Source organism: Triticum aestivum, chromosome 5D (genome assembly GCF_018294505.1).
Source record: "Triticum aestivum cultivar Chinese Spring chromosome 5D, IWGSC CS RefSeq v2.1, whole genome shotgun sequence".
NCBI classification, from domain to species: domain Eukaryota; kingdom Viridiplantae; phylum Streptophyta; class Magnoliopsida; order Poales; family Poaceae; genus Triticum; species Triticum aestivum.
Window position 1 is genome coordinate 561,155,538 of NC_057808.1, and position 72,089 is coordinate 561,227,626.

The following is a 72,089-nucleotide window of genomic DNA, read 5'->3' on the forward strand; positions in this document are numbered from 1 at the left end:
GTCCAAGTCGTGCGTCGCCCGGTCGGGAAGAAATTGGCGCTCCACCCCCGCTGCCCCGGCCGCCGGTCGAAGGAGGGGGCTCTGCCAAGACAAACCGACTGGTCAGAGTCGGCCAAGAGAAACTTGGTGACAAAAGTAAAGAAGAGAAGAAAAAGAAAGCTTACCATAGGCGGGGGATTGGCACGGGATTACGGCTTCTTGCCAAACTGCCACTCGTCGGTGAGCTTGCAGTTCGCGAGGTAGTTCACCATGAGAGCTACCTCGGCATGAGGCATCTCCTTGGTGCACATCCGACTCGGATCGAGTTGGCCGCTCATTTGACAAATCATATGAGGGCGGCATTGGAGCGGGAGCACCCGGCGCACCACGAAGGCGGCCAGCAGGTCGGGCCCGGTGAGGCCCTCCAACTGGACCATTACCCGGAGTCGCGCGACGGCGGCGGCTCCAGCAGGCGACAACGTTCTGGCCCGATAGGACCACTGGGGCCGCCTCCCAGCCGGCGGGCCGGCTACATAAGCCGACAAGTTGACGAAGTCGCCTTGCGGAGCGAAGTTCTTCACATAGAAGTAGGATTTCTGCCAGAGCTTCACCGACTGGATCAGCGTGATGGGAGGAAAAGGGTTGTCGGCTACCGGCCTCCGCACCGCGATGAAGGCGCCGCTCTGAGCCGGCACGCCCTGCATGGCGGTACTGAGCTTGGACTAGAAGAATTCCCCCCAGAGCTCGAGGGTGGGAAGGATGCCAAGGAAGCCCTCGCACAAAGTGACGAAGGCAGACAGCAGCACCACCGTGTTTGGAGTGAGGTGGTGTGGCTGGAGCTGGTAGAATTCGAGGAAGGAACGGAAGAAGCCGCTCGCAGGCAGGCCAAGGCCGCGCAGGAAGTGCGAGCGAACGATTACCCGCTCGCCGTCCTCCGGCGCCGGCGAGATCTCCCTCTCCGACGCAAGACGGACCCGCACATGGTCCCTGCCGGGCAACCGCCGCGTCTTGCGGAGGAAGTCGATGTGGTCCGCGTGGACGTTGGAGCCGTCCCAGTCTCCGCCGCGCAACATGACGGCAAGAAGCCGATGAGAAAGGCGCGGCGACGGCGAAAGCACGGCCCCGCGGCGGCGAAGCTGCGGGGTAGTGTGATGACAGGAGGGACGGCGCGGCGGCGAGGGGCTGCAGCGACGGAGAGGAAGAAGAAGAAGATGGCGGAGCGAGGGCGAGCGTGCGAGCGTCTGCCGCTCCCCCTCCTCCCCCTATTTATAGCCTCGTGCGGCGAAGCCGAGGAGGCGAGGCGTGGGGGGGGGACGTGGGATTAACTGCGCCCACTCCCCCACGTCCCGCGATTATTGCGCCCTAGCGGCGTGCGGAAACTGCCGTTGGAAGGCGAATGTCCCATTTTGGGCCATAGAAGATCCACACCTAGGCCTAGGCGTGGAAGTGGTGGGCCCCAGCCTGCGGCGGCGTCCCGTCACGCTCGTGGGCTGGCAGGCTCTTCCAACCGGGGGGTGCCACGTGGCGCGCGGGCGGCAAGCGGCCGGCCCGCAACCCGGCGTGCGCGCCAGCTGGCTCCCGCCTTCAGACTTCAAAACCTCCCCAAGACGGCGCACCTGATCAAAGCCGGCTCCTAGCTGCTAGCTCTTCAAGATAGGGAGTTGATTGAGCTTCTCGTCCTCCTTTCATCCTCGAAGCCCAACCAGCTTCAGGGACTACTGTCGGAGTAAATGGCCACGGGTAGCCTAACCGACTCCCCCTGGCTCTTTGAAAAATTATCGGGCCGTTCGAGCCTTCAAGCACCCAAAGCGCAGGGCCGCCTTCCCCTAGCCGGCTATCTCACGGACCGACTACTGGAAGACGGCCCGGCCCTAAAAACCCTCCCGAAGAGAGCCACAAGAGGACCGACTCCAAGAAGCCGGCCACAAGAGGACCGACTCCCAGAAGCCGGCCACAAGAAGACCGGCTCCCGGCAAGCAGCCAAGATTGCACCCTCAAGGACTGCGCCCCAATAACGGTGACGAGACGGGGCGTGGCTATAGTACAGCCTGCCACCCCCGAATCCCGGAGCACACATGGCCACAGTGCGCCGTACAGGTCGGCCATCCCTCGTCCGGCGCGGCACTGTTGCCATGTTGACCACGACGCCACCCACGACAGGCTGTCAGTACGGCCCGCGGGCGGAGGGCCCCTTCAGCCAGAGAGATGCTTGAAGACGGCCAAGCCTCCCCCAGTCGGCCTAGGATGTAGCCGGCTCCCAATAGCCGGCTACCTCCCTCCCTCAAAGTATGTGCATCATTAAAGAGACAAGACGAGGTAAGGTTACAGTGAGAGCCCGCCAGGCGGCAGCATTGTAGCCATGCTTACCTCGGCAAAGCCCTCGTCATCAGGGGCGAGACTACAGTAACCAGCCACTGGCAAGACCCCCAGGCGGTGGGGCCGGCCTGTCGGCCAAGAGGCCGGCAGCTGGCGGGACCCACCAGTCGGCAGGCCCTAGCGGCCGGCGGAGAAGCCGGTGAATACAGACACTGACAGCTAGGACCCGCGTCCAGCCAGATTACCATTGTACCCCTGGGGGTAGGCCTATATAAACCCCCTAGGGCACCCATGCAAAGGGTTGATCTCTTAGAGTTTTAGACACCACATAGAGAGAAGAGGAGAGCTAGCCTTGCCCTTCTTCCTCTAGCCAAACAGCTCAAGGAGCCACTTGTAGCCACTTGTGATTGATCTAGTGATCATGCGGAGACCCCCAAAGCAGGATTAGGGGTGTTATCTCCACGGAGAGCCCCGAACCTGGGTAAGATTCGCCGGCGTGCATGTCTTCACCTTATCCCGTTTCCAGGCACCGGCGATGTCTTACTGGCTCTCACAATGATAAGCCACCCGTTGGCATATGTCACACCTACCACCCGACAGTCGGGGCTCCATACATGACAGTCAAAAAATCGGTGAGGGAGAGTCTCCACCATATATGAGAGAAGAAGAATGCCGACTGTTGTCGTCGGGGTCGCTTCTCCTTCTTCTCTTTGTGCTAGACCTTTTTTATGCACTAGGGGAAGGAGGAGTAGCAACCATCACCGACGGTCGCAATATCGGAGAGGGAGTGCCACTACAAGATATATGTCAACTTGTGACCCTCACTATTGGCCGCTGAAAGGTCATAGTTTTTCATTTGCGACCTTTTTGTGACCAAAAAACAGAAGGTCAAAAGCTGGCAGTCGTAAACTGAAATTAGTGACCTTCTCTGTGATATGTAAAAGGTCGTTGGTTCTTCGACCAAATTTTTGGTCACTAGCAACCTCCTCAGGCCACGTAGGCATCCAGCGTGGCAAGCTGATGTGGCACAAGAATCAGCCCGGTCCGATTCAGCGTTTTACATGGGCCGAGCCCAACAATTCGACCTTTTTAATGTATTTTTTCCTGTTATTTTTTACTAGCTACATGGGCTTGGGCCATTGGTTCGGCTTTTTTTGCTTACTGAGGTGCAGCCTTTTCACATTCTATATATTTTTTATTTTCTGGTTTTTTTTGTTACATTCAATTTTCAGATTATTGTAGTCAACTGGATGCACATTGTCAGATTCTTCTATGCACTAGGTCCCAAACATCAGGTTTTAATTTTTCACAACTTGTAACTCAATGATATACCAATCAAAGAACACATTTTAAATATATTCAAATAACAGCCAAATCACCGATGTACCAATCAAGTTTATTACATTCCACCAATCACAATATAACCATACAATATTACACCAATCACAATATAGCACTCTACAGATAAAACACTCAACAAGTACAGGCACGTCTCCAACACCTTAGCACCTTCAACCTGCAAAACATCACATCCAGCCACATATTAACGATCAAATCAATTCACCCCTTGACGCCCTGGTAGGTGACGACGATGTGGTAGTGGTGGAAGCCGCCGCCGAGGCCGACGGCGCCTGCGGTGTCCTTGTCGTCATCGAAGGCGATGACGACGGACGGGTCAGTGTCGAAGCAGGTGCGCTGCAGGCCACATCATCATATTTGAGCATTAATATTTCCGTATTACTACACAGGAACTACAACACTAGGAGTACACAGCAACTAGTAGCAGAACTACAAGAAATAGCCAAATTGAGTGTACACCAATATCATGAGGAACATGAGTATAACAAGCATCTTACTTTACTGGGATAAAGTGACACAGCAGAATTACTAGGATACAGTGATACAGCAGTAATAAGATGACATATTATGTGCTACAGGCTGACATTTCCAAAGTGGCACGTTTGATATGCTAAGGACTTGTTGATCTAATCCAGGTTTTGTTTTACAAATTAGTTTTGCTGTAAATTCAGCTAGTGTTCAAGTTATAAACAGTTTCTTTTTACTTGCCATCTTTGTTTCTTCTCCGTGACATTTAGTAGCACACAGGAGTTTATCCTGCTGTGCCTATGCATTGGAAGAGCCAAACCAATACTAAATATTATTGCAAACCTAACATACTTGAACAGCTTGGTCAGGGCAAGAACAGACCTGATGAGCTCTGAAGTTGAACAAATGGTGAACGAGCCCGTGAGGCAGAGCACCTGCATTTGACACAAACTGCTAAGGATCAATGCAAACCAAACGCACTATTGATATTGTACAGAATTCACACTTGACAATTACAATAGGCACTGCACATACATGGAGAGGTGTTTAAAAATTAAAACTCAGGATTTAGGCATGGACTGGGCATGTATGGATACTAATTTCTCAACTACACGAGGGTAGCCAGTTCGCTGTCACATACAGAAAAGCATGATTCAGATCAACACCATAACAAAGATTGGCAGTGAGGCTTACCCATTGGCGCAATAGTCAGATGAGGACACCTCATTGTACTTTATGAGCATGCCTGGGGGCCAAACAGGAATATCAAAGCAATTGCATCCAGATTCTATCTTCTGCAACTCGCAATAAACTCCAGTCACATTGTGTAGTATCAAATATAAGCAACAATGCAGCAGCTGAAACCACTACCTTACTAATTTGTAGAAAACCTCATGATGTAATCAAATATTTAGTTAAGGACTGGGTTATTGATTACAAGCTAAGTAAAGTGCAAACATACTCATATTGTAGTGATGGATCCCAACTCATTTAAATTAGAGTAGTTCGTCATTAGCTCATTCGCGTTGCAGAAGTAAAAGCATCTGGCACACACATGATGAAATGAAATGAAAAAAAGAATGCTTCAGTTTATTTGAAAAAAAGATGTGTGCGCCTGTGTTGACAGGGCCGACGGTGGCCTGCTTGTTATGGTCAGATGAACTAAATAGTAGTGGTAGTTAACATTTCACCATCTAAAGCAGTCACTCAACTCCTTGAATACTACAAAGAAATCAGAAATGTGAGGCTAGTGTATCTATAGTTAATCATGAGTGTGACACAGTTCTTTTGGGTTGAGCTGACCCAACAAAAACAAAATTCAATTCTGAAGCTCACTCACCACGTGCACATGAGGCTTGGCCATGTCAATGTGTGTGCTCGTGAACATGTGTATGTGAACAGGAACAAGTTAAAAGGGATTCCTTCATATTTTTACCTTGCCCTGCGGTTCTGAAACCAGACCTCCACCTGCCTGGGCCGCAGCTTCAGTTTGATCGCCAAGGCCTCCTTGCTTCTGCATGCAAGAATTCCATTTCCATGGCAGTAAATAAAGAAATCGCTGCACGCCAATGAAAGACGGTTCACACAGGCCTTCACCGTCCATATTTACAAAGAGGAGTGAATAAATATGAGTAACGAACATTACTCCGCTAGTCAAACAAAACCTACTATACTACTGCTGCTGCTGCTGCTGCTGCTGTATGTGAAGGAGTAACTGCGTTGTTGCAAGATCTCGTGGAGAGATGAAGCTCACTCACCACGTTGTTGCTGGATGTTGGCCTGCTCCTCTCCCCCTGCAGCTGTACCTGCTGCACCTACAGAATGGAAGCAGACGGGGGTTAGAGAGAGAGAGCAGGGAGGAAGGAAGGGTGGTGGTCTTACCATCTGGTGGTGCAGGGGCGCTGCTGCTACTGGCCATGACGCTACTGGTGATGGATGTCACCCACGTTGCTGCTCCTGCTCATGGAAGGAAATCACAACGCATGAGTCAAGGGATGGGAGGGGAAGGAAGGGAAGAAATAATCCAAGAGGATAGTAGATGAGTGGGGGCGGACCTGGACCTGGATGGCATCCGGGTAGTGGTGGAGCTGCGTCCTCCATGGCATTGCGTCGGGGCAGGGGAGGAAGCAGCCTTCCCGTCCATGGCGTCCCGGTGCTCGAGCTTGTAGGATCTGCGAGGGAGACGATACGAGGTGAGGTGGAGAGGGAGGGATGTGACGAGGAGGAGTGGAAGGACTCACCTGAGTCACCGGAGCAAAGCCAGAGTCACGCCGACGATGGAGTGGTCGACGCTGTTGTAGTTGTACTTCCGCGGCGTCGCCACGCCATGGCTCCCAACGTACCCCATCTCTCCCTCCCCCTCTTCCAAATCCCCGGCCGACAGAGGGAAAAGAGGGGAGGGGTGGATCGGAGGGCCCCGAGATGTTGGGTGACAAGAGGCCGACGTTCGTCCCAGATCCGGAAGCACAGCTGCGTGTCAGGGAGGGCCATGGCTGCCGCCTGGCCGGCTCGATCTGGTTAGGTAGGGAGAGAAAGTGGGGGCGGGTGAGGGGAGGGGAGATGGTGGTGGGGTGGCGGCGGCGGTGAGAAGAGCGGATTTTGGGAGCGAGGTCGCCGATGGGTGGGTGAGAGCGCTGGTGGAGCCCTGGAGCGAGGTTCGCCGGTGGGTGGCGGGGTGGGGAGCCGGAGATGGAGGGGGCAGCGACGGAGGCACATCGTCGTCGATCTGGATTTGTGAGAGGGGATGGCGGGTGTGTTCTCGGGGAGAGGGGTGAGAGACGCGGCCGCGGGATGCTAGGGTTTGGGTTGGTCTGGTGAGAGGTGAGTGAGACACGTTGGATCCTCCGGGTGTGGACGGTTCAGATCAGATAAGAATGGGGTGATCCGTGAGAAGTGTTCTGATTGGTTCGAGAATCTGTAATTTAAAATAGTTTTTCAAGTACTAAAGATAGAGCTATTTTGTGAAGCAGCTATCAAAAATATTTTGCAAAAGGGCGTCACACAAATTTTCACTCAAGTTAGACCACATTTTATGGATGAGCACCAATTTGTATGCATTTATGATCTTTCTAGCTATTTATAATCATTTTTCGAGTGCTCAAAATGAGTTTTTTTTTGTGAAGAACCTACAATATATTTGTTGCAAAATTGGACCAAAACAATTTTCTAAAATACAAGGTCATATTTAATGCACAATTGACCAAATGGTTGGGTGTCACAAGCTTTGATCCACCTCTCGTGAAAAAAACATTTTTTTGCCGATTCAGTTGGAAGCGGGTCAAATTTGAACTGCAGCTGCCTCGTAGTTTGCTCTTTATTTTTTCCAAAGATCATTTCTAGGTACATAAGTATCTATTTAATCAGAGAAACATCAAAAAATTTCCAAGATTCAACCACTAGCTAGGACGGTCAAGCCCGCTGTTTTGACCGCATTTTGAAACGAGCATAAAAAATTCAAAAAAATTGGAAAACCTTCGCATTGTGTCATTATATGTGACCAAGTTTCCAGGAAAAATAATAAACTTGTAATACGGCAATTATTTTTAAAAAGTATTCTCAGAAACGAGCTATCATGCGTGAAGATTCATGGCTTTCAAGCCAAATGATCAATCTTATGGCCACATTCATGGCATAGTTTGTTCAAATGATCTCATATTGTGCACAAGGGTGCATCTTGGAATTCCAAACAATGTTGCCTAAGGGAGTTTTCATTTTCTTTGCACGGAAAATTCATTTTCCATTTTCCGAGTGCCCGAAATGAGTTTCTTTTGTGAAGGACCTACCATATATTTGTTGCAAAATTGGTCCAAATCAATTTTCTAAAATACTAGGACATATTTAATGCACAATCGATAAAATGGTTGGGTGTCAAAAGCTTTGATCCATCTCTGGTGAAAAAGACAAATTTCCGCCGATTCAGCAGGAAGCGGGTCAAATTTGAACTGCAGCTGCCTTATAGTTTGCTCTTTATTTTTTTTCCAAAAATCATTTCTAGGTACATAAGTATTTATTTAAGCATAAATACATGATTTGGTGGTGATACGTTGAGGTTTGGACGGTAGCCGAGGGCCCCAACTCCAAAGTGCGTAGACTCGCATGCCCGCCGCATGGTCACCGCGTGACCGTGGCGTTGCCATGCGTTCTGGGAAGCCTAGGCATGTCTAGTAGGTTTGGCACTCCCCAGGTAGATGCTTGGAAGAAAATAACAACAGAAGAATCTCACGAGGAGACCGAACAATGCTCAAATATGAATTAGCATCCAAGTGTTTGATTAGTGGTACGGGAAATGCACATGGCCAATGGGCCTGAGTTTTGGCTGAGGATGATCATCTACTAAGGACACTATCTTGGAAAATTTGCAGCTCAAATGGAGGAGCCTAGGTGTCACTTGCTTTGCAACGTACCACACTGGACAGAAATATGAATGTTGAAGCCACACTCACATGCATTGTTAGATGGGGCTCAAATTTTGTGGAGAGCAATGATTTGGGAATATAGAAGATGTGGCAAAAATTCAGCTCATTAGGATATGCCTAGCTAGTACTTCCTTCACAACAGTTCGAGTTGAACAAAAACTTTGGAAATTTGCCGAGGTAGATTTACCAGGCAAATGGAATTGAATATTGTCACGAGACAATGATTTGGATAGTAAAGAATGCCCAATTTTTTTTGGGAATTTTGGAAATGACAGAAATATAGGTTGCTTCACAACCTAGGGCAAAATTTGACACATGGACATGACACGTAGGCAAAACTGATGAGGTGGCGCCTAGTCATAGCAATCCACCACAACTTACAAGGTTATGACCAGCTAGAAATAAGGCAGCGGATCAGTGCTGTCTGCTTTGTGACCATTTCGTGTAAGGAAATTACGACCTTTCTGACCAAAATGGTCGATATAGTTTAGCGTTTGGAGCCCCCCAAACAGCTTTTGACCAATTGGTCTCAAATGGTCATAGATCTATGACCAATTCTTCCAGGGTCACTGCCAGAAGGTCACTAGTTGACATATTTCTTGTAGTGTGCCCACCATATATGTGAGATGACAGTTTAGGAAGGAAGACTCGACAGACCTAAATTTAACCCGTTGCACGTTGATCAATAGCCATGTGTGTGTTGAGTTTCCTAGTAGTTGCCTTCGATCGATTTTCAATTCAATTAAGTAATGTTTCAACTATATGAACATAGGAAATGTCTGACGAAGAAAAGGATTTCGGTAAGTACGAATACTACGAAGACGAGCGCGGCCTGTGCGACTGGCCTCACCTAGTTGGTGGTAGGCGCTTCAGCATCAAGATGGATGAGACCTTCGAAGTGGATACAGTAAGTCACAACGACAAGTATTTTTTTTGTAATTAAGCATGACTTCTGCTTCTTTTGCTTCAACTTATAATTTTATTTTTTACTATTTTTACTAGCATATCCCTGCCATGCAAGAATGTATGTCTTGGATAAGGTTGGTTTCAGTACTATGGAAACTATGGAGGTAAAGAGAGTTCAATTAAGGACCGAGCATGGTTATTCTTTCGCCGTAAAATTATACAATGCAGACATCTACACCTATTTCGAATGCAGAAATTGGAGAGCACTATGCAAGGCTTATGCATTTGAGCCTGATATGCTTATTATCACCTTTGATATTCGTCCGAAAGATGAAGTTGAAGGTAATATCGACATCTGGGTCGATGTGCAGACGCCTCCAGTTCTACCATTATGTGAGTTTCTCAATCAAATTTATGTCTTGGATATTTAAAAAAAAATAGTTGACAACTAATTTCTACCGACAGCTTTCCATTCAAGCAAACATGTCCGACGCTTGGTAGACATGACCTAGTACTGTCCCGGGGCTGAACTAAACTGCGAGGAGATAAGTCATTATGTTTCATGGCTTGAGGATCTTGATACTGTTAAGACAAATTATTTTCCTGGACTTTAAAATATTAGTACTCAAAACGTGCGACCACTAGCATGCGTATTGAACTACGGTCACATCTATTTAGGAAGATGGTAAGATTTTTACTATTTGTCCTCGGTGGATCTTTTGCAAACATTATTTTTAGGCTAAACTTCATTGCTAAGTATGTTACTACAATATTCTTCAATAGGGACTCCCGATGATAGTTGTGCCTCAATGGATCGAGCATAAAGGTCGCAAGACAATGGTTAGCTTACGGCCAAGACATCCTACCTTGCACTTTAGTGGAATTAAGATTTCTCGAATCGAGCAAGTCTTAATAGTCAAAGACTGGAGCAAAATTGTGAAGGATCGCAGCAGAGAAGTACTAGGGGGCAGCAATCAGAAGCGCGGCCCCCAATTAGGAGACATGTTCATCTACATGCTCCAGTATGATGAAGCAGAAGTGCTACACATAATCTATGCTATTTTACCTGAGAGATAGCAGCAGGAGTGGTTAGCTAGCTAGAATGAGTTTGAAGATGATGATGTGCTACACTATGACTATGATGATTAAATAGCTAGTGTTGGTGGTAATGACTATGATGATTGTTATTAGCTAGTGTTGGTGGTGATTAGATAGCTACACTATGACTATGATGATTAAATAGTGTTGGTGGTAATGACTATGATGATTATTAGCTAGTGTTGTTGGTGATGATATGATGCAAGAGTTTTTATATTAATGTGATGATGATGATGAGTTATTATATCATTGGGTGAAAGAACCGCGGATTAGTTTCAAGATAATCCATGAATTGGTCACTTAGGATCCATTCACTTGAAACTAATCCGCGGTTCTTTCATCTAGTGATTTAATAACTCATTATAATGTAAAAACAATCTCTAAATTGCTACTGTATGAAAAATTGTATAAAGCTGTATGAATACAACATAAAATAAAAATGAAATAGAATACGGGATAATAGTAGTAGCGCGGGCAGTGAGACGCGCTACTATTAATTACCAGTAGCGCAGTTTGTTGGAAGTGCTGCTACTAAGTTGATATAGCAATAGAGCGGGTGTGCAGACGTTGTAGCGGCGTAGCAGTAGCGCGGCTCCCCGCACTACTGCTAGGCCAAAAACCCGCGCTACTGCTAGGCTTTTCCCTAGTAGTGCTTGTTTGTATTGTCTTCAATTAAACATCATCATTTTTAGTGTTCTTTGTAATACAGTCTTCAATACTAGACACCTAATAGATGAAAAGAACAATAAAATTAACTATACGATTTTAAAAGAACAAAATAGCTGGCGAAAAACAAAAATCGAAGTATAGGGCTCAAAGGATCACTGGTTATTGGCGCGACGACGCTTTAAAACTCGGAGATTGGGAGATTGGCCAGGACTTTCCTCCCTGCCGGCTGCTGTCCGGTCGTTCCTACCTTGTGCCTTCGTGCTCGGCTGCTCGCCTGCTCCTACCCTCATGAATCTTGAGAAGGATCTACATCGTAGGAAGTTGGAACGGAGTTGCTGGATAGGAGATTCTTGAGCAACGAAAGGAAGAAGGATTGGAGGAACCCTATCCTGCCGTGGCGAGGGCCGCCAGTGCCACACGAACAGACGAAGAACGCATCGTCGCTTCGCTCCTTTCGATGAATCGAATAGATTAATCGTTGTTTTCTTTCTGATTTTGATTTTGAGGGAAAGACTGGCACTATCGCTGGACGAGGTAGCTCCAGATCGGGGGGCTGCACCAGGTTGCCAGTTGCCAGTCCGAGCGTCTCACAAGCCCAATAGGTTAGATTTTTTTCAGAGGCCCAAAAGATTAGATGAGTAGTAGATTTGGAGGCCCCGGAAAATGGGGGGCCCTCTGCAGGCGCACAGGTCGCACCACCCGGGCTCGGGCCTGCATACAAGACGTTGGTCTGGTTCAAGTTAAGGCAGTTTCGCTCGTCACTGTTTGCGATAACATGAGTCGTCTTGATCAGGAGAAAATGAAGGTCGAATTGGAATCATAATTTCCTGCTGTGCCAAAATACACAATGCATGCTTGGATAATAGAAAAAGAAGTAAAATAATTCCAACACATACACGTTTGATCAAGGCATGCGTCAACTAGGTTGTTTCTTTTGGTTGCCACGTCCACGTCCACGTCCAAGTCCACGTCCACGTCCTTTTGACTGAGACTAACGGAAGAATCCTAATTGATTACTACTTCTCATGATCAAGGCCATAGGAGATTTATGTGTTCGTGAGCTGGTTTAAATGGTGGGATTTGCTGTCCTTGAGAAACATTGGATGGGGGCTTCCAGGAAATTATGTTTAATTACTTTAAGTATTTAAATTTTAATGATTACTTGCTAACTTAAAGCTTGTGAGCAGATTTACTTCCTTAGGTGTTGGTTGAGAGTTAGAGATAATGAAGTTTCTGTTTGGTCGACTTATTAGGCAAGTTGGAGTCGGCTAGCTGTACTGGTATATATAGTAATGGTACCCTCTTTGTAAAAGCAGGTTATATTTTGGAGTTTAAACAGCGTCGTGTATCGACCATGAATCGGCCGTCTTCGGGTGTCGCTGTTATTTATTTTGTATAAATTTTTGGTGTGGAAGTTACACTTGGCTCGAGGTCTATCGTTTCCGACGGGTTGCGTGCTGGTTACGTCTACTTCGGCAGGAGGTTCTTTGTGTGTCGAGGGATTGTCCGTTGGTTACCGTTACCCCATCTTCCGGTTACATGTACTGCTCGCGTAATTGGGAGATATTTTCAGCTGAATTCAGAGGAGTACATTCTATCGTGAAAGATCGGGCCAAATCAGTAGCATGACGAGGTTGTGCTTTCATCAGTTGGTATTCGGACCAAAGGTTGTTCACGGTAAAATTGTTTTCTTTCAGTTACGATTGATATTTTTATTTATCATGAGAAAAGATTGTAGTTCGCAAATAGTGATGGCGATGGAGAAGGATCCATTGCGTGCCTTGCCTTGGTACCAATGCTTTATGCGTGTGCGTGTCGGACCAGCTAGATGTGCCGTGTTAATTAATTGCTATTCCAGTATGAATTTTGTGAGTAAGACTGTAGTTGATGCTTTGAACTTGCCATTGATTGAACATTCAGAACCATACAAGTTTTGGTTGACGGACAAGTTTGATCAAGATCATGCATCGCGTCGAAGTAGTTTCCCTTTATGCGGATATGGTGATGTAGTCGTGTGTGATGTGCTTCCTATGCATATGCATGTGTATTCTATACTGTTAAGAAAACCCTGGACAGACTTGAGACACTTAAGTTAACATTATGATGGTGAATTTTCTTTTGTATGGAAGGGTCGACTTATACTACTTGACTCATATACCCTGGAGCGATACAAGGCAGATCGCCAAAGGCGTGATCATGCTCAGGAAGCAATTGATGTGAAGGTACTCAATGACCAAGACAAAGCAGGCGTGGACATTCAACATGCTGAATTTTTGGCATCGACAGTTTCTGCGGATGCATATGCTGAGAAGATAGACTTGACGCCGAGGAGGGTTTCGTTTCAAGGGGGATAGGATGATATGGCAAACACTAGATCTATTTGTACTGTCGATCACCATGACATACAAGACGTTGGTCTGGTTTAAGTTAAGGCCGTTTCGCTCGTCACTGTTTGCGATAACATGAGGCGTCTTGATCAGGAGAAAATGAAGGTTGAATTAGAATCACAATTTACTTCTGTGCCAAAATACACAATACATGCTTGGATATTAGAAAAGGAAGAAAATAATTCCAACATCTACCGTTTGATCAAGGCATGTGTCAACTTGGTTGTTTCTTTTGGTTGTCATGTCCACAACAAGACTATACATAGACATGATACATTTTGATTGAGACTAACGAAAGTATCCTAATTGTTTACTACTTCTCACGATCAAGGCCACATGAGATATATGTGTACGTGAGCAGGTCTAAATGGTGGGTTTTGCTGTCCTTGAGAAACGTTGGATGGGGCCTGCCAGGAAATTGTGTTTAATTACTTTAAGTATTGAAATTGTAAGGATTACTTGCTATGTTAAAGCTTGTGATCATATTTACTTCCTTAGGTGTTGGTTAAGAGTTAGAGATAAAGATGTTTTTGTTTGTTCAACTTATTAGGCAAGTTCGAGTAGGCTAGCAGTCTTGGTGTATATAGTCCTGGTACGGTCTTTGTAAAAGCAGGTTATATTTTGGAGTTTAGAAAACGTCATGTTTCGACCATGAAGCGGCCATCTTCGGGTGCCGCTGTTATTTATTTTGTATAAATTTTCTGTGTGAAAGTTACACTTCGCTCGAGGTTTGTCGTTTCCGACGGGTTGCGTGCTGGTAACGTCTACTTCGATTGCAGGTTCTTCGTGTGTCGAGGGATTATTCGTTGGTTGTCGTTACCCCATCTTCCGGTTACGTGTACTGCTCGCGTAATTGAGAGATTTTATCAGCTGAATTCAGAGGAGTTCATTGCATCATGAAAGATCGGGCCAAATTAGTAGAACGACGAGGTTGTGCTTTCATCAGTTGGTATTCAAAGCAATGGTTGTTCACGGTAAAATTGTTTTCTTCCAGTTACGATTGATACTTTTATTTATCATGAGGAAATATTGTAGTTCGCAAATGGTGATGGCGATGGAGAAGGATCCATTGCGCGTCTTGCCTTGGTACCAATGCTTTATGCGTGTGCATGTCGGACCAACTAGTTGTGCCCCGTTGATGAATTGCTATTCCAGTATGAATTTGGTGAGTGAGATAGTAGGTTATGCTTTGAACTTGCCGTTGATTGAACATCCAGAACCATACGAGCTTTGGTGGAAGGACAAGTTTTATCAAGATCATGCATCGCGTCGAAGTAGTTTCACTTTATGCGGATATGGTGATCTAGTCGTGTGTGATGTGCTTCCTATGCATATGCATGTGTGTTCTATATTGTTGGGAAAATCATGGATGGACATGAGACAATTAACTTATCATTATGATGGTGAATTTTCTTTTGTACGAAAGGGTCGACTTCGCCCGAGGTCTGTCGTTTCCGATGGGTTGCGTGCTGGTTACGTCTACTTGGGCGGGAGGTTCTTGTGTGGAGGGATTGTCCATTTGTTGTCGTTACCCCATCTCCAGGTTATGTGTACTACTCGCGTAATTGGGAGATTTTATCAGCTGATTTCGGAGGAGTTCATTGTATCGTGAAAGATCGGGCCAAATCAGTAGCACGATGAGGTTGTGCTTTCATAGGATGGGGACCAGAGGAGACTTTGGTCGGCTGGTACAGCCCAACATCGGCGACGGCTCTCGATGTCATTACCCTCCTTGTAGGCGAAGCCGACGTCCCTCCTATCCAGCCTCGACCACCTCCCGGACGAGAGCCCAAAATCCGTCTTGGATTGGGCATCGACGACCTGCACGTAGTACCCCTTCATTAGGGCGCCATCTTGGGAGGCTTGGGTGTTCGGGGGAGAGTTGCTATGGGTGGTGGAACCGACGTGGCAAGGGCTCCAGCGGCAACAATGGTGTGGAGGTTGGCAGGTGAAGCGGTGTCGCATCTACCGCGTCGACGACAGTTGATCTTGGCAGCATGGTGCAGCCTAGTCTTGGCGACAGATGCGTCTAAATGGACGAGCGCAAGGCGGTAGCGTTGTTCGTCGCCGTGGAGGCATCGACCGATGGCCGGCCTGGTAAGGATGATGCAGATCTCTTTTCTGGAGATGGGTCAGCTGTTCGATGGTGGTGACGGCTTCTAAAACATGTGTGTGTGCGGTGTACGCATTAGATTTGCTGCACCGAGTGTAGGCTCCTCATATGTCATGCGGGCAGATCAGCGGTGACCTCAGTTCTAAATGGTGGGAGAGAGGGCACTCCATATTGTCGAGTTGTTTGGTGTAAGTGGTGGCTTCGGATGGCTTGATGTATGTTATTGTCAGATCTTTGTTGAATAATTAATAAATATGAATGTATGCACTGACTGATGGAGAGGCCGGGGATTTAAATCACATTTTTGTAAAAATGTCACCAACAGAAGGCAATTTCCGGGAACATCCAGATGGTGGCGTGCGCTCCGCGTTCAGCTACCAGTGTTGGCCATCTTGACCTTTTCCGCGGAATATTTTGGACTTAGACTGGCCATAGTGGGAGTAACTTCAAGAGTAACATCGGTTCCAACTCAGAAAATTTGCCTATGTGACAACGAGTTAATAAGGAGATGGGTGAATTGAGTAACTTAGCTCGTTATCGTAACATCACATATCCCAAGACGATACGAGTGTATAACGTAATAAATGAAGCTTTGCACGACACCACACATATGTTACTACCCACTATAGAGGTACTACCTACGTCCTAGTTTATTGATCTCTATTGTATTCTTTGCCATATTTTGATCATAAATTTAACAAACAAAATGTTCATGCATGTCATAAAAAATTATATCATTGAGAACTATGTTTAGATACGAATGGAACAATATAATTTTTGTTTGACATGCACTAACATTTTATCAGTTAAATCTTTGGTCAAAGTTTAGCACAAATTATAAAGGGGGCCAATAATCTAGGACGAAGGTAGTAATAACATAGCCTAGAGTAGCGTGTATGTTATGGCTAGTCTCACTCATATATCAAGGCCTGATTACCCAAATAGAGAGACCAGAGAGACAGAGAGAGAGAGAGAGAGAAACGTGAGAGATTGAGCTAGCACAAAAACAATATGATAGCACAGTAAAAATAAGGTGTTTCTAATAATTAGAAAAATACGTGATAGAGATAGGAGAGAGACGTGAAAAAGAGAGAGATACGTGAAATTAAGCCTTCAACCGTGACCCACTTGATGTAACCTGATGATATTGCCTCCGAGTCCTGATTATGCACAGTTTAATTACATAGATCTTTTTTTAGGTTTTTTTAGGGGCTTAATTTGATAGAGCTAAATTGTAATATATTTCACAAAAAAATTAGGTTCTAATTATTCCTTTTTTGGATTACGATTAAACTAAAGCCTTCGCTGATTAACATTTAAAAAAACCTTATCTAGGTTCTATTTGTTCTTTTTTTGGATTAGGATTAAACTAAAACCTTCACTAATTAAAGTTAAAAAAACTTATCCGAGTAGATCTGAACCATTATAATTCGGACCCACTAAATCAATGGCGTCTATTTTCTAATTTACTCTAATTAACGTGGGAATTTCTTGGAAATGCCTAATTAGTATTAGTAAGTATAAATATAGATACGTGATAGAGATACGAGAGAGACGTGAAAGAGAGAGATATGTGAAATTAAGCCCTCAACCACGACCTACTTGATGTAACCTGAGGATATTGCCTCCGGGTCGTGATTATGCACAGTTTAATTAGATAGATATTTTTAGGGGCTTAATTAGATAGATCTGAATTGTAATATATTTGACAAAAAAATTAGGTTCTATTTATTCTTTTCTCGGATTACGATTAAACTAAAACTTTCGCTGATTAATGTTTAAAGAAAACCCTATCTAGGTTCTATTTGTTCTTTTTTGGATTAAGATTAAACTAAAACCTTCGCTAATTAACGTTTTAAAAAAACCTTATCCGAGTAGATCTGAACAGTTATAATTCGGACCCACTAAATCAACGGCGTCTATTTTCTAATTTTCTCTAATTAACATGGAAATTTCTTGGAAGTGCCTAATTAGTATAAGTATAGATATAGATAGATAGATATAGATGGCGGGCACCAAACACCGTGGCGAGCGGTGGAAAGGGCCCGCCATTGTTGCACAAAATTTCTGTGACGGGCGGTGGTGATAGCGCTCCAGTGTAGATGGGCTACCACTGGCGGGCAGTGGTGATTGCCCACTAGTGAAGATGGGCTACCACTGGCGTGCGACCGCCCGCCACTGTTTTTTTAAAGGAGAATCAATTAATATCTCGAAGATACCAATTACACCCAGTCTCTACACCAACAAGATGTCACAAAGACATCCAGGCTGCACACAGCCAAAGGAGAAAATTAAAAGAAAGGAAAAAAAGAATGATCTTGCCACAATAGTCGGCTCCTCTCCACAGCAGCACACATACCACCACCTAATACAACACCCGAAATACATAAAAGGTCTCCAAAAACAATGCCTCCAAGAAGGAAACAGTGCACAAGTGCCGTCGTTGCCCGATCCAAAATCTTGGGTTTTCATCCCGGAGAAAGGCCGCGCTCTCAAAACAATCCCTCTAGGAAGGCAATCGCCAGACACAACCAATGAAGATCAGACCTTAGGTTTTCACCGGTACTCGAGGAGTACCACCAAAACTGAAATCCGCCAGTGCTGCCACCCCCACTTATCACTGCTACTCCCGAGACTTATCTGACACCTGGCTGACTCCATCGCCACCAAGGCTCCATCCGTCTAGTTGATCCTCCTATCACGACCACCATGACCTTCTCCATCATTTTCTCCACCATGGAAATCAAGAAGCCGACATGTCCCAAGGTATCATCAACCAATAGAGCTTCGCACCATGCCCTCAGAACCTCGTAGGCAGATATGGACGTGCACGACTAGATTCTGTCCGATCCAGATATCCTGGGCAAAATCTCCAGCACCAGTTTCGGAACACGTCGGTGACTAGATTGAGGAGGACCGATCTTGGAGGACGTTTCCATGAAGCAAAAAGAGTACGAGGACCACCACCATAAGCATCATGGTAGTAGGCCACCATGGTGTCCAGCAGCATGCAGCACACATGTCCGCAGACTTGTACGGGCGAAGATCCAAACTAGCACGGCTTGAGGACGTGCGCCGACCGCGCCGCAACACCATGCGGTCACGAGCGACCAACTTGCTGCCGACCAAGAGCAGCCCCACCGATGGACGAGGAAGATGCCGTCGGGATCTCGCGGAGCTGCCCAGATCTCAGCAGCTGCCGCGAGATGAAATGCCCGGCCGCCGCCATCATAGGATCCCCTACGAGCTTTGCGGATGGTCCCCTCAGGCAGCGGGAAGATGAGGGGAAGGAGAGGCGGGCTCAGGAGTCATCGACGGTGGCGTTTCCCCCATGTAGCCAGATCGGGGCGACGCGGGGTGTGCCGCCAGATAGGGGCCGCCCGCCACTGTTGGCATATTAGCAATGGCAGAGAGTCTGTTGCGGGCGCCCCTGAGTGCCTTGCTCGCCGCTACTAGGCTTTTTGAACTAAAGATGAGGACAACACCATGACCTAAAGACGAGGACAACACCAACTGAAACTGCATATCCAAACTTCATTGAAACCTGGCAGGGGTTACATTCCCTTCTTCTGATCCTGCTTACTACTTATTGTCAAATGCATGGTAATTATATAAAAGGCAAACAACAAAGATGCCACATCTAATAGTTGCCAAGGCCTAAATGACTTAGTAAACGAGTAATGTTGAATAAAGCTGATAAAGGAATCCTAGTCTTTTCTTTTCTTTGCTTGGATAATGAAGACCGACGGGGTTATATAATTGCAATTTACGAACTAGGTCATACATTATTGATTCTTTTTATAAAAGGAGTAATATTTAAAAAAAAATCTTTAGGTCATGGGACGTGAGGAATGGGTAGAAGATTTTCCCCAGCTGGTTATTTTTCCCTGCAGCGGTGTAGAGAGAGTTTTGGATCTGTCTCCTTAGATGTGTGATTGTTTATTTGCCGTGTGATTGTTTATTTGCTGGATTTTCCCAGCAATTTCTTCTCCACGGAAATTGGTAAAGCTATCCTCATAATTCAGTCACTGTATTTCTTGATTATTCTGTTATTCATTTTATTTTTACTGTTGCATATGGACTGTATGCTTGTGAATTGTTGCAATTAGCTATGATGGGAACACACCATTTGCGCATACATATGCTCATGTTTGCTCTCTTGATCCTGATTGTTTTTTGCTTACTGACCGACTGCTTGGTAAATTGTTGGATAGAGTTTGTTATCGTCACAATGCCAATACAGAGAGACTAGAGTGCGCCAAGTAGGCTAGCAGTTACTTTTTTTAATGCAATTGTCAGTGGTTGTTGCCCGTGTGTTGTATCAAATCTCGTAGCTAGTGTCCACTACCGGAAAAGGGCTTATAGGTGAACTCAAATTAGTGGCGGGCACCCGCCACAGCTAATTTTGAAAACCAGCAGCGGCGGGTGACAGGGCGCACCGCCAGTGCTGGTGGTGTAGCAGTGGCGGGTGCGCCCGAATGACCGCCACAGCTGGACTAGCAAAATTTGCTAGCGTGTTGAAACCTGCCACTAGCGGGCGTTGCTACCCACCCGCCACTGCTACTTCGTCTTAGAGTGGCGGTCATGGAATACGCCCAGTACAAACATAGTGGGATGACCCTCTCAATTTTTTTATTTTCCATAGCAAGATGTTTGCAATGCGGGCAACAAAGGTACTCGTCACTTCCACATTGCAGTCACCCGCGCAAATAAAAAATAATCAAGAAGTCTGGAGTGGCGGGCATCCTGTATAGCCCGCCACAGAACTTTACCGCCTTTTTTGCTTGCCCGAAATTCAGTTAATGCCACGAAAATAACAAACCAACTCTAAAAGTTGTCAAATTATAGAGCGGGGCTTCTGGTGACGTATATTACAGATGGAAAAAAAATTCAAGTCCAAAATATGTTATAAAATTGAGTTATGTGTGTGAGGTGGCCATTTTGAAAGTCTATACACTTGGTGGGAGAGTGTCCTGTTTGCACACGTTATGCATCCGGTTATGAATTGAGTCATCAGCCATGGAGGAATCACGAACAATCTAATATCAATGAAAAATACATATGCAGGAAGCAAAATTAACAGCCTGGACCCTGGAGAGGTAAATAGAGAAGTAACCGGGGATTAATATAAGAGATGCAGGCTCATGTCCGAGGTCATTAACGCCATCGAAGGGAAGGTGCTCCTGGATGGCACAGTGCGCTGGCTGGATCGTGACGCACATGTGTCCTACTCCAAGGGGCGGGTGGAGTAAAGCCGGGGCACCAGCGCCGTTACCTTCTGGAGTTTTCTTACTTGGTCTTGTTCTGTTACAGCACTTCTCAAATGCTGGGTTTTCATGTCCAATCATGCAAAGTCCATCTGACCACACTTCGTGAGAGCAATCAATACAGACTTCGACAGAATCATAGCCATGTGCAAAAATCTGCAGGTGTCTTTTGATTTTTTTGTGAGAGTTAAAAAGCTTTGTAGTTATTAACAGGATGATCAAGGGGATTTCTCTTCAGTGAGCATGGACACTGCTGTGGCGATCCGGACACTAGAAGCAACATACAAATCATCGGCTGAAGCTGCTGCTGTTGAATCCATGATTGCAAAATTGATTGACAAGGTACTACTGCTCTACACCCTAGGGTAATGAAAATCCCATCTATGTCACCCATTCCACAAACACACAACTGATACTTTAGATTGAGAAATTGGACACTGCAATATCCATGATAGTGAATAAACTATTATCTACATGGTGTGATGCACGAAGGCCCTTACTTGAAAAGTAAAGGCAAAGCAGTGATGCAGCGAGAATTGGGATTCTCACTTGGAGATCATTGCGAGTTATGTCAAGAGAATGGAAGTACTTCTGGAGCAGGCTTGCCTTGTATATGCTGCTTGCCCTGTATTTATCGATATTGGTCATTCATTGTCATCTGTAGTGGTCAGTGTCACTGCAGTATTACATTTCAATTTACTAGATATTTTTATTCTCAAGTAATTAACTGCATTTATGATTTGATGATGCTCAAAGGTCACATTGTTTTGACAGGTTAGGATTTCTGCGATATTTGTGTTTGTTTCGTTTCTTGTCCTTCTGAGTGTTTGCGAAGTGCCTGCTCATATTGATGAGATCAAGGTCGGGTTTTTCTTCTTTAAAATGGAATTGCAACATTATGGCCACTTCCTTCCTAATAGTTTTAATTGTAGAATAATTTCAACGCGGATTCTGTTGGTGAAAACAATAAGCACCAAAATCATATGAACATCAGGTATGTTCGTAACATAATGCTCCCTCCTATGCAGATATATTCCCATGAGGATTCAAACCGGCATTATGGGACATTGGTTTTCCTACTAGGCCACTTCCTATCCAGCGTCTCCTTCCTATTTCTGGTGTCCATTTCGTCGTCGTTGGTTTTCTACTCCCTGATTGGCCTCAGGAATGAGTTCAGCTTCCTTATGTACTTTATAATCACCATCTTTATGTGCCTATTGGCGAACGAAGCGCTCATGATGATTGTTGCGTACATCTGGCTTGAGACTTACAAGTGCATCTTAACCTTGATTTGCTTATATGTGAGCTTCCATCTTGGTCTTCTTTCAAGTGGGCACACATATTGAATGAACCAACATTATTAAATAACCGTGGCTACTTCAAGTTATCATGATGCTGGTGGCAGGGTATTTTCGGATCCAAGACGCAATACCAGCGCCCGTGTGGAACTATCCGATGTCCTACATTTCATTCCAGACATATGCTGTCCAGGTAAGTTATATATGGCCATCTTATGTAACCTACATAAACCCTATGCTCATCTTGATTTTACCGGATCAGGCGTGCTAACAAGCAATGCTGCTGCAGGGCTTGGTCCAGAACGAGTATGTCAGTACATCATTTGCAGTCGGGGCCACGAGGACGATACCCGGCGTGCAGGCTGTCCAAGGCTTGTATGGCATATCATCGTCGACGGGTGCCAAGTGGATGAATCTCCTTGTTTTGTTCCTGATGGCGATCGGCTACTGGGTCGTCTTGTATGTTTTGCTTCGTCTAGATGTGAGGAGACATGTGAGGCTTGGCAGGTGCTCCTGCTGGCCCAGCATCCACACCATTGCAGCTCCAAAGTGAGTTAGCCCTGAGCCACCGAGTGTGCTGATGTTGTAAGAAGGCTTTGTGCGTGTGTGTGTGTGTGTGTGTGTGTGTGTGTGTGTGTGTGTGTGTGTGTTTGGGTGTGTGACTGTTCATATGCATGTATACATGTGTGATAGCTTCCTAGGTAGGCATATCTGACGCATCCAAAGTAGAAGAGAAACATGAGGAGAATTGGGGTAACATATATACTGTATTTATCATGGTTAATTTGAGAATTGAAGAAATGAACCATGATTTGGTGATTTACTCTCTTGTCCATTCCTTTTTGGTACTCAGCATTGCTTCCTTTGTTGTCTTGTTGTCTCTCACACGTTTGATCTTCCTGGTTGGATCTGACTACATTGAAGGTCGAGTAGCGATCCTCTCTCGAAGGTGTTTTCTTCAAGTGTTGTAGATGATAGGGCTCGGCGCGTGCTGGGTTGTGCCAACATGCATTTCCATGTCAGTAGATTTGTGACATTGTAGACGATGTTGAATGTAGTTATTCATGCCTGAGATGAAGCTTGGCATAGTAGTCATTGAGCAATAACAGATTGTCTCTTCTCCTTAAATTTGTTCGTGCTTATAAATGTTGTTGGAGACGGTGGATAACTGATTCAAGATATGAAGTGCATAAAAAAGTCAAGATATGAAAGGTTCTAACTGTGTAGGTGGAGAACAATCTCACCGGAGGATGATCTCAGAGGTGTCGGTGACATACACGATCAATAAAAGATGAGAAAATGCCATCCCAAATGAAAAATAAATCCATATATATAGACGAGGGGATCGTGACACTTCCACTTCAACCAAGAACCTAGTCTACACTAGTATAAAAGTTACGAGTTGCTGAAATCCAAACGATCTCAACCATCCGACACAATTAAAGCCAAGGACTCATGATGAATTTATTAAAAAGGTAAAAATGATGACACATGTGCAACCTAGTTTCCTGAAATCAGCAAATGATAGGAAACCTAGTGTATTGCCATACGCTTCCGCTAATCGACTATAGCGAGTTCAGTCTTTTATTTCTTCTTCTTGAGCGGAATGAGTTTGATCTTGTTGTTTGGCAGATTCCTCCGCACGCCCCTGAAAAACTTGACAAACGGATCGACAGAAGCATCACCATCTCGGTGTATGGTTTCAGTAAGCCTAAGGTTGTTGCACTTGAAACGCGCCATGCCCTTGGAATATGATTGGCGGCATTTCATCACCTCCTTTGTAGATTGGAAATCCGAGACCTGTTGAGCAGTGCAATGTTACGAGTATATTTTGGAATGGAATGCCAATATATTACGGAATGTTTCAAGTTATGGTAATTAGTTGTTGATGGAAGAAGTAGCAGCAGCACCTTGCAATGTCGCAAAGTGAGCTTCTGCAGGTTAGGCGAGTTGTACAGGTATTTGCGCAGCCCGAGGAAGTCGTCGTTGATACGGCACCCATCCAGAGAAAAGCTTGTCAGGTTCTCAAACTTGAATATAGGAAGATCCTCATGACTCCCAAAGAACAGCAACTGAAAACAAAAAACCCTACATGCACTCGTCTTATACTACTTTAAAAGAACGAAATAGCTGGCGGAAATCAAAATTCGAAGTAAAGGGCTCACAAGATCACTAGTTATTGACGAGACGACGCTTAAAAACTCGGAGATCGGGAGATTGGCCAGGACTTTCCTCCCTGCCGGCTGTTGTTCGGTCGTTCCTGCCGTATGCCTTCGTGCTCGGCTGCTCGCCTGCTCCTACCCTCCTGAATCTTGAAAAGGATCTACAACGTAGGAAGTTGGAACGGAGTTGCTGGATAGGAGATTCTTGAGCAAGGAAAGGTAGGAGGATTGGAGGAAGCCTAACCTGCCGTGGCGAGGGCCACCAGTGCCACACAGGAACAGACGAAGAGACGCCTCGTCGCTTCGCTCCTCTCCGTGAATCGAATAGATCAATCGTTGTTTTGTTTTTCTTTTTGATTTTGAGGGAAAGATTGCCACAATCGCTGGACGAGGCAGTTCCAGATCGGGGGGCTGCTCCAGGTTGCCAGTTGCCAGGCCGCCAGTTGCCAGGCCGAGCGTCTCACAAGCCCAATAGGTTAGATATTTTTCCAGAGGCCCAAAAGATTAGATGAGAAGTAGATTTGGAGGCCCCAGAAACGGGGGGTCTGTGCGGGTGCACAGGTCACACCCCACCGGGGTCGGGCCTGAATACAAGACGTTGGTCTGGTTCAAGTTAAGGCAATTTCGCTCGTCACTGTTTGCGATAACGTGAGGCGTCTTGATCAGGGGAAAATAAAGGTTGAATTAGAATTCTAATTTTCTGCTGTGCCAAAATACACAGTGCATGCTTGGATGTTGGAGAAAGAAAGAAAATAATTCCTACGCATACACGTTTGATCAAGGCATGTGTCAACTAGGTTGTTTCTTTTGGTTGCCACGTCCACAACAAGAGTATACAAGTACATGATACCTTTTGATTGAGACTAACGGAAGAATCCTAATTGGTTACTACTTCTCATGATCAAGGCCATAGGAGATTTATGTGTTCGTGAGCTGGTTTAAATGGTGAGATTTGCTGTCCTTGAGAAACATTGGATGGGGGCTTCCAGGAAATTATGTTTAATTACTTTAAGTATTTAAATTTCAATGATTACTTGCTAATTTAAAGGTTGTGAGCAGATTTACTTCCTTTGGTGTTGGTCGAGAGTGAGAGATAACGAAGTTTTTGTTTGGTCAACTTATTAGGCAAGTTTGAGTCGGCTAGCTGTACTGGTATATATAGTCATGGTACCCTCTTTGTAAAAGCAGGTTATATTTAGGATTTTAGACAACATCGTGTATCGTCAATGGAGCGGCCGTCTTCGGGTGTCGCTGTTATTTATTTTGTATAAATTTTCGGTGTGGAAGTTACACGTGGCTCGAGGTCTATCGTTTCCGACGGGTTGCGTGCTGGTTACGTCTACTTTGGCGGGAGGTTCTTCATGTGGCGAGGGATTGTCCGTTGGTTGTCCTTACCCCATCTTCCGGTTACATGTACTGCTCGCGTAATTGGGAGATTTTATCAGCCGAATTCAGAGGAATACATTGTATCGTGAAAGATCGGGCCAAATCAGTAGCACGACGAGGTTGTGCTTTCCTGAGTTGGTATTCAGACCAAAGGTTGTTCACGGTAAAATTGTTTTCTTTCAGTTACGATCGATATTTTTATTTATCATGAGAAAATATTGTAGTTTGCAAATGGTGATAGCGATGGAGAAGGATCTATTGCGTGCCTTGCCTTGGTACCAATGCTTTATGCGTGTGCGTGTCGGACCAGCTAGTTGTGCCATGTTAATTAATTGCTATTCCAGTATGAATTTTGTGAGTAAGACTGTAGTTGATGCCTTGAACTTGCCGTTGATTGAACATTCAAAACCATATGAGTTTTGGTTGATGGACAAGTTTGATCAAGATCATGCATCCCGTCGAAGTAGTTTCCCTTTATGCGGATATGGTGATCTAGTCGTGTGTGATGTGCTTCCTATGCATATTCATGTGAGTTCTATACTGTTGGGAAAACCCTGGACAGACTTGAGACAATTAAGTTATCATTATGATGGTGAATTTTCTTTGGTATGGAAGGGTCGACTTATACTACTTGACTCATATACCCTGGAGCGATACAAGGCAGATCGCCAAAGACGTGATCATGCTCTGGAAGCAATTGATGTGAAGGTACTCAATGACCAAGAGAAAGCAGACGTGGACATTCAACATGCAGAATTTTTGGCATCGACAGTTTCTGCGGATGCATATGCTGAGACGATATACTTGACACCGAGGAGGGTTTCGTTTCAGGGAGGAGAGGATGATATGGCAAACACTAGATCTATTTGTACCGTCGACCACCATTACATACAAGAAGTTGGTCTGGTTTAAGTTAAGGCCGTTTCGCTCGTCACTGTTTGCGATAACATGAGGCATATTGATCAGGAGAAAATGAAGGTTGAATTAGAATCACAATTTACTTCTTTGCCAAAATACACAATGCATGCTTGGATATTAGGAAAGGAAGAAAATAATTCCAACATATACCGTTTGATCAAAGCATGTGTCAACTTGGTTGTTTCTTTTGGTTGCCATGTCCACAACAAGACTATACTACATGGACATGATACCTTTTGATTGAGACTACCGAAAGTATCCTAATTGTTTACTCCTTCTCAGGATCAAGGCCACAGGAGATATATGTGTAGGTGAGCAGGTCTAAATGGTGGGTTTTGCTGTCCTTGAGAAACGTTGGATGGGGGCTGCCAGGAAATTGTGTTTAATTACTTTAAGTATTGAAATTGTAAGGATTACTTGCTAAGGTAAAGCTTGTGATCATATTTACTTCCTTAGGTATTTTGCCGGAGTGTTGATTCATTTCCATTCCGACAAATTTGGGGCGCTCGATATGTCCTATTTTTAGCAAAGGTCATACCGGATTTTTCTGTGAATTTAAGCATGACTTGTTCTAGAATATGTAGGAAATATCGAGTCCCCCAGATTTGCTAGAAAGAGAATTAAACGACATTTTGAGTTGACTTTATGTCTATCGGGGCTCCATACATGACAGTCAAAAAATCGGTGAGGGAGAGTCTCCACCATATATGAGAGAAGAAGAATGCCAACTGCTGTGGTCGGGGTAGCTTCTCCTTCTTCTCTTTGTGCTATACCTTTTTTATGCACTAGGGGAAGGAGGAGTAGCAACCATCACCGACTGTCGCAATATCAGAGAGGGAGTGCCCACCATATATGTGAGATGAGAGTTTAGGAAGGAAGACTCGACAGACCTAAAGTTAACCCGTTGTATATTGATTAATAGCGATGTGTGTGTTGAGTTTCCTGGTAGTTGCCTTCGATCGATTTTCAATTAATTAATGTTTCAACTATGAACATAGGAAATGTCTGACGAAGAAAAGGATTTCGGTAAGTGCGAATACTGCGAAGACCAGCGCGGCCCGTGCGACAGGCCTCACCTAGTTGGTGGTAGGCACTTCAGCATCAAGATGGATGAGACCTTCGAAGTGGATACAGTAAGTCACAACGAGAAGTATTTTTTCGTAATTAAGCATGACTTCTGCTTCTTTTGCTTCAACTTATAATTTTATTTTTTTTTTTACTATTTTTACTAGCGTATCCCCTGCCATGCAAGAATGTATGTCTTGGATAAGGTTGGTTTCAGTAAAATGGAAACTATGAAGGTAAAGAGAGTTCAATTAAGGACCGGGCATGGTTATTCTTTCGCCGTAAAATTATACAATGCAGATATCTACACCTATTTTGAATGCAAAAATTGGAGAGCACTATGCAAGGCTTATGCATTTAAGCCTGATATGCTTATTATCACCTTTGATATTAGTCCAGAAGATGAAGTTGAAGGTAATATCGACATCTTGGTCGATGTGCAGACGCCTCCAGTTCTACCATTATTGGAGTTTCTCAATCATATTTATGTCTTGGATATTGTTTAAAAAAATTAGTTGACAACTAATTTCTACTGGCAGCTTTCCATTCAAGCAAACATGTCCCGCGCTTAGTAGACATGACCTAGTACTGTGCCGGGGCTGAACTAAACTACGAGGAGATAAGTCATTATGTTTCATGGCTTGAGGATCTTGATACTGTCAAGAAAAAAAAAATCCTGGACATTAAAATATTACTACTCAAAACGTGCGGCCACTAGCGTGCGTATTGAACTACGGTCACATCTATTTAGGAAAGATGGTAAGATTTTTACTATTTGTCCTCAGTGCATCTTTTGCAAACATTATTTTTCAGGCTAAATTTCATTTCTAAGTATGTTATTATGATATTCTTCAATAGGGACTCCTGATGATAGTTGTGCCTCAATGGATCGAGCATAAAGTTCGCATGACAATGGTTAGCTTACGGCCAAGACATCATACATTGCACTTTAGTGCATTTAAGATTTCTCGAAGCGAGCAAGTCTTAATAGTCAAAGACTGGAGCAAAATTGTGAAGGATTGCAGCAGAGAAGTACTAGGGGCAGCAATCAGTAGCACGGCCCACAATTAGGAGACATGTTCATCTGCATGCTCCAGTATGATGAAGCAGGAGTGCTACACATGTTCTATGCTATTTTACCTGAGAGAGAGCAGTAGGAGTGATTAGCTAGCTAGAATGAGTTTGAAGATGATGATGTGCTACACTATGACTATGATGATTAAATAGCTAGTGTTGGTGGTAATCACTATGATGATTGTTATTAGCTAGTGTTGGTGGTGATTAGATAGCTACACTATGACTATGATGATTAAATAGTGTTGGTGGTAATGACTATGATGATTATTAGCTAGTGTTGTTGGTGATGATATGATGCAAGAGTTTTTATATTAATATGATGATGATGATGATGAGTTATTATAACATTGGGTGAAAGAACCGCAGATTAGTTTCAAGTTAATCCATGAATTGGTCACTTAGGATCCATTCACTTGAAACTAATCCGCAGATCTTTCATCTAGTGATTTAATAACTCATTATAATGTAAAAAAAATCTCTAAATTGCTACTGTCTGAAAAATAGTATAAAGCTGTATGAATACGACATAAAATAATAAAGAAATAGAATACGGAATAATAGTAGTAGCGCGGGCAGTGAGACGCGCTACTAGTAATTACCAGTACCGCAGTTTGCTGGAAGCGCTACTACTAAGTTGATATAACAGCAGCGCGGGTGTGCAGATGCTACTGCTAACCTTTAGCTGTAGCGCCGTAGCAGTAGCGCGGCTCCCCGCGCTACTGCTAGGCCAAAAACCCGCGCTACTGCTAGGCTTTTCCCTAGTAGTGCTTTTTTGTATTGTCTTCCATTAAACCTCATCATTTTTTTAGTGTTTTTTGTAATACAGTCTTCAATACTAGATACCTAATAGATGAAAAGAACAATAAAATTAACTATACGATTTTAAAAGAACGAAATAGTTGGCGAAAATCACAAATCAAAGTAAAGGGCTCACAGGATCACTGGTTATTGGCGCGACGACGCTTTAAAACTCGGAGATCGGGAGATTGGCCTGGACTTTCCTCCCTGCCGGTTGCTGTGCGGTCGTTCCTACCTTGTGCCTTCGTGCTCGGCTGCTCGCCTGCTCCTACCCTCATGAATCTTGAAAATGATCTACAATGTAGGAAGTTGGAACGGAGTTGCTGGATAGGAGATTCTTGAGCAAGGAAAGGAAGGAGGATTGGAGGAACCCTATCCTGCCATGGCGAGGGCCGTCTGTGCCACACGAACAGACCAAGAGACGTCTCGGCGCTTCGCTCCTTTCGATGAATCGAATAGATTAATTGTTCTTTTCTTTTTGATTTCGATTTTGAGGGAAAGACTGCCACTATCGCTGGACGAGGCAGTTCTAGATCGGGGGGCTGCACCAGGTTGCCAGTTGCCAGGCCGAGCGTCTCACAAGCCCAATAGGTTAGATTTTTTTCAGAGGCCCAAAAGATTACATGAGTAGTAGATTTGGAGGCCCCGGAAAACGGGGGGCCCTGTGCAGGCGCACAGGTCGCACCCCCCAGGCTCGGGCCTGCATACAAGACGTTGGTCTGGTTCAAGTTAAGGCAGTTTTGCTCGTCACTGTTTGCGATAACGAGAGGCGTCTTGATCAGGAGAAAATGAAGGTTGAATTAGAATCATAATTTGCTGCTGTGCCAAAATACACAATGCATGCTTCAATAATAGAAAAAGAAGTAAAATAATTCCAACACATACACGTTTGAGCAAGGCATGCGTCAACTAGGTTGTTTCTTTTGGTTGCCACGTCCACAACAAGAATATACAAGTACATGATACCTTTTGATTGAGACTAACGGAAGAATCCTAATTGGTTACTACTTCTCATGATCAAGGCTATAGGAGATTTATGTGTTCGTGAGCTGGTTTAAATGGTGGGATTTAATGTCCTTGAGAAACATTGGATGGGGGCTTCCAGGAAATTATGTTTAATTACTTTAAGTATTTAAATTTTAATGATCGATTACTTGCTAATTTAAAGCTTGTGAGCAGATTAACTTCCTTAGGTGTTGGTCGAGAGTTAGAGATAAAGAAGTTTTTGTTCAGTCGACTTATTAGGCAAGTTGGAGTCGGCTAGCTGTACTGGTATATATAGTCATGTTACCCTCTTTGTATCGACCATGAATCGCCCGTCTTCGGGTGTCGCTGTTATTTATTTTGTATAAATTTTCGGTGTGGAAGTTACACTTGGCTCGAGGTCTATCGTTTCCGACGGGTTGCGTGCTGGTTACGTCTACTTCGGCAGGAGGTTCTTTGTGTGTCGAGGGATTGTCCGTTGGTTATCGTTACCCCATCTTCCGGTTACATGTACTGCTCGCGTAATTGGGAGATATTATCAGCTGAATTCAGAGGAGTACATTGTATTGTGAAAGATCGGGCCAAATCGGTAGCACGACGAGGTTATGCTTTCATCAGTTGGTATTCGGACCAAAGATTGTTCACGGTAAAATTGTTTTCTTTCAGTTACGACTGATATTTTTATTTATCATGAGAAATGATTGTAGTTCGCAAATAGTGATGGCGATGGAGAAGGATCCATTGCGTGCCTTGCCTTGGTACCAATGCTTTATGCGTGTGTGTGTCAGACCAGCTAGTTGTCCCATGTTAATTAATTGCTATTCCAGTATGAATTTTGTGAGTAAGACTGTAGTTGATGCCTTGAACTTGCCGTTGATTGAACATTCAGAACCATACGAGTTTTGGTTGACGGACAAGTTTGATCAAGATCATGCATCACGTCGAAGTAGTTTCCCTTTATGCGGATATGGTGATCTAGTCGTGTGTGATGTGCTTCCTATGCATATGCATGTGTGTTCTATACTGTTGAGAAAACCCTGGACAGACTTGAGACAATTAAGTTAGCATTATGATGGTGAATTTTCTTTTGTATGGAAGGGTCGACTTATACTACTTGACTCATATACCCTGGAGCGATACAAGGCATATCACCAAAGGCGTGATCATGCTCAGGAAGCAATTGATGTGAAGGTACTCAATGACCAAGACAAAGCAGGCATGGACATTCAACATGCTGAATTTTTGGCATCGACAGTTTCTGCGGATGCATATGCTGAGAAGATAGACTTGACGCCGAGGAGGGTTTCGTTTCAGGGAGGAGAGGATGATATGGCAAACACTAGATCTATTTGTACCGTCGACCACCATTACATAGAAGAAGTTGGTCTGGTTTAAGTTAAGGCCGTTTCGCTCGTCACTGTTTGCGATAACATGAGGCGTCTTGATCAAGAGAAAATGAAGGTTGAATTAGAATCACAATTTACTTCTTTGCCAAAATACACAATGCATGCTTGGATATTAGAAAAAGGAAGAAAATAATTCCAACATATACCGTTTGATCAAAGCATGTGTCAACTTGGTTGTTTCTTTTGGTTGCCATGTCCACAACAAGACTATACTACATGGACATGATACGTTTTGATTGAGACTACCGAAAGTATCCTAATTGTTTACTACTTCTCACGATCAAGGCCACAGGAGATATATGTGTACGTGAGCAGGTCTAAATGGTGGGTTTTGCTGTCCTTGAGAAACGTTGGATGGGGGCTGCCAGGAAATTGTGTTTAATTACTTTAAGTATTGAAATTGTAAGGATTACTTGCTAAGTTAAAGCTTGTGATCATATTTACTTCCTTAGGTGTTGGTCAAGAGTTAGAGATAAAGATGTTTTTGTTTGTTTAACTTATTAGGAAAGTTCGAGTATGCTAGCTGTCTTGGTGTATGTAATCCTGGTACGGTCTTTGTAAAAGCAGGTTATATTTTGGAGTTTAGAAAACGTCATGTTTCGACCATGAAGCGGCCATCTTCGGGTGCCGCTGTTATTTATTTTGTATAAATTTTCTGTGTGAAAGTTACACTTCGCTCGAGGTTTGTCTTTTCCGACAAGTTGTGTGCTGGTAACGTCTAGTTCGATTGCAGGTTCTTTCGGGTGTCGAGGGATTATTCGTTGGTTATCGTTACCCCCATCTTCCGGTTACGTGTACTGCTCGCGTAATTGAGAGATTTTATCAGCTGAATTCGGAGGAGTTCATTGCATCGTGAAAGATTGGGCCAAATTAGTAGAACGACGAGGTTGGGCTTTCATCAGTTGGTATTCAAAGCAATGGTTGTTCACGGTAAAATTGTTTTCTTCCAATTACAATTGATACTTTTATTTATCATGAGGAAAGATTGTAGTTCGCAAATGGTGATGGCGATGGAGAAGGATCCATTGCGCGTCTTGCCTTGGTACCAATGCTTTATGCGTGTGCATGTCGGACCAACTAGTTGTGCCCCGTTGATGAATTGCTATTCCAGTATGAATTTGGTGAGTGAGATAGTAGGTTATGCTTTGAACTTGCCGTTGATTGAACATCCAGAACCATACGAGCTTTGGTGGAAGGACAAGTTTTATCAAGATCATGCATCGCGTCGAAGGAGTTTCACTTTATGCGGATATGGTGATCTAGTTGTGTGTGATGTGCTTCCTATGCATATGCATGTGTGTTCTATATTGTTGGGAAAATCATGGATGGACATGAGACAATTAACTTATCATTATGATGGTGAATTTTCTTTTGTACGAAAGGGTCGACTTCGCCTGAGGTCTGTCATTTCCGATGGGTTGCGTGCTGGTTACGTCTACTAGGGCGGGAGGTTCTTGTGTCGAGGGATTGTGTACTACTAGCGTAATTGGGAGATTTTATCAGCTGATTTCGGAGGAGTTCATTGTATCGTGAAAGATTGGGCCAAATCAGTAGCACGATGACGTTGTGCTTTCATCGGATGGGGACCAGAGGAGACTTTGGTCGGCTGGTTCAGCCCAACATCGGCGACGGCTCTCGATGTCATTACCCTCCTTGTAGGCGAAGCCGACGTCCCTCCTATCCAGCCTCGACCACCTCCCGGAAGAGAGCCCAAAACCCGTCTTGGATTGGGCATTGACGGCCTGCACGTAGTACCCCTTCATTGGGGCGCCATCTTGGGAGGCTTGGGTGTTCGGGGGAGAGTTGCTATGGGTGGTGGAACCTACGTGGCAGGGGCTCCAGCGGCAACAATGGCGTGGAGGTTGGCAGGTGAAGCGCTGTCGCATCTACCGCGTCGACGACAGTTGATCTTGGCAGCATGGTGCAGCCTAGTCTTGGCGATAGATGCGTCTGAATGGACGAGCGCAAGGCGGCAGCGTTGTTCGTCGCCGTGGAGGCATCGATCGATGGCCGGCCTGGTAAGGATGATGTAGATCTCTTTTCTGGAGATGGGTCAGCGGTTCGATGGTGGTGACGGCTTCTAAAACATGTGTGTGTGTGGTGCATGCATTAGATTTGCTGCACCGAGTGTAGGCTCCTCATATGTCATGCGGGCAGATCAGCGGTGACCTCAGTTCTAAATGGTGGGAGAGAGGGCACTCCATATTGTCGAGTTGTTTGGTGTAAGTGGTGGCTTCGGATGGCTTGATGTATGTTATTGTCAGATCTTTGTTGAATAATTAATAAATATGAATGTATGCACCGACTGATGGAGAGGCCGGGGATTTAAATCACATTTTCGGAAAAATGTCACTAACAGAAGGCAATTTCCGGGAACCTCCAGATGGTGGCGTGCGCTCCGCGTTCAGCTACCGGTGTTGGCCATCTTGACCTTTTCCGCGGAATATTTTGGACTTAGACTGGCCATAGTGGGAGTAACTTCAAGAGTAACATCGGTTCCAACTCAGCAAATTTGCCTATGTGACAACGAGTTAATAAGGAGATGGGTGAATTGAGTAACTTAGCTAGTTATCGTAACATCACATATCCCAAGACGATACGAGTGTATAACGTAATAAATGAAGCTTTGCACGACACCACACATATGTTACTACCCACTATAGAGGTACTACCTACGTCCTGGTTTATTGGTCTCTATTGTATTCTTTGCCATATTTTGATCTTAAATTTAACAAACAAAATGTTCATGCATGTCATAAAAAATTATATCATTGAGAACTATGTTTAGATACGAATGGAACAATATAATTTTTGTTTGACATGCACTAACATTTTATCAGTTAAATCTTTGGTCAAAGTTTAGCACAAATTACAAAGGGGGCCAATAATCTAGGACGAAGGTAGTAATAAGATAGCCTAGAGTAGCGTGTATGTTATGGCTAGTCTCACTCATAGGAGCAGACTTTGTTATCCAGATCCAAGAAGGATGCTGTGCGCCTATAAATACCTATCTACTCTAGCTAGGAGTTCGATCTAACACAACCATCATATCCATATCCAGCCCAACAAATGGCGCCTCTCAAGGTGACTGTTGCCATGTGTGTCGTGCTGGTCCTGATGATCCAGCTGCAGGCGCCGGCGGCTGCGCAGGAGATACCATGCGACCAGTGCGGGCCGGGATGCGCCCAGGCGTGCAATGCGCAGGGCCCCTACTTCTGCAACAGCTTCTGCAACATCTTTCCCACCCTGTGCAACTACTGCTTCCTCATCCAATCCGGCTTGTGCATTCCCGAGTGCGCAAACCTCTGCAGGGTCAACTGCGAGTGATCGACCATGCAGGAACGCATCGACATGCATGGATTCGAGGGTGTCGATGAGCGTGCCTGCGTTGCCATTGTTATATTAGCTGCTCTATGTACAGTAGGTCGATGCCGGTCAGGCTGCATGCATGTATTGCGTGCGAGTGCCTCGACTTAGCATTTGATACCGTGTTTAATTTGCTACTATTCCCTTCACTCAACATATTACATATTACCATGTTGTGCATCCAATGCATTTATGTTGTACGCCCACCATTTGGTTATGAAAAAGACTCGTTTGGAAAATCACATATCTACCAAGGCAAAGTTCAGGTTGCACCTACTTGTGTATAGTTCATCTGGAAAGGTCAAATGTTCTCTTGTTTGGAAGAAACAAAAAAGAGATTTTTTTTCATATAAGGATAACACGAATCTTGATGCAAACCGAATGGTTTAGATATATGGTACGCTGGTATGGGGGTACTAAAAATCCACACTCGAAGTATTCCTATATGCACATCATATAATTATCGTTTCTACCAAGTGTTTGGTTGTATAAGTAAATCAAGTAACTCCCACGATAACCCACGTAGCCCTTTTAAAGATAAAGAAGAGAATTATTCCACGATCTTTACTTGTGTTGTAGGTAAGTTACTCTTTTAGTATATATGATTCCTATTAAATCTATTAGGCTATGAAATTGTTAGAGTACCGCATGGGTTCACTCCTCTCGAACACCAATTTGGGTTACAAGAATTTATACAGGGGAATTGCTCATAGAAGTTCAAGAAACCGAGGAGGAAGAGGGGTGGAAGAAAGGTAGGAGAAGCCAGGGGAGCCGCCAATGACGTGATCCTACGCGGATTCCTTCTTCGTTGCTTCCTCCCTATACTTGTAGCTCGTAGTAGCCGGTGATGCTCAACCAGACCCGGCTAGTGTGATATCCAAGGGCAAGCCCAAGTATATGTATGGGCTAGGGGAGGTCCCTAACACCCCCCTCCTTGAAATGCTGCTTGACCACAAGCTGACGCACCGAGGACCACCCGGTAAACATATATATGGGCTAGTAATGCATGCAGTATGTGCGGCTTCTACTAACGCACTACGTGTTGAACATCGCCCGGCACTCTTTTCACTCCTAAACAACCCGTGAAACCATTAATTATGTGTGATGAGTGCCATATATATGTTTGTTATTATAATGCACTTGTTACATTTTCTTTATAACTACTACTTTTTACTAGTAAGACATCATTGTAATGTGGTGTCTGTATATGTTGTATGTGGATCAATGTTAAAATTAGTATTTATGTATCCATGCATTTTGATGATGTGATCAAGGCGCAATATGCTGCAATAGCATCAATTTGAAATCAATTAATAGCAACTAGTCGTCAATCCGTGCATTCGCACGGGCCGGTTATGTATTATTTTCCATCAATCTATATTATGAACAACTATGCTTTTATGATATGAACCACTATAATTGAGATGTTCGTGAAGCATATAAGTTTAAAAACATAGAGATCTACAAATGGAGGTATGCATAAAGTTACACAAAATTAGAATCTAAAGCCAGAATAGTAATATGTTTTTATAACATAATATCACATTATATTTCTCAAAGTTCACTACATGAAGAGGAAATCATGCGTAAAACATATATCATAATAATATGTTTGTCGGTTTCACTTGGGAAGGATGTAGAGCCGCCTAATACACTGCTTATTTCCTCATGCATATGGTGTGATTTTTATTTTACATGTAACTATTTAAAATATATTTAAACAACACAATTCAGATAGTTGAGCAATGTGATTTTCATTTACCTAAATATTTGCCATGTACACTTAATTTAAATCAAATGACTTATGGTAATGAACTTATAAGACTCAAGCCATAGAACAGTATAATTTTTATGTGATATCTTTTAGTCAATGGATGACACACATAAAACGTGCAGGTAAACTTCTCTAACTTTGACACATATAAAAAGGATTCATTTCTTCTGGCTGCTAATACACGTGATACAGAAAATTGATGGCTAGTACTATGATCATACTACCCTACAACATCAGTCTCTGAACGGCAATGATGCAAGCTATCTTGATTCCTTTCGGATCCGATCTAGCAAGAAGCTAGCATGCTAGCTCATCCGGCAACATGCACAGGTAGAAAACTGACTTGTTTTGCCCTGAACATGCACGTACACAACCTCCTGAATATGCACTTGATCAATCCTTGCGGGTGGGGATGCAACACATGCGATCTGTTCATAAAAAAAAACCATTAAAGGTTGGAAGAAATAAGAATTAAAAGAGTGTGCACTGGACGGCAGGTGCTGATGCCTACATCCAATTTTGATGCGGCCGTGCGTAGACGTGATTGTAGTCTGGACGGATTCTTGAGAAAGAAGCCTCCCTGTATAGGTGCATGAGATATCAAGGCCTGATTACCCAAATAGAGAGACCTAAGAGAGAGAGAGAGAGAGAGAGAGAAAGAGAGAGAGAGAGAGAGAAAGAGAGAGAGAGAGAGAGAGAGAGAGAGAGAAACGTGAGAGATTGAGCTAGCACAAAAACAATATGATAGGACAGTAAAAAGAAGGTGTTTCTAATAATTAGAAAAATACGTGATAGAGATACGAGAGAGACGTGAAAAAGAGAGATACGTGAAATTAAGCCTTCAACCGTGACCCACTTGATGTAACGTGATGATATTGCCTCCCAGTCGTGATTATGCACAGTTTAATTAGATAGATCTTTTTTAGGTTTTTTTAGGGGCTTAATTAGATAGATCTAAATTGTAATATATTTCACAAAAAAATTAGGTTCTAATTATTCCTTTTTCGGATTACGATTAAACTAAAACCTTCGCCGATTAATATTTAAAAAAACTTATCTAGGTTCTATTTGTTCTTTTTTGGATTAAGATTAAACTAAAACCTTCGCTAATTAAAGTTAAAAAAAACTTATCCGAGTAGATCCGAACCATTATAATTCGGACCCACTAAATCAATGGCATCTATTTTCTAATTTTCTCTAATTAACGTGGAAATTTCTTGGAAATGCCTAATTAGTATTAGTAAGTATAAATATAGATACGTGATAGAGATAGGAGAGAGACGTGAAAGAGAGAGATATGTGAAATTAAGCCTTCAACCACGACCCACTTGATGTAACCTGAGGATATTGCCTCCGGGTCGTGATTATGCACAGTTTAATTAGATAGATATTTTTAGGGGCTTAATTAGATAGATCTGAATTGTAATATATTTGACAAAAAAATTAGGTTCTATTTATTCTTTTCTTGGATTACGATTAAACTAAAACCTTCGCTGATTAATGTTTAAAGAAAACCTTATCTAGGTTCTATTTGTTCTTTTTTGGATTAAGGTTAAACTAAAACATTCGCTAATTAACGTTTTAAAAAAAACCTTATCCGAGTAGATCTGAACAGTTATAATTCGGACCCACTAAATCAACGGCGTCTATTTTCTAATTTTCTCTAATTAACGTGGGAATTTCTTGGAAGTGCCTAATTAGTATAAGTATAGATATAGATGGCGGGCACCAAACACCGTGGCGAGCGGTGGAAAGGGCCCGCCATTGCTGCACAAAATTTCTGTGACGGGCGGTGGTGATAGCGCTCCACTGTAGATGGGCTACCACTGGCGGGCAGTGGTGATTGCCCACCAGTGAAGATGGGCTACCACTGGCGTGCGGCCGCCCGCCACTGTTTTTTTTGAAGGAGAATCAATTAATATCGCGAAGATACCAATTACACCCAGTCTCTGCACCAACAAGATGTCACAAAGACATCCAGGATGCACACAACCAAAGGAGAAAATTAAAAGAAAGGAAAAAAAGAATGATCTTGCCACAACGGTCGGCTCCTCTCAACAGCAGCACACATACCACCACCTAATACAACAACCGAAATACATAAAAGGTCTCCAAAAACAATGCCTCCAAGAAGGAAACAGTGCACAAGTGCCGTCGTTGCCCGATCCAAAATCTTGGGTTTTCATCCTGGAGAAAGGCCGCACTCTCAAAACAATCCCTCTAGCAAGGCAATCGCCAGACACAACCAATGAAGATCAGACCTTAGGTTTTCACCGGTACTCGAGGAGTACCACCAAAACTGAAATCCGCCAGTGCTGCCACCCCCACTTATCACTGCTACTCCCGAGACTTATCTGACACCTGGCTGACTCCATCGCCACCAAGGCTCCGTCCGTCTAGTTGATCCTCCTATCACGACCACCATGACCTTCTCCATCATTTTCTCCACCATGGAAATCAAGAAGCCGACATGTCCCAAGGTATCATCAACCAATAGAGCTTCGCACCATGCCCTCAGAACCTCGTAGGCAGATATGGACGTGCACGACTAGATTCTGTCCGATCCAGATATCCTGGGCAAAATCTCCAGCACCAGTTTCGGAACACGTCGGTGACTAGATTGAGGAGGACCGATCTTGGAGGACGTTTCCATGAAGCAAAAAGAGTACGAGGACCACCACCATAAGCATCATGGTAGTAGGCCACCATGGTGTCCAGCAGCATGCAGCACACATGTCCGCAGACTTGTACGGGCAAAGATCCAAACTAGCACGGCTTGAGGACGTGCGCCGACCGCGCCGCAACACCATGCGGTCACGAGCGACCAACTTGCTGCCGACCAAGAGCAGCCCCACCGATGGACGAGGAAGATGCCGTCGGGATCTCGCGGAGCTGCCCAGATCTCAGCAGCTGCCGCGAGATGAGATGCCCGGCCGCCGCCGTCATAGGATCCCGTGCGAGCTTTGCCGATGGTCCCCTCAGGCAGCGGGAAGATGAGGGGAAGGAGAGGCGGGCTCAGGAGTCATCGACGGTGGCGTTTCCCCCATGTAGCCAGATCGGGGCGACGCGGGGCGTGTCGCCAGATAGGGGCCGCCCGCCACTGTTGGCATATTAGTAGTGGCAGAGAGGCAGTTGCGGGCGCCCCTGAGAGCCTTGCTCGCCGCTACTAGGCTTTTTGAACTAAAGATGAGGACAACACCATGACCTAAAGACGAGGACAACACCAACTGAAACTGCATATCCAAACTTCATTGAAACCTGGCAGCGGTTACCTTCCCTTCTTCTGATCCTGCTTACTACTTATTGTCAAATGCATGGTAATTATGATAAAAGGCAAACAACAAAGATGCCACATCTAATAGTTGCCAAGGCCTAAATGACTTAGTAAACGAGTAATGTTGAATAAAGCTGATAAAGGAATCCTAGTCTTTTCTTTTCTTTGCTAGGATAATGAAGGCCGACGGGGTTATATAATTGTAATTTACGAACTAGGTCATACATTATTGAATTTTTTTATAAAAGGAGTAATATTTTAAAAAAAAATCTTTAGGTCATGGGATGTGAGGAATGGGTAGAGGATTTTCCCCAGCTGGTTATTTTTCCCTGGAGCGGTGTAGAGAGAGTTTTGGATCTGTCTGCTTAGATGGTGTAAACTTTTTTAGCCGTGTGATTGTTTATTTGCTGGATTTTCCCAGCAATTTCTTCTCCACGGAAATTGGTAAAGCTATCCTCATAATTCAGTCACTGTATTTCTTGATTATTCTATTATTCATTTTATTTTTACTGTTGCATATGGACTGTGTGCTTGTGAATTGTTGCAATTAGCAATGATGGGAACACACCATTTGCGCATAGATATGCTCATGTTTGCTCTCTTGATCCTGGTTATTTTTTGCTTAATGACCGACTGCTTGGTAAATTGTTGGATAGAGTTTGTTATCGTCACAATGCCAATACAGAGAGACTAGAGTGCTCCAAGTAGGCTAGCAGTTACTTTTTTTAATGCAATTGTCAGTGGTTGTTGCCCGTGTGTTGTATCAAATCTCGTAGCTAGTGTCCACTACCGGGAAAGGGCTTATAGGTGAACTCAAATTAGTGCCGGGCGAAGCCGGACACCCGCCACAACTAATTTTGAAAACCAGCAGCGGCGGGTGACAGGGCGCACCGCCAGTGCTGGTGGTGTAGCAGTGGCGGGCGCGCCCGAATGACCGCCATAGCTGGACTAGCAAAATTTGCTAGCGTGTTGAAACCTGCCACTAGCGGGCGTTGCTACCCACCCGCCACTGCTACTTCGTCTTAGAGTGGCGGTCATGGAATACACACAGTACAAACATAGTGGGATGACCCTCTCAAATTTTTTATTTTCCATATCAAGATGTTTGCAATGTGGGCAACAAAGGTACTCGTCACTTCCACAATGCAGTCACCCACGCAAAAAATAATAATCAAGAAGTCAGGAGTGGCGGGCATCCTGTATAGCCCGCCACAGAACTTTACCGCCTTTTTTGCTTGCCCGAAATTCAGTTAATGCCGCGAAAATAACAAACCAACTCTAAAAGTTGTCAAATTATAGAGCGGGGCTTCTGGTGACGTATATTACAGATGGAAAAAAAATTCAAGTCCAAAATATGTTATAAAATTGAGTTATGTGTGTGAGGTGGCCATTTTGAAAGTCTATACACTTGGTGGGAGAGTGTCCTGTTTGCACACGTTATGCATCCGGTTATGAATTGAGTCATCAGCCATGGAGGAATCACGAACAATCTAATATCAATGAAAAATACATATGCAGGAAGCAAAATTAACAGCCTGGACCCTGGAGAGGTAAATAGAGAAGTAACCGGGGATTAATATAAGAGATGCAGGCTCATGTCCGAGGTCATTAACGCCATCGAAGGGAAGGTGCTCCTGGATGGCACAGTGCGCTGGCTGGATCGTGACGCACATGTGCCCTACTCCAAGGGGCGGGTGGAGTAAAGCCGGGGCACCAGCGCCGTTACCTTCTGGAGTTTTTCTTACTTGGTCTTGTTCTGTTACAGCACTTCTCAAATGCTGGGTTTTCATGTCCAATCATGCAAAGTCCATCTGACCACACTTCGTGAGAGCAATCAATACAGACTTCGACAGAATCATAGCCATGTGCAAAAATCTGCAGGTGTCTTTTGATTTTTTTGTGAGAGTTAAAAGCTTTGTAGTTATTAACAGGATGATCAAGGGGATTTCTCTTCAGTGAGCATGGACACTGCTGTGGCGATCCGGACACTAGAAGCAACATACAAATCATCGGCTGAAGCTGCTGCTGTTGAATCCATGATTGCAAAATTGATTGACAAGGTACTACTGCTCTACACCCTAGGGTAATGAAAATCCCATCTATGTCACCCATTCCACAAACACACAACTGATACTTTAGATTGAGAAATTGGACACTGCAATATCCATGATAGTGAATAAACTATTATCTACATGGTGTGATGCACGAAGGTCCTTACTTGAAAAGTAAAGGCAAAGCAGTGATGCAGCGAGAATTGGGATTCTCACTTGGAGATCATTGCGAGTTATGTCAAGAGAATGGAAGTACTTCTGGAGCAGGCTTGCCTTGTATATGCTGCTTGCCCTGTATTTATCGATATTGGTCATTCATTGTCATCTGTAGTGGTCAGTGTCACTGCAGTATTACATTTCAATTTACTAGATATTTTTATTCTCAAGTAATTAACTGCATTTATGATTTGATGATGCTCAAAGGTCACATTGTTTGACAGGTTAGGATTTCTGCGATATTTGTGTTTGTTTCATTTCTTGTCCTTCTGAGTGTTTGCGAAGTGCCTGCTCATATTGATGAGATCAAGGTCGGGTTTTTCTTCTTTAAAATGGAATTGCAACATTATGGCCACTTCCTTCCTAATAGTTTTAATTGTAGAATAATTTCAACGCGGATTCTGTTGCTGAAAACAATAAGCACCAAAATCATATGAACATCAGGTATGTTTGTAACATAATGCTCCCTCCTATGCAGATATATTCCCATGAGGATTCAAACCGGCATTATGGGACATTGGTTTTCCTACTAGGCCACTTCCTATCCAGCGTCTCCTTCCTATTTCTGGTGTCCATTTCGTCGTCGTTGGTTTTCTACTCCCTGATTGGCCTCAGGAATGAGTTCAGCTTCCTTATGTACTTTATAATCACCATCTTTATGTGCCTATTGGCGAACGAAGCGCTCATGATGATTGTTGCGTACATCTGGCTTGAGACTTACAAGTGCATCTTAACCTTGATTTGATTATATGTGAGCTTCCATCTTGGTCTTCTTTCAAGTGGGCACACATATTGAATGAACCAACATTATTAAATAACCGTGGCTACTTCAAGTTATCATGATGCTGGTGGCAGGGTATTTTCGGATCCAAGACGCAATACCAGCGCCCGTGTGGAACTATCCGATGTCCTACATTTCATTCCAGACATATGCTGTCCAGGTAAGTTATATATGGCCATCTTATGTAACCTACATAAACCCTATGCTCATCTTGCTTTTACCGGATCAGGCGTGCTAACAAGCAATGCTGCTGCAGGGCTTGGTCCAGAACGAGTATGTCAGTACATCATTTGCAGTCGGGGCCACGAGGACGATACCCGGCGTGCAGGCTGTCCGAGGCTTGTATGGCATATCATCGTCGACGGGTGCCAAGTGGATGAATCTCCTTGTTTTGTTCCTGATGGCGATCGGCTACTGGGTCGTCTTGTATGTTTTGCTTCGTCTAGATGTGAGGAGACATGAGAGGCTTGGCAGGTGCTCCTGCTGGCCCAGCATCCACACCATTGCAGCTCCAAAGTGAGTTAGCCCTGAGCCACCGAGTGTGCTGATGTTGTAAGAAGGCTTTGTGTGTGTGTGTGTGTGTGTGTGTGTGTGTGTGTGTGTTTGGGTGTGTGACTGTTCATATGCATGTATACATGTGTGATAGCTTCCTAGGTAGGCATATCTGACGCATCCAAAGTAGAAGAGAAACATGAGGAGAATTGGGGTAACATATATACTGTATTTATCATGGTTAATTTGAGAATTGAAGAAATGAACCATGATTTGGTGATTTACTCTCTTGTCCATTCCTTTTTGGTACTCAGCATTGCTTCCTTTGTTGTCTTGTTGTCTCTCACACGTTTGATCTTCCTGGTTGGATCTGACTACATTGAAGGTCGAGTAGCGATCCTCTCTCGAAGGTGTTTTCTTCAAGTGTTGTAGATGATAGGGCTCGGCGCGTGCTGGGTTGTGCCAACATGCATTTCCATGTCAGTAGATTTGTGACATTGTAGACGATGTTGAATGTAGTTATTCATGCCTGAGATGAAGCTTGGCATAGTAGTCATTGAGCAATAACAGATTGTCTCTTCTCCTTAAATTTGTTCGTGCTTATAAATGTTGTTGGAGACGGTGGATAACTGAGTCAAGATATGAAGTGCATAAAAAAGTCAAGATATGAAAGGTTCTAACTGTGTAGGTGGAGAACAATCTCACCGGAGGATGATCTCAGAGGTGTCGGTGACATACACGATCAATAAAAGATGAGAAAATGCCATCCCAAATGAAAAATAAATCCATATATATAGACGAGGGGATCGTGACACTTCCACTTCAACCAAGAACCTAGTCTACACTAGTATAAAAGTTACGAGTTGCTGAAATCCAAACGATCTCAACCATCCGACACAATTAAAGCCAAGGACTCATGATGAATTTATTAAAAAGGTAAAAATGATGACACATGTGCAACCTAGTTTCCTGAAATCAGCAAATGATAGGAAACCTAGTGTATTGCCATACGCTTCCGCTAATCGACTATAGCGAGTTCAGTCTTTTATTTCTTCTTCTTGAGCGGAATGAGTTTGATCTTGTTGTTTGGCAGATTCCTCCGCACGCCCCTGAAAAACTTGACAAACGGATCGACAGAAGCATCACCATCTCGGTGTATGGTTTCAGTAAGCCTAAGGTTGTTGCACTTGAAACGCGCCATGCCCTTGGAATATGATTGGCGGCATTTCATCACCTCCTTTGTAGATTGGAAATCCGAGACCTGTTGAGCAGTGCAATGTTACGAGTATATTTTGGAATGGAATGCCAATATATTACGGAATGTTTCAAGTTATGGTAATTAGTTGTTGATGGAAGAAGTAGCAGCAGCACCTTGCAATGTCGCAAAGTGAGCTTCTGCAGGTTAGGCGAGTTGTACAGGTATTTGCGCAGCCCGAGGAAGTCGTCGTTGATACGGCACCCATCCAGAGAAAAGCTTGTCAGGTTCTCAAACTTGAATATAGGAAGATCCTCATGACTCCCAAAGAACAGCAACTGAAAACAAAAAACCCTACATGCACTCGTCTTATACTACTTTAAAAGAACGAAATAGCTGGCGGAAATCAAATTCGAAGTAAAGGGCTCACAAGATCACTAGTTATTGACGAGACGACGCTTAAAAACTCGGAGATCGGGAGATTGGCCAGGACTTTCCTCCCTGCCGGCTGTTGTTCGGTCGTTCCTGCCGTATGCCTTCGTGCTCGGCTGCTCGCCTGCTCCTACCCTCCTGAATCTTGAAAAGGATCTACAACGTAGGAAGTTGGAACGGAGTTGCTGGATAGGAGATTCTTGAGCAAGGAAAGGTAGGAGGATTGGAGGAAGCCTAACCTGCCGTGGCGAGGGCCACCAGTGCCACACAGGAACAGACGAAGAGACGCCTCGTCGCTTCGCTCCTCTCCGTGAATCGAATAGATCAATCGTTGTTTTATTTTTATTTATCATGAGAAAATATTGTAGTTTGCAAATGGTGATAGCGATGGAGAAGGATCTATTGCGTGCCTTGCCTTGGTACCAATGCTTTATGCGTGTGCGTGTCGGACCAGCTAGTTGTGCCATGTTAATTAATTGCTATTCCAGTATGAATTTTGTGAGTAAGACTGTAGTTGATGCCTTGAACTTGCCGTTGATTGAACATTCAAAACCATATGAGTTTTGGTTGATGGACAAGTTTGATCAAGATCATGCATCCCGTCGAAGTAGTTTCCCTTTATGCGGATATGGTGATCTAGTCGTGTGTGATGTGCTTCCTATGCATATGCATGTGAGTTCTATACTGTTGGGAAAACCCTGGACAGACTTGAGACAATTAAGTTATCATTATGATGGTGAATTTTCTTTGGTATGGAAGGGTCGACTTATACTACTTGACTCATATACCCTGGAGCGATACAAGGCAGATCGCCAAAGACGTGATCATGCTCTGGAAGCAATTGATGTGAAGGTACTCAATGACCAAGAGAAAGCAGACGTGGACATTCAACATGCTGAATTTTTGGCATCGACAGTTTCTGCGGATGCATATGCTGAGACGATATACTTGACACCGAGGAGGGTTTCGTTTCAGGGAGGAGAGGATGATATGGCAAACACTAGATCTATTTGTACCGTCGACCACCATTACATAGAAGAAGTTGGTCTGGTTTAAGTTAAGGCCGTTCCGCTCGTCACTGTTTGCGATAACATGAGGCATATTGATCAGGAGAAAATGAAGGTTGAATTAGAATCACAATTTACTTCTTTGCCAAAATACACAATGCATGCTTGGATATTAGGAAAGGAAGAAAATAATTCCAACATATACCGTTTGATCAAAGCATGTGTCAACTTGGTTGTTTCTTTTGGTTACCATGTCCACAACAAGACTATACTACATGGACATGATACCTTTTGATTGAGACTACCGAAAGTATCCTAATTGTTTACTACTTCTCAGGATCAAGGCCACAGGAGATATATGTGTAGGTGAGCAGGTCTAAATGGTGGGTTTTGCTGTCCTTGAGAAACGTTGGATGGGGGCTGCCAGGAAATTGTGTTTAATTACTTTAAGTATTGAAATTGTAAGGATTACTTGCTAAGTTAAAGCTTGTGATCATATTTACTTCCTTAGGTATTTTGCCGGAGTGTTGATTCATTTCAATTCCGACAAATTTGGGGCGCTCGATATGTCCTATTTTTAGCAAAGGTCATACCGGATTTTTCTGTGAATTTAAGCATGACTTGTGCTAGAATATGTAGGAAATATCGAGTCCCCAGATTTGCTAGAAATAGAATTAAACGACATTTTGAGTTGACTTTAAGTCTATCGGGGCTCCATACATGACAGTCAAAAAATCGGTGAGGGAGAGTCTCCACCATATATGAGAGAAGAAGAATGCCAACTGCTGTGGTCGGGGTAGCTTCTCCTTCTTCTCTTTGTGCTAGACCTTTTTTATGCACTAGGGGAAGGAGGAGTAGCAACCATCACCGAGTGTCGCAATATCAGAGAGGGAGTGCCCACCATATATGTGAGATGAGAGTTTAGGAAGGAAGACTCGACAGACCTAAAGTTAACCCGTTGTATATTGATTAATAGCGATGTGTGTGTTGAGTTTCCTGGTAGTTGCCTTCGATCGATTTTCAATTAATTAATGTTTCAACTATGAACATAGGAAATGTCTGACGAAGAAAAGGATTTCGGTAAGTGCGAATACTGCGAAGACCAGCGCGGCCCGTGCGACAGGCCTCACCTAGTTGGTGGTAGGCACTTCAGCATCAAGATGGATGAGACCTTCGAAGTGGATACAGTAAGTCATAACGAGAAGTATTTTTTCGTAATTAAGCATGACTTCTGCTTCTTTTGCTTCAACTTATAATTTTATTTTATCTTACTATTTTTACTAGCGTATCCCCTGCCATGCAAGAATGTATGTCTTGGATAAGGTTGGTTTCAGTAAAATGGAAACTATGGAGGTAAAGAGAGTTCAATTAAGGACCGGGCATGGTTATTCTTTCGCCGTAAAATTATACAATGCAGACATCTACACCTATTTTGAATGCAAAACTTGGAGAGCACTATGCAAGGCTTATGCATTTAAGCCTGATATGCTTATTATCACCTTTGATATTAGTCCAGAAGATGAAGTTGAAGGTAATATCGACATCTGGGTCGATGTGCAGACGCCTCCAGTTCTACCATTATTGGAGTTTCTCAATCATATTTATGTCTTGGATATTGTTTAAAAAAATTAGTTGACAACTAATTTCTACTGACAGCTTTCCATTCAAGCAAACATGTTCCGCGCTTAGTAGACATGACCTAGTACTGTTCCGGGGCTGAACTAAACTGCGAGGAGATAAGTCATTATGTTTCATGGCTTGAGGATCTTGATACTGTCAAGAAAAAAAATTCCTGGACATTAAAATATTACTACTCAAAACGTGCGGCCACTAGCGTGCGTATTGAACTACGGTCACATCTATTTAGGGAAGATGGTAAGATTTTTACTATTTGTCCTCAGTGCATCTTTTGCAAACATTATTTTTCAGGCTAAATTTCATTTCTAAGTATGTTACTATGATATTCTTCAATAGGGACTCCTGATGATAGTTGTGCCTCAATGGATCGAGCATAAAGTTCGCATGACAATGGTTAGCTTACGGCCAAGACATCATACATTGCACTTTAGTGCATTTAAGATTTCTCGAAGCGAGCAAGTCTTAATAGTCAAAGACTGGAGCAAAATTGTGAAGGACTGCAGCAGAGAAGTACTAGGGGGCAGCAATCAGAAGCACGGCCCACAATTAGGAGACATGTTCATCTGCATGCTCCAGTATGATGAAGCAGGAGTGCTACACATGTTCTATGCTATTTTACCTGAGAGAGAGTAGCAGGAGTGATTAGCTAGCTAGAATGAGTTTGAAGATGATGATGTGCTACACTATGACTATGATGATTAAATAGCTAGTGTTGGTGGTAATCACTATGATGATTGTTATTAGCTAGTGTTGGTGGTGATTAGATAGCTACACCATGACTATGATGATTAAATAGTGTTGGTGGTAATGACTATGATGATTATTAGCTAGTGTTGTTGGTGATGATATGATGCAAGAGTTTTTATATTAATATGATGATGATGATGATGAGTTATTATATCATTGGGTGAAAGAACCGCAGATTAGTTTCAAGTTAATCCATGAATTGGTCACTTAGGATCCATTCACTTGAAACTAATCCGCGGATCTTTCATCTAGTGATTTAATAACTCATTATAATGTAAAAAAATCCTCTAAATTGCTACTGTCTGAAAAATAGTATAAAGCTGTATGAATACGACATAAAATAATAAAGAAATAGAATACGGAATAATAGTAGTAGCGCGGGCAGTGAGACGCGCTACTAGTAATTACCAGTACCGCAGTTTGCTGGAAGCGCTACTACTAAGTTGATATAACAGTAGCGCGGGTGTGCAGACGCTACTGCTAACCTTTAGCTGTAGCGCCGTAGCAGTAGCGCGGCTCCCCGCGCTACTGCTAGGCCAAAAACCCGCGCTACTGCTAGGCTTTTCCCTAGTAGTGCTTTTTTGTATTGTCTTCCATTAAACCTCATCATTTTTTTAGTGTTTTTTGTAATACAGTCTTCAATACTAGATACCTAATAGATGAAAAGAACAATAAAATTAACTATACGATTTTAAAACAACGAAATAGTTGGCGAAAATCACAAATCAAAGTAAAGGGCTCACAGGATCACTGGTTATTGGCGCGACGACGCTTTAAAACTCGGAGATCGGGAGATTGGCCTGGACTTTCCTCCCTGCCGGTTGCTGTGCGGTCGTTCCTACCTTGTGCCTTCGTGCTCGGCTGCTCGCCTGCTCCTACCCTCATGAATCTTGAAAATGATCTACAATGTAGGAAGTTGGAACGGAGTTGCTGGATAGGAGATTCTTGAGCAAGGAAAGGAAGGAGGATTGGAGGAACCCTATCCTGCCATGGCGAGGGCCGTCTGTGCCACACGAACAGACCAAGAGACGTCTCGGCGCTTCGCTCCTTTCGATGAATCGAATAGATTAATTGTTCTTTTCTTTTTGATTTCGATTTTGAGGGAAAGACTGCCACTATCGCTGGACGAGGCAGTTCTAGATCGGGGGGCTGCACCAGGTTGCCAGTTGCCAGGCCGAGCGTCTCACAAGCCCAATAGGTTAGATTTTTTTCAGAGGCCCAAAAGATTACATGAGTAGTAGATTTGGAGGCCCCGGAAAACGGGGGGCCCTGTGCAGGCGCACAGGTCGCACCCCCCAGGCTCGGGCCTGCATACAAGACGTTGGTCTGGTTCAAGTTAAGGCAGTTTTGCTCGTCACTGTTTGCGATAACGAGAGGCGTCTTGATCAGGAGAAAATGAAGGTTGAATTAGAATCATAATTTGCTGCTGTGCCAAAATACACAATGCATGCTTCGATAATAGAAAAAGAAGTAAAATAATTCCAACACATACACGTTTGAGCAAGGCATGCGTCAACTAGGTTGTTTCTTTTGGTTGCCACGTCCACAACAAGAATATACAAGTACATGATACCTTTTGATTGAGACTAACGGAAGAATCCTAATTGGTTACTACTTCTCATGATCAAGGCTATAGGAGATTTATGTGTTCGTGAGCTGGTTTAAATGGTGGGATTTAATGTCCTTGAGAAGCATTGGATGGGGGCTTCCAGGAAATTATGTTTAATTACTTTAAGTATTTAAATTTTAATGATCGATTACTTGCTAATTTAAAGCTTGTGAGCAGATTAACTTCCTTAGGTGTTGGTCGAGAGTTAGAGATAAAGAAGTTTTTGTTCAGTCGACTTATTAGGCAAGTTGGAGTCGGCTAGCTGTACTGGTATATATAGTCATGTTACCCTCTTTGTAAAAGCAGGTTATATTTTGTAGTTTAGACAGCGTCGTGTATCGACCATGAATCGCCCGTCTTCGGGTGTCGCTGTTATTTATTTTGTATAAATTTTCGGTGTGGAAGTTACACTTGGCTCGAGGTCTATCGTTTCCGACGGGTTGCGTGCTGGTTACGTCTACTTCGGCAGGAGGTTCTTTGTGTGTCGAGGGATTGTCCGTTGGTTATCGTTACCCCATCTTCCGGGTACATGTACTGCTCGCGTAATTGGGAGATATTATCAGCTGAATTCAGAGGAGTACATTGTATTGTGAAAGATCGGGCCAAATCAGTAGCACGACGAGGTTGTGCTTTCATCAGTTGGTATTCGGACCAAAGATTGTTCACGGTAAAATTGTTTTCTTTCAGTTACGACTGATATTTTTATTTATCATGAGAAATGATTGTAGTTCGCAAATAGTGATGGCGATGGAGAAGGATCCATTGCGTGCCTTGCCTTGGTACCAATGCTTTATGCGTGTGTGTGTCAGACCAGCTAGTTGTGCCATGTTAATTAATTGCTATTCCAGTATGAATTTTGTGAGTAAGACTGTAGTTGATGCCTTGAACTTGCCGTTGATTGAACATTCAGAACCATACGAGTTTTGGTTGACGGACAAGTTTGTTCAAGATCATGCATCACGTCGAAGTAGTTTGCCTTTATGCGGATATGGTGATCTAGTCGTGTGTGATGTGCTTCCTATGCATATGCATGTGTGTTCTATACTGTTGAGAAAACCCTGGACAGACTTGAGACAATTAAGTTAGCATTATGATGGTGAATTTTCTTTTGTATGGAAGGGTCGACTTATACTACTTGACTCATATACCCTGGAGCGATACAAGGCATATCACCAAAGGCGTGATCACGCTCAGGAAGCAATTGATGTGAAGGTACTCAATGACCAAGACAAAGCAGGCATGGACATTCAACATGCTGAATTTTTGGCATCGACAGTTTCTGCGGATGCATATGCTGAGAAGATAGACTTGACGCCGAGGAGGGTTTCGTTTCAGGGAGGAGAGGATGATATGGCAAACACTAGATCTATTTGTACCGTCGACCACCATTACATACAAGAAGTTGGTCTGGTTTAAGTTAAGGCCGTTTCGCTCGTCACTGTTTGCGATAACATGAGGCGTCTTGATCAAGAGAAAATGAAGGTTGAATTAGAATCACAATTTAATTCTTTGCCAAAATACACAATGCATGCTTGGATATTAGAAAAGGAAGAAAATAATTCCAACATATACCGTTTGATCAAAGCATGTGTCAACTTGGTTGTTTCTTTTGGTTGCCATGTCCACAACAAGACTATACTACATGGACATGATACGTTTTGATTGAGACTACCGAAAGTATCCTAATTGTTTACTACTTCTCACGATCAAGGCCACAGGAGATATATGTGTACGTGAGCAGGTCTAAATGGTGGGTTTTGCTGTCCTTGAGAAACGTTGGATGGGGGCTGCCAGGAAATTGTGTTTAATTACTTTAAGTATTGAAATTGTAAGGATTACTTGCTAAGTTAAAGCTTGTGATCATATTTACTTCCTTAGGTGTTGGTCAAGAGTTAGAGATAAAGATGTTTTTGTTTGTTTAACTTATTAGGAAAGTTCGAGTATGCTAGCTGTCTTGGTGTATATAATCCTGGTACGGTCTTTGTAAAAGCAGGTTATATTTTGGAGTTTAGAAAACGTCATGTTTCGACCATGAAGCGGCCATCTTCGGGTGCCGCTGTTATTTATTTTGTATAAATTTTCTGTGTGAAAGTTACACTTCGCTCGAGGTTTGTCTTTTCCGACGGGTTGTGTGCTGGTAACGTCTAGTTCGATTGCAGGTTCTTTCGTGTGTCGAGGGATTATTCGTTGGTTATCGTTACCCCATCTTCCGGTTACGGGTACTGCTCGCGTAATTGAGAGATTTTATCAGCTGAATTCGGAGGAGTTCATTGCATCGTGAAAGATTGGGCCAAATTAGTAGAACGACGAGGTTGGGCTTTCATCAGTTGGTATTCAAAGCAATGGTTGTTCACGGTAAAATTGTTTTCTTCCAATTACAATTGATACTTTTATTTATCATGAGGAAAGATTGTAGTTCGCAAATGGTGATGGCGATGGAGAAGGATCCATTGCGCGTCTTGCCTTGGTACCAATGCTTTATGCGTGTGCATGTCGGACCAACTAGTTGTGCCCCGTTGATGAATTGCTATTCCAGTATGAATTTGGTGAGTGAGATAGTAGGTTATGCTTTGAACTTGCCGTTGATTGAACATCCAGAACCATACGAGCTTTGGTGGAAGGACAAGTTTTATCAAGATCATGCATCGCGTCGAAGGAGTTTCACTTTATGCGGATATGGTGATCTAGTTGTGTGTGATGTGCTTCCTATGCATATGCATGTGTGTTCTATATTGTTGGGAAAATCATGGATGGACATGAGACAATTAACTTATCATTATGATGGTGAATTTTCTTTTGTACGAAAGGGTCGACTTCGCCTGAGGTCTGTCATTTCCGATGGGTTGCGTGCTGGTTACGTCTACTTGGGCGGGAGGTTCTTGTGTCGAGGGATTGTGTACTACTAGCGTAATTGGGAGATTTTATCAGCTGATTTCGGAGGAGTTCATTGTATCGTGAAAGATCGGGCCAAATCAGTAGCACGATGACGTTGTGCTTTCATCGGATGGGGACCAGAGGAGACTTTGGTCGGCTGGTTCAGCCCAACATCGGCGACGGCTCTCGATGTCATTACCCTCCTTGTAGGCGAAGCCGACGTCCCTCCTATCCAGCCTCGACCACCTCCCGGAAGAGAGCCCAAAACCCGTCTTGGATTGGGCATTGACGGCCTGCACGTAGTACCCCTTCATTGGGGCGCCATCTTGGGAGGCTTGGGTGTTCGGGGGAGAGTTGCTATGGGTGGTGGAACCTACGTGGCAGGGGCTCCAGCGGCAACAATGGTGTGGAGGTTGGCAGGTGAAGCGCTGTCGCATTTACCGCGTCGACGACAGTTGATCTTGGCAGCATGGTGCAGCCTAGTCTTGGCGATAGATGCGTCTGAATGGACGAGCGCAAGGCGGCAGCGTTGTTCGTCGCCGTGGAGGCATCGATCGATGGCCGGCCTGGTAAGGATGATGTAGATCTCTTTTCTGGAGATGGGTCAGCGGTTCGATGGTGGTGACGGCTTCTAAAACATGTGTGTGTGTGGTGCATGCATTAGATTTGCTGCACCGAGTGTAGGCTCCTCATATGTCATGCGGGCAGATCAGCGGTGACCTCAGTTCTAAATGGTGGGAGAGAGGGCACTCCATATTGTCGAGTTGTTTGGTGTAAGTGGTGGCTTCGGATGGCTTGATGTATGTTATTGTCAGATCTTTGTTGAATAATTAATAAATATGAATGTATGCACCGACTGATGGAGAGGCCGGGGATTTAAATCACATTTTCGAAAAAATGTCACTAACAGAAGGCAATTTCCGGGAACCTCCAGATGGTGGCGTGCGCTCCGCGTTCAGCTACCGGTGTTGGCCATCTTGACCTTTTCCGCGGAATATTTTGGACTTAGACTGGCCATAGTGGGAGTAACTTCAAGAGTAACATCGGTTCCAACTCAGCAAATTTGCCTATGTGACAACGAGTTAATAAGGAGATGGGTGAATTGAGTAACTTAGCTAGTTATCGTAACATCACATATCCCAAGACGATACGAGTGTATAACGTAATAAATGAAGCTTTGCACGACACCACACATATGTTACTACCCACTATAGAGGTACTACCTACGTCCTGGTTTATTGGTCTCTATTGTATTCTTTGCCATATTTTGATCTTAAATTTAACAAACAAAATGTTCATGCATGTCATAAAAAATTATATCATTGAGAACTATGTTTAGATACGAATGGAACAATATAATTTTTGTTTGACATGCACTAACATTTTATCAGTTAAATCTTTGGTCAAAGTTTAGCACAAATTACAAAGGGGGCCAATAATCTAGGACGAAGGTAGTAATAAGATAGCCTAGAGTAGCGTGTATGTTATGGCTAGTCTCACTCATAGGAGCAGACTTTGTTATCCAGATCCAAGAAGGATGATGTGCGCCTATAAATACCTATCTACTCTAGCTAGGAGTTCGATCTAACACAACCATCATATCCATATCCAGCCCAACAAATGGCGCCTCTCAAGGTGACTGTTGCCATGTGTGTCGTGCTGGTCCTGATGATCCAGCTGCAGGCGCCGGCGGCTGCGCAGGAGATACCATGCGACCAGTGCGGGCCGGGATGCGCCCAGGCGTGCAATGCGCAGGGCCCCTACTTCTGCAACAGCTTCTGCAACATCTTTCCCACCCTGTGCAACTACTGCTTCCTCATCCAATCCGGCTTGTGCATTCCCGAGTGCGCAAACCTCTGCAGGGTCAACTGCGAGTGATCGACCATGCAGGAACGCATCGACATGCATGGATTCGAGGGTGTCGATGAGCGTGCCTGCGTTGCCATTGTTATATTAGCTGCTCTATGTACAATAAGTCGATGCCGGTCAGGCTGCATGCATGTATTGCGTGCGAGTGCCTCGACTTAGCATTTGATACCGTGTTTAATTTGCTACTATTCCCTTCACTCAACATATTACATATTACCATGTTGTGCATCCAATGCATTTATGTTGTACGCCCACCATTTGGTTATGAAAAAGACTCGTTTGGAAAATCACATATCTACCAAGGCAAAGTTCAGGTTGCACCTACTTGTGTATAGTTCATCTGGAAAGGTCAAATGTTCTCTTGTTTGGAAGAAACAAAAAAGAGATTTTTTTTCATATAAGGATAACACGAATCTTGATGCAAACCGAGTGGTTTAGATAGATGGTACGCTGGTATGGGGGTACTAAAAATCCACACTCGAAGTATTCCTATATGCACATCATATAATTATCGTTTCTACCAAGTGTTTGGTTGTATAAGTAAATCAAGTAACTCCCACGATAACCCACGTAGCCCTTTTAAAGATAAAGAAGAGAATTATTCCACGATCTTTACTTGTGTTGTAGGTAAGTTACTCTTTTAGTATATATGATTCCTATTAAATCTATTAGGCTATGAAATTGTTAGAGTACCGCATGGGTTCACTCCTCTCGAACACCAATTTGGGTTACAAGAATTTATACAGGGGAATTGCTCATAGAAGTTCAAGAAACGAGGAGGAAGAGGGGTGGAAGAAAGGTAGGAGAAGCCAGGGGAGCCGCCAATGACGTGATCCTACGCGGATTCCTTCTTCGTTGCTTCCTCCCCTATACTTGTAGCTCGTAGTAGCCGGTGATGCTCAACCAGACCCGGCTAGTGTGATATCCAAGGGCAAGCCCAAGTATATGTATGGGCTAGGGGAGGTCCCTAACACCCCCCTCCTTGAAATGCTGCTTGACCACAAGCTGACGCACCGAGGACCACCCGGTAAACATATATATGGGCTAGTAATGCATGCAGTATGTGCGGCTTCTACTAACGCACTACGTGTTGAACATCGCCCGGCACTCTTTTCACTCCTAAACAACCCGTGAAACCATTAATTATGTGTGATGAGTGCCATATATATGTTTGTTATTATAATGCACTTGTTACATTTTCTTTATAACTACTACTTTTTACTAGTAAGACATCATTGTAATGTGGTGTCTGTATATGTTGTATGTGGATCAATGTTAAAATTAGTATTTATGTATCCATGCATTTTGATGATGTGATCAAGGTGCAATATGCTGCAATAGCATCAATTTGAAATCAATTAATAGCAACTAGTCGTCAATCCGTGCATTCGCACGGGCCGGTTATGTATTATTTTCCATCAATCTATATTATGAACAACTATGCTTTTATGATATGAACCACTATAATTGAGATGTTCGTGAAGCATATAAGTTTAAAAACATAGAGATCTACAAATGGAGGTATGCATAAAGTTACACAAAATTAGAATCTAAAGCCAGAATAGTAATATGTTTTTATAACATAATATCACATTATATTTCTCAAAGTTCACTACATGAAGAGGAAATCATGCGTAAAACATATATCATAATAATATGTTTGTCGGTTTCACTTGGGAAGGATGTAGAGCCGCCTAATACACTGCTTATTTCCTCATGCATATGGTGTGATTTTTATTTTACATGTAACTATTTAAAATATATTTAAACAACACAATTCAGATAGTTGAGCAATGTGATTTTCATTTACCTAAATATTTGCCATGTACACTTAATTTAAATCAAATGACTTATGGTAATGAACTTATAAGACTCAAGCCATAGAACAGTATAATTTTTATGTGATATCTTTTAGTCAATGGATGACACACATAAAACGTGCAGGTAAACTTGTCTAACTTTGACACATATAAAAAGGATTCATTTCTTCTGGCTGCTAATACACGTGATACAGAAAATTGATGGCTAGTACTATGATCATACTACCCTACAACATCAGTCTCTGAACGGCAATGATGCAAGCTATCTTGATTCCTTTCGGATCCGATCTAGCAAGAAGCTAGCATGCTAGCTCATCCGGCAACATGCACAGGTAGAAAACTGACTTGTTTTGCCCTGAACATGCACGTACACAACCTCCTGAATATGCACTTGATCAATCCTTGCGGGTGGGGATGCAACACATGCGATCTGTTCATAAAAAAAAACCATTAAAGGTTGGAAGAAATAAGAATTAAAAGAGTGTGCACTGGACGGCAGGTGCTGATGCCTACATCCAATTTTGATGCGGCCGTGCGTAGACGTGATTGTAGTCTGGACGGATTCTTGAGAAAGAAGCCTCCCTGTATAGGTGCATGAGATATCAAGGCCTGATTACCCAAATAGAGAGACCTAAGAGAGAGAGAGAGAGAGAGAGAGAAAGAGAGAGAGAGAGAGAGAAAGAGAGAGAGAGAGAGAGAGAGAGAGAAACGTGAGAGATTGAGCTAGCACAAAAACAATATGATAGGACAGTAAAAAGAAGGTGTTTCTAATAATTAGAAAAATACGTGATAGAGATACGAGAGAGACGTGAAAAAGAGAGAGATACGTGAAATTAAGCCTTCAACCGTGACCCACTTGATGTAACGTGATGATATTGCCTCCCAGTCGTGATTATGCACAGTTTAATTAGATAGATCTTTTTTTAGGTTTTTTAGGGGCTTAATTAGATAGATCTAAATTGTAATATATTTCACAAAAAAATTAGGTTCTAATTATTCCTTTTTCGGATTACGATTAAACTAAAACCTTCGCCGATTAATATTTAAAAAAACTTATCTAGGTTCTATTTGTTCTTTTTTGGATTAAGATTAAACTAAAACCTTCGCTAATTAAAGTTAAAAAAAACTTATCCGAGTAGATCCGAACCATTATAATTCGGACCCACTAAATCAATGGCATCTATTTTCTAATTTTCTCTAATTAACGTGGAAATTTCTTGGAAATGCCTAATTAGTATTAGTAAGTATAAATATAGATACGTGATAGAGATAGGAGAGAGACGTGAAAGAGAGAGATATGTGAAATTAAGCCTTCAACCACGACCCACTTGATGTAACCTGAGGATATTGCATCCGGGTCGTGATTATGCACAGTTTAATTAGATAGATATTTTTAGGGGCTTAATTAGATAGATCTGAATTGTAATATATTTGACAAAAAAATTAGGTTCTATTTATTCTTTTCTTGGATTATGATTAAACTAAAACCTTCGCTGATTAATGTTTAAAGAAAACCTTATCTAGGTTCTATTTGTTCTTTTTTGGATTAAGGTTAAACTAAAACATTCGCTAATTAACGTTTTAAAAAAACCTTATCCGAGTAGATCTGAACAGTTATAATTCGGACCCACTAAATCAACGGCGTCTATTTTCTAATTTTCTCTAATTAACGTGGGAATTTCTTGGAAGTGCCTAATTAGTATAAGTATAGATATAGATGGCGGGCACCAAACACCGTGGCGAGCGGTGGAAAGGGCCCGCCATTGCTGCACAAAATTTCTGAGACGGGCGGTGGTGATAGCGCTCCACTGTAGATGGGCTACCACTGGCGGGCAGTGGTGATTGCCCACCAGTGAAGATGGGCTACCACTGGCGTGCGGCCGCCCGCCACTGTTTTTTTGAAGGAGAATCAATTAATATCGCGAAGATACCAATTACACCCAGTCTCTGCACCAACAAGATGTCACAAAGACATCCAGGATGCACACAACCAAAGGAGAAAATTAAAAGAAAGGAAAAAAAGAATGATCTTGCCACAGCGGTCGGCTCCTCTCAACAGCAGCACACATACCACCACCTAATACAACAACCGAAATACATAAAAGGTCTCCAAAAACAATGCCTCCAAGAAGGAAACAGTGCACAAGTGCCGTCGTTGCCCGATCCAAAATCTTGGGTTTCATCCTGGAGAAAGGCCGCACTCTCAAAACAATCCCTCTAGCAAGGCAATCGCCAGACACAACCAATGAAGATCAGACCTTAGGTTTTCACCGGTACTCGAGGAGTACCACCAAAACTGAAATCCGCCAGTGCTGCCACCCCCACTTATCACTGCTACTCCCGAGACTTATCTGACACCTGGCTGACTCCATCGCCACCAAGGCTCCGTCCGTCTAGTTGATCCTCCTATCGACCACCATGACCTTCTCCATCATTTTCTCCACCATGGAAATCAAGAAGCCGACATGTCCCAAGGTATCATCAACCAATAGAGCTTCGCACCATGCCCTCAGAACCTCGTAGGCAGATATGGACGTGCACGACTAGATTCTGTCCGATCCAGATATCCTGGGCAAAATCTCCAGCACCAGTTTCGGAACACGTCGGTGACTAGATTGAGGAGGACCGATCTTGGAGGACGTTTCCATGAAGCAAAAAGAGTACGAGGACCACCACCATAAGCATCATGGTAGTAGGCCACCATGGTGTCCAGCAGCATGCAGCACACATGTCCGCAGACTTGTACGGGCAAAGATCCAAACTAGCACGGCTTGAGGACGTGCGCCGACCGCGCCGCAACACCATGCGGTCATGAGCGACCAACTTGCTGCCGACCAAGAGCAGCCCCACCGATGGACGAGGAAGATGCCGTCGGGATCTCGCGGAGCTGCCCAGATCTCAGCAGCTGCCGCGAGATGAGATGCCCGGCCGCCGCCGTCATAGGATCCCGTGCGAGCTTTGCCGATGGTCCCCTCATGCAGCGGGAAGATGAGGGGAAGGAGAGGCGGGCTCAGGAGTCATCGACGGTGGCGTTTCCCCCATGTAGCCAGATCGGGGCGACGCGGGGCGTGTCGCCAGATAGGGGCCGCCCGCCACTGTTGGCATATTAGTAGTGGCAGAGAGGCAGTTGCGGGCGCCCCTGAGAGCCTTGCTCGCCGCTACTAGGCTTTTTGAACTAAAGATGAGGACAACACCATGACCTAAAGACGAGGACAACACCAACTGAAACTGCATATCCAAACTTCATTGAAACCTGGCAGCGGTTACCTTCCCTTCTTCTGATCCTGCTTACTACTTATTGTCAAATGCATGGTAATTATGATAAAAGGCAAACAACAAAGATGCCACATCTAATAGTTGCCAAGGCCTAAATGACTTAGTAAACGAGTAATGTTGAATAAAGCTGATAAAGGAATCCTAGTCTTTTCTTTTCTTTGCTAGGATAATGAAGGCCGACGGGGTTATATAATTGTAATTTACGAACTAGGTCATACATTATTGAATTTTTTTATAAAAGGAGTAATATTTAAAAAAAAATCTTTAGGTCATGGGATGTGAGGAATGGGTAGAGGATTTTCCCCAGCTGGTTATTTTTCCCTGGAGCGGTGTAGAGAGAGTTTTGGATCTGTCTGCTTAGATGGTGTAAACTTTTTTAGCCGTGTGATTGTTTATTTGCTGGATTTTCCCAGCAATTTCTTCTCCACGGAAATTGGTAAAGCTATCCTCATAATTCAGTCACTGTATTTCTTGATTATTCTGTTATTCATTTTATTTTTACTGTTGCATATGGACTGTGTGCTTGTGAATTGTTGCAATTAGCTATGATGGGAACACACCATTTGCGCATAGATATGCTCATGTTTGCTCTCTTGATCCTGATTATTTTTTGCTTAATGACCGACTGCTTGGTAAATTGTTGGATAGAGTTTGTTATCGTCACAATGCCAATACAGAGAGACTAGAGTGCTCCAAGTAGGCTAGCAGTTACTTTTTTTAATGCAATTGTCAGTGGTTGTTGCCCGTGTGTTGTATCAAATCTCGTAGCTAGTGTCCACTACCGGGAAAGGGCTTATAGGTGAACTCAAATTAGTGCCGGGCGAAGCCGGACACCCGCCACAACTAATTTTGAAAACCAGCAGCGGCGGGTGACAGGGCGCACCGCCAGTGCTGGTGGTGTAGCAGTGGCGGGCGCGCCCGAATGACCGCCATAGCTGGACTAGCAAAATTTGCTAGCGTGTTGAAACCTGCCACTAGCGGGCGTTGCTACCCACCCGCCACTGCTACTTCGTCTTAGAGTGGCGGTCATGGAATACACCCAGTACAAACATAGTGGGATGACCCTCTCAAATTTTTTATTTTCCATATCAAGATGTTTGCAATGCGGGCAACAAAGGTACTCGTCACTTCCACAATGCAGTCACCCACGCAAAAAAATAATAATCAAGAAGTCAGGAGTGGCGGGCATCCTGTATAGCCCGCCACAGAACTTTACCGCCTTTTTTGCTTGCCCGAAATTCAGTTAATGCCGCGAAAATAACAAACCAACTCTAAAAGTTGTCAAATTATAGAGCGGGGCTTCTGGTGACGTATATTACAGATGGAAAAAAAATTCAAGTCCAAAATATGTTATAAAATTGAGTTATGTGTGTGAGGTGGCCATTTTGAAAGTCTATACACTTGGTGGGAGAGTGTCCTGTTTGCACACGTTATGCATCCGGTTATGAATTGAGTCATCAGCCATGGAGGAATCACGAACAATCTAATATCAATGAAAAATACATATGCAGGAAGCAAAATTAACAGCCTGGACCCTGGAGAGGTAAATAGAGAAGTAACCGGGGATTAATATAAGAGATGCAGGCTCATGTCCGAGGTCATTAACGCCATCGAAGGGAAGGTGCTCCTGGATGGCACAGTGCGCTGGCTGGATCGTGACGCACATGTGCCCTACTCCAAGGGGCGGGTGGAGTAAAGCCGGGGCACCAGCGCCGTTACCTTCTGGAGTTTTCTTACTTGGTCTTGTTCTGTTACAGCACTTCTCAAATGCTGGGTTTTCATGTCCAATCATGCAAAGTCCATCTGACCACACTTCGTGAGAGCAATCAATACAGACTTCGACAGAATCATAGCCATGTGCAAAAATCTGCAGGTGTCTTTTGATTTTTTTTGTGAGAGTTAAAAAGCTTTGTAGTTATTAACAGGATGATCAAGGGGATTTCTCTTCAGTGAGCATGGACACTGCTGTGGCGATCCGGACACTAGAAGCAACATACAAATCATCGGCTGAAGCTGCTGCTGTTGAATCCATGATTGCAAAATTGATTGACAAGGTACTACTGCTCTACACCCTAGGGTAATGAAAATCCCATCTATGTCACCCATTCCACAAACATACAACTGATACTTTAGATTGAGAAATTGGACACTGCAATATCCATGATAGTGAATAAACTATTATCTACATGGTGTGATGCACGAAGGTCCTTACTTGAAAAGTAAAGGCAAAGCAGTGATGCAGCGAGAATTGGGATTCTCACTTGGAGATCATTGCGAGTTATGTCAAGAGAATGGAAGTACTTCTGGAGCAGGCTTGCCTTGTATATGCTGCTTGCCCTGTATTTATCGATATTGGTCATTCATTGTCATCTGTAGTGGTCAGTGTCACTGCAGTATTACATTTCAATTTACTAGATATTTTTATTCTCAAGTAATTAACTGCATTTATGATTTGATGATGCTCAAAGGTCACATTGTTTTGACAGGTTAGGATTTCTGCGATATTTGTGTTTGTTTCATTTCTTGTCCTTCTGAGTGTTTGCGAAGTGCCTGCTCATATTGATGAGATCAAGGTCGGGTTTTTCTTCTTTAAAATGGAATTGCAACATTATGGCCACTTCCTTCCTAATAGTTTTAATTGTAGAATAATTTCAACGCGGATTCAGTTGGTGAAAACAATAAGCACCAAAATCATATGAACATCAGGTATGTTTGTAACATAATGCTCCCTCCTATGCAGATATATTCCCATGAGGATTCAAACCGGCATTATGGGACATTGGTTTTCCTACTAGGCCACTTCCTATCCAGCGTCTCCTTCCTATTTCTGGTGTCCATTTCGTCGTCGTTGGTTTTCTACTCCCTGATTGGCCTCAGGAATGAGTTCAGCTTCCTTATGTACTTTATAATCACCATCTTTATGTGCCTATTGGCGAACGAAGCGCTCATGATGATTGTTGCGTACATCTGGCTTGAGACTTACAAGTGCATCTTAACCTTGATTTGCTTATATGTGAGCTTCCATCTTGGTCTTCTTTCAAGTGGGCACACATATTGAATGAACCAACATTATTAAATAACCGTGGCTACTCAAGTTATCATGATGCTGGTGGCAGGGTATTTTCGGATCCAAGACGCAATACCAGCGCCCGTGTGGAACTATCCGATGTCCTACATTTCATTCCAGACATATGCTGTCCAGGTAAGTTATATATGGCCATCTTATGTAACCTACATAAACCCTATGCTCATCTTGCTTTTACCGGATCAGGCGTGCTAACAAGCAATGCTGCTGCAGGGCTTGGTCCAGAACGAGTCTGTCAGTACATCATTTGCAGTCGGGGCCACGAGGACGATACCCGGCGTGCAGGCTGTCCGAGGCTTGTATGGCATATCATCGTCGACGGGTGCCAAGTGGATGAATCTCCTTGTTTTGTTCCTGATGGCGATCGGCTACTGGGTCGTCTTGTATGTTTTGCTTCGTCTAGATGTGAGGAGACATGAGAGGCTTGGCAGGTGCTCCTGCTGGCCCAGCATCCACACCATTGCAGCTCCAAAGTGAGTTAGCCCTGAGCCACCGAGTGTGCTGATGTTGTAAGAAGGCTTTGTGTGTGTGTGTGTGTGTGTGTGTGTGTGTGTGTGTGTGTGTGTGTGTGTGTGTGTGTGTGTGTGTGTGTGTGTGTGTGTTTGGGTGTGTGACTGTTCATATGCATGTATACATGTGTGATAGCTTCCTAGGTAGGCATATCTGACGCATCCAAAGTAGAAGAGAAACATGAGGAGAATTGGGGTAACATATATACTGTATTTATCATGGTTAATTTGAGAATTGAAGAAATGAACCATGATTTGGTGATTTACTCTCTTGTCCATTCCTTTTTGGTACTCAGCATTGCTTCCTTTGTTGTCTTGTTGTCTCTCACACGTTTGATCTTCCTGGTTGGATCTGACTACATTGAAGGTCGAGTAGCGATCCCCTCTCGAAGGTGTTTTCTTCAAGTGTTGTAGATGATAGGGCTCGGCGCGTGCTGGGTTGTGCCAACATGCATTTCCATGTCAGTAGATTTGTGACATTGTAGACGATGTTGAATGTAGTTATTCATGCCTGAGATGAAGCTTGGCATAGTAGTCATTGAGCAATAACAGATTGTCTCTTCTCCTTAAATTCGTTCGTGCTTATAAATGTTGTTGGAGACGGTGGATAACTGAGTCAAGATATGAAGTGCATAAAAAAGTCAAGATATGAAAGGTTCTAACTGTGTAGGTGGAGAACAATCTCACCGGAGGATGATCTCAGAGGTGTCGGTGACATACACGATCAATAAAAGATGAGAAAATGCCATCCCAAATGAAAAATAAATCCATATATATAGACGAGGGGATCGTGACACTTCCACTTCAACCAAGAACCTAGTCTACACTAGTATAAAAGTTACGAGTTGCTGAAATCCAAACGATCTCAACCATCCGACACAATTAAAGCCAAGGACTCATGATGAATTTATTAAAAAGGTAAAAATGATGACACATGTGCAACCTAGTTTCCTGAAATCAGCAAATGATAGGAAACCTAGTGTATTGCCATACGCTTCCGCTAATCGACTATAGCGAGTTCAGTCTTTTATTTCTTCTTCTTGAGCGGAATGAGTTTGATCTTGTTGTTTGGCAGATTCCTCCGCACGCCCCTGAAAAACTTGACAAACGGATCGACAGAAGCATCACCATCTCGGTGTATGGTTTCAGTAAGCCTAAGGTTGTTGCACTTGAAACGCGCCATGCCCTTGGAATATGATTGGCGGCATTTCATCACCTCCTTTGTAGATTGGAAATCCGAGACCTGTTGAGCAGTGCAATGTTACGAGTATATTTTGGAATGGAATGCCAATATATTACGGAATGTTTCAAGTTATGGTAATTAGTTGTTGATGGAAGAAGTAGCAGCAGCACCTTGCAATGTCGCAAAGTGAGCTTCTGCAGGTTAGGCGAGTTGTACAGGTATTTGCGCAGCCCGAGGAAGTCGTCGTTGATACGGCACCCATCCAGAGAAAAGCTTGTCAGGTTCTCAAACTTGAATATAGGAAGATCCTCATGACTCCCAAAGAACAGCAACTGAAAACAAAAAACCCTACATGCACTCGTCTTATACTACTTTAAAAGAACGAAATAGCTGGCGAAAATCAAAATTCGAAGTAAAGGGCTCACAAGATCACTAGTTATTGACGAGACAACGCTTAAAAACTCGGAGATCGGGAGATTGGCCAGGACTTTCCTCCCTGCCGGCTGTTGTTCGGTCGTTCCTGCCGTATGCCTTCGTGCTCGGCTGCTCGCCTGCTCCTACCCTCCTGAATCTTGAAAAGGATCTACAACGTAGGAAGTTGGAACGGAGTTGCTGGATAGGAGATTCTTGAGCAAGGAAAGGTAGGAGGATTGGAGGAAGCCTAACCTGCCGTGGCGAGGGCCACCAGTGCCACACAGGAACAGACGAAGAGACGCCTCGTCGCTTCGCTCCTCTCCGTGAATCGAATAGATCAATCGTTGTTTTGTTTTTCTTTTTGATTTTGAGGGGAAGATTGCCACAATCGCTGGACGAGGCAGTTCCAGATCGGGGGGCTGCTCCAGGTTGCCAGTTGCCAGGCCGCCAGTTGCCAGGCCGAGCGTCTCACAAGCCCAATAGGTTAGATATTTTTCCAGAGGCCCAAAAGATTAGATGAGAAGTAGATTTGGAGGCCCCAGAAACGGGGGGTCTGTGCGGGTGCACAGGTCACACCCCCCCGGGGTCGGGCCTGAATACAAGACGTTGGTCTGGTTCAAGTTAAGGCAATTTCGCTCGTCACTGTTTGCGATAACGTGAGGCGTCTTGATCAGGGGGAAATAAAGGTTGAATTAGAATTATAATTTTCTGCTGTGCCAAAATACACAGTGCATGCTTGGATGTTGGAGAAAGAAAGAAAATAATTCCTACGCATACACGTTTGATCAAGGCATGCGTCAACTAGGTTGTTTCTTTTGGTTGCCACGTCCACAACAAGAGTATACAAGTACATGATACCTTTTGATTGAGACTAACGGAAGAATCCTAATTGGTTACTACTTCTCATGATCAAGGCCATAGGAGATTTATGTGTTCGTGCGCTGGTTTAAATGGTGAGATTTGCTGTCCTTGAGAAACATTGGATGGGGGCTTCCAGGAAATTATGTTTAATTACTTTAAGTATTTAAATTTCAATGATTACTTGCTAATTTAAAGGTTGTGAGCAGATTTACTTCCTTTGGTGTTGGTCGAGAGTGAGAGATAACGAAGTTTTTGTTTGGTCAACTTATTAGGCAAGTTTGAGTCGGCTAGCTGTACTGGTATATATAGTCATGGTACCCTCTTTGTAAAAGCAGGTTATATTTAGGATTTTAGACAACATCGTGTATCGTCAATGGAGCGGCCGTCTTCGGGTGTCGCTGTTATTTATTTTGTATAAACTTTCGGTGTGGAAGTTACACGTGGCTCGAGGTCTATCGTTTCCGACGGGTTGCGTGCTGGTTACGTCTACTTTGGCGGGAGGGATTGTCCGTTGGTTGTCCTTACCCCATCTTCCGGTTACATGTACTGCTCGCGTAATTGGGAGATTTTATCAGCCGAATTCAGAGGAGTACATTGTATCGTGAAAGATCGGGACAAATCAGTAGCACGACGAGGTTGTGCTTTCATCAGTTGGTATTCGGACCAAAGACTGTTCACGGTAAAATTGTTTTCTTTCAGTTACGATCGATATTTTGATTTATCATGAGAAAATATTGTAGTTTGCAAATGGTGATAGCGATGGAGAAGGATCTATTGCGTGCCTTGCCTTGGTACCAATGCTTTATGCGTGTGCGTGTCGGACCAGCTAGTTGTGCCATGTTAATTAATTGCTATTCCAGTATGAATTTTGTGAGTAAGACTGTAGTTGATGCCTTGAACTTGCCGTTGATTGAACATTCACAACCATATGAGTTTTGGTTGATGGACAAGTTTGATCAAGATCATGCATCCCGTCGAAGTAGTTTCCCTTTATGCGGATATGGTGATCTAGTCGTGTGTGATGTGCTTCCTATGCATATGCATGTGAGTTCTATACTGTTGGGAAAACCCTGGACAGACTTGAGACAATTAAGTTATCATTATGATGGTGAATTTTCTTTTGTATGGAAGGGTCGACTTATACTACTTGACTCATATACCCTGGAGCGATACAAGGCAGATCGCCAAAGACGTGATCATGCTCTGGAAGCAATTGATGTGAAGGTACTCAATGACCAAGAGAAAGCAGACGTGGACATTCAACATGCTGAATTTTTGGCATCGACAGTGTCTGCGGATGCATATGCTGAGATGATATACTTGACACCGAGGAGGGTTTCGTTTCAGGGAGGAGAGGATGATATGGCAAACACTAGATCTATTTGTACCGTCGACCACCATTACATACAAGAAGTTGGTCTGGTTTAAGTTAAGGCCGTTTCGCTCGTCACTGTTTGCGATAACATGAGGCGTATTGATCAGGAGAAAATGAAGGTTGAATTAGAATCACAATTTACTTCTTTGCCAAAATACACAATGCATGCTTGGATATTAGGAAAGGAAGAAAATAATTCCAACATATACCGTTTGATCAAAGCATGTGTCAACTTGGTTGTTTCTTTTGGTTGCCATGTCCACAACAAGACTATACTACATGGACATGATACCTTTTGATTGAGACTACCGAAAGTATCCTAATTGTTTACTACTTCTCAGGATCAAGGCCACAGGAGATATATGTGTAGGTGAGAAGGTCTAAATGGTGGGTTTTGCTGTCCTTGAGAAACGTTGGATGGGGGCTGCCAGGAAATTGTGTTTAATTACTTTAAGTATTGAAATTGTAAGGATTACTTGCTAAGTTAAAGCTTGTGATCATATTTACTTCCTTAGGTATTTTTCCGGAGTGTTGATTCATTTCCATTCCGACAAATTTGGGGCGCTCGATATGTCCTATTTTTAGCAAAGGTCATACCGGATTTTTCTGTGAATTTAAGCATGACTTGTGCTAGAATATGTAGGAAATATCGAGTCCCCAGATTTGCTAGAAAGAGAATTAAACGACATTTTGAGTTGACTTTAAGTCTATCGGGGCTCCATACATGACAGTCAAAAAATCGGTGAGGGAGAGTCTCCACCATATATGAGAGAAGAAGAATGCCAACTGTTGTGGTCGGGGTAGCTTCTCCTTCTTCTCTTTGTGCTAGACCTTTTTTATGCACTAGGGGAAGGAGGAGTAGCAACCATCACCGACTGTCGCAATATCAGAGAGGGAGTGCCCACCATATATGTGAGATGAGAGTTTAGGAAGGAAGACTCGACAGACCTAAATTTAACCCGTTGTATATTGATTAATAGCGATGTGTGTGTTGAGTTTCCTGGTAGTTGCCTTCGATCGATTTTCAATTAATTAATGTTTCAACTATGAACATAGGAAATGTCTGACGAAGAAAAGGATTTCGGTAAGTGCGAATACTGCGAAGACCAGCGCGGCCCGTGCGACAGGCCTCACCTAGTTGGTGGTAGGCACTTCAGCATCAAGATGGATGAGACCTTCGAAGTGGATACAGTAAGTCACAACGAGAAGTATTTTTTCGTAATTAAGCATGACTTCTGCTTCTTTTGCTTCAACTTATAATTTTATTTTATTTTTACGATTTTTACTAGCGTATCCCCTGCCATGCAAGAATGTATGTCTTGGATAAGGTTGGTTTCAGTAAAATGGAAACTATGGAGGTAAAGAGAGTTCAATTAAGGACCGGGCATGGTTATTCTTTCGCCGTAAAATTATACAATGCAGACATCTACACCTATTTTGAATGCAAAAATTGGAGAGCACTATGCAAGGCTTATGCATTTAAGCCTGATATGCTTATTATCACCTTTGATATTAGTCCAGAAGATGAAGTTGAAGGTAATATCGACATCTGGGTCGATGTGCAGACGCCTCCAGTTCTACCATTATTGGAGTTTCTCAATCATATTTATGTCTTGGATATTGTTTAAAAAAATTAGTTGACAACTAATTTCTACTGACAGCTTTCCATTCAAGCAAACATGTTCCGCGCTTAGTAGACATGACCTAGTACTGTCCCGGGGCTGAACTAAACTGCGAGGAGATAAGTCATTATGTTTCATGGCTTGAGGATCTTGATACTGTCAAGAAAAAAAATTCCTGGACATTAAAATATTACTACTCAAAACGTGCGGCCACTAGCGTGCGTATTGAACTACGGTCACATCTATTTAGGAAAGATGGTAAGATTTTTACTATTTGTCCTCAGTGCATCTTTTGCAAACATTATTTTTCAGGCTAAATTTCATTTCTAAGTATGTTACTATGATATTCTTCAATAGGGACTCCTGATGATAGTTGTGCCTCAATGGATCGAGCATAAAGTTCGCATGACAATGGTTAGCTTACGGCCAAGACATCATACATTGCACTTTAGTGCATTTAAGATTTCTCGAAGCGAGCAAGTCTTAATAGTCAAAGACTGGAGCAAAATTGTGAAGGATTGCAGCAGAGAAGTACTAGGGGGCAGCAATCAGAAGCACGGCCCACAATTAGGAGACATGTTCATCTGCATGCTCCAGTATGATGAAGCAGGAGTGCTACACATGTTCTATGCTATTTTACCTGAGAGAGAGCAGCAGGAGTGATTAGCTAGCTAGAATGAGTTTGAAGATGATGATGTGCTACACTATGACTATGATGATTAAATAGCTAGTGTTGGTGGTAATCACTATGATGATTGTTATTAGCTAGTGTTGGTGGTGATTACATAGCTACACCATGACTATGATGATTAAATAGTGTTGGTGGTAATGACTATGATGATTATTAGCTAGTGCTGTTCGTGATGATATGATGCAAGAGTTTTTATATTAATATGATGATGATGATGATGAGTTATTATAACATTGGGTGAAAGAACCGCAGATTAGTTTCAAGTTAATCTATGAATTGGTCACTTAGGATCCATTCACTTGAAACTAATCCGCGGATCTTTCATCTAGTGATTTAATAACTCATTATAATGTAAAAACAATCCTAAATTGCTACTGTATGAAAAATAGTATAAAGCTGTATGAATACGACATAAAATAATAAAGAAATAGAATACGAAATAATAGTAGTAGCGCGGGCAGTGAGACGCGCTACTAGTAATTACCAGTACCGCAGTTTGCTGGAAGCGCTACTACTAAGTTGATATAACAGTAGCGCGGGTGTGCAGACGCTACTGCTAACCTTTAGCTGTAGCGCCGTAGCAGTAGCGCGGCTCCCCGCGCTACTGCTAGGCCAAAAACCCGCGCTACTGCTAGGCTTTTCCCTAGTAGTGCTTTTTTGTATTGTCTTCAATTAAACCTCATCATTTTTTTAGTGTTTTTTAATACATTCTTCAATACTAGATACCTAATAGATGAAAAGAACAATAAAATTAACTATACGATTTTAAAAGAACGAAATAGTTGGCGAAAATCACAAATCAAAGTAAAGGGCTCACAGGATCACTGGTTATTGGCGCGACGAGGCTTTAAAACTCGGAGATCGGGAGATTGGCCTGGACTTTCCTCCCTGCCGGTTGCTGTGCGGTCGTTCCTACCTTGTGCCTTTGTGCTCGGCTGCTCGCCTGCTCCTACCCTCATGAATCTTGAAAAGGATCTACAATGTAGGAAGTTGGAACGGAGTTGCTGGATAGGAGATTCTTGAGCAAGGAAAGGAAGGAGGATTGGAGGAACCCTATCCTGCCGTGGCGAGGGCCGCCTGTGCCACATGAACAGACCAAGAGACGTCTCGTCACTTCGCTCCTTTCGATGAATCGAATAGATTAATTGTTCTTTTCTTTTTGGTTTCGATTTTGAGGGAAAGACTGCCACTATCGCTGGACGAGGCAGTTCTAGATCGGGGGGCTGCACCAGGTTGCCAGTTGCCAGGCCGAGCGTCTCACAAGCCCAATAGGTTAGATTTTTTTCAGAGGCCCAAAAGATTACATGAGTAGTAGATTTGGAGGCCCCGGAAAACGGGGGGCCCTGTGCAGGCGCACAGGTCGCACCCCCCAGGCTCGGGCCTGCATACAAGACGTTGGTCTGGTTCAAGTGAAGGCAGTTTTGCTCATCACTGTTTGCGGTAACGAGAGGCGTCTTGATCAGGAGAAAATGAAGGTTGAATTAGAATCATAATTTGCTGCTGTGCCAAAATACACAATACATGCTTCAATATTACAAAGAGAAGTAAAATAATTCCAACACATACACGTTTGAGCAAGGCATGCGTCAACTAGGTTGTTTCTTTTCGTTGCCACGTCCACAACAAGAGTATACAAGTACATGATACCTTTTGATTGAGACTAACGGAAGAATCCTAATTGGTTACTACTTCTCATGATCAAGGCCATAGGAGATTTATGTGTTCGTGAGCTGGTTTAAATGGTGGGATTTAATGTCCGTGAGAAACATTGGATGAGGGCTTCCAGGAAATTATGTTTAATTACTTTAAGTATTTAAATTTCAATGATTACTTGCTAATTTAAAGGTTGTGAGCAGA

General features: G+C 43.6%; 2 protein-coding genes, 3 long non-coding RNA genes and 1 pseudogene across 5 annotated transcripts; 3 read left to right on the forward strand and 3 right to left on the reverse strand.

Annotated features, from left to right (window-relative positions):
* Nucleotides 1-18,853: 18,853 nt before the first annotated feature.
* LOC123126233 (ABC transporter G family member 3-like) lies at nt 18,854-22,828 on the forward strand. The gene is made up of 6 exons (XM_044546611.1): nt 18,854-19,067; nt 20,778-20,809; nt 21,191-21,319; nt 21,752-21,838; nt 22,006-22,278; nt 22,565-22,828. Exons 1-6 carry the CDS (start codon nt 18,854-18,856, stop codon nt 22,826-22,828), a joined length of 999 nt encoding a protein of 332 aa, XP_044402546.1.
* Nucleotides 22,829-23,575: 747 nt separating this feature from the next.
* Nucleotides 23,576-24,994, reverse strand: LOC123126235 (uncharacterized). The gene is made up of 4 exons (XR_006461610.1): nt 24,682-24,994; nt 24,441-24,598; nt 24,186-24,363; nt 23,576-24,075 (listed from the first exon to the last, which is right to left on the reverse strand). It is a non-coding gene; the product is annotated as an uncharacterized lncRNA (long non-coding RNA).
* A 15,074-nt stretch (nt 24,995-40,068) lies between these two features.
* On the forward strand, nt 40,069-44,053 carry LOC123126236 (ABC transporter G family member 3-like; annotated as a pseudogene).
* A 733-nt stretch (nt 44,054-44,786) lies between these two features.
* Nucleotides 44,787-45,973, reverse strand: LOC123126237 (uncharacterized). Its single transcript, XR_006461611.1, has 4 exons — nt 45,892-45,973; nt 45,651-45,808; nt 45,397-45,574; nt 44,787-45,286 (listed from the first exon to the last, which is right to left on the reverse strand). It is a non-coding gene; the product is annotated as an uncharacterized lncRNA (long non-coding RNA).
* A 14,095-nt stretch (nt 45,974-60,068) lies between these two features.
* On the forward strand, nt 60,069-64,054 carry LOC123126238 (ABC transporter G family member 3-like). The gene is made up of 6 exons (XM_044546612.1): nt 60,069-60,282; nt 62,004-62,035; nt 62,418-62,546; nt 62,979-63,065; nt 63,233-63,505; nt 63,791-64,054. Exons 1-6 carry the CDS (start codon nt 60,069-60,071, stop codon nt 64,052-64,054), a joined length of 999 nt encoding a protein of 332 aa, XP_044402547.1.
* Nucleotides 64,055-64,829: 775 nt separating this feature from the next.
* LOC123126239 (uncharacterized) lies at nt 64,830-65,734 on the reverse strand. Its single transcript, XR_006461612.1, has 3 exons — nt 65,695-65,734; nt 65,440-65,617; nt 64,830-65,329 (listed from the first exon to the last, which is right to left on the reverse strand). It is a non-coding gene; the product is annotated as an uncharacterized lncRNA (long non-coding RNA).
* Between the last annotated feature and the right edge of the window lie 6,355 nt (nt 65,735-72,089).

Bases quoted from the DNA above. Each gene is read 5' to 3' on its own strand.
- LOC123126233 (XM_044546611.1), top strand. From the start codon at position 18,854: ATGGACGAGGAAGATGCCGTCGGGATCTCGCGGAGCTGCCCAGATCTC. The intron at 21,320-21,751 runs GTACTACTGCTC...TTGTTTTGACAG, and splicing joins TTGCAAAATTGATTGACAAG to GTTAGGATTTCTGCGATATT. The intron at 21,839-22,005 runs GTCGGGTTTTTC...CCTCCTATGCAG, and splicing joins CTCATATTGATGAGATCAAG to ATATATTCCCATGAGGATTC.
- LOC123126238 (XM_044546612.1), top strand. From the start codon at position 60,069: ATGGACGAGGAAGATGCCGTCGGGATCTCGCGGAGCTGCCCAGATCTC. The intron at 63,066-63,232 runs GTCGGGTTTTTC...CCTCCTATGCAG, and splicing joins CTCATATTGATGAGATCAAG to ATATATTCCCATGAGGATTC. The intron at 63,506-63,790 runs GTGAGCTTCCAT...ATGCTGCTGCAG, and splicing joins TAACCTTGATTTGCTTATAT to GGCTTGGTCCAGAACGAGTC.